Source organism: Solea senegalensis, linkage group LG10 (assembly GCF_019176455.1).
Source record: "Solea senegalensis isolate Sse05_10M linkage group LG10, IFAPA_SoseM_1, whole genome shotgun sequence".
Taxonomy (NCBI): Eukaryota; Metazoa; Chordata; class Actinopteri; order Pleuronectiformes; family Soleidae; genus Solea; species Solea senegalensis.
In genome coordinates, this window is record NC_058030.1 from 18,517,355 (window position 1) to 18,589,443 (window position 72,089).

Consider the following 72,089-nt stretch of genomic DNA (forward strand, 5'->3'; position numbering starts at 1 on the left):
AATAGGCAACATGTATTGTTATATCAAGGCATCTGGTTCAGAAAGAAGATTGGAACAAGTGCCTTTCTGCATGGAGTTTGCATGTTCTCCCTGTGTGTGCGTGTGTGCGTGCGGTTTTTCTCCAGGTTGCAATCTGGGGATTAGGTAAACTGGACACTCTAAATTGACCATAGAGTAGATGTGAATGTGAGAGTGAATGGTTGTTTGTCTCTATGATGGACTGGCGATCTGTCCAGGGTGTCCCCTGCCTATCGCCCTATATCAGCTGAGATTGGCCCAGCATCCCCCCGTGACCCTCATGTGGAGGATAAAGCAGTAGAAGATGGATGGATGGAAGTCAGCTGGTTCAAAATTTGGTTAGGGAACTAACTGTGCTGGAGCTGTCTGTGTTAAAGTGCTAACTGTATGTTGCTTATCGGCACTTAAAACATGAAACTTGATTATTGAAACATTAGTGAGAACATTAGAACATAAAATACGACAAAACACGCAATTTTACCTCCACAACATGCTTGATACAGTGACATGAGATTTTCAAAAGGGTTATACTTGGTCTCATAATTATGTTTTGATGTAAACATTCAATAAATCTGATTGCAATCTTCCATTATGTTGTGAACCTGCTATTTTGACAGTGTGTTTGTGCACCTGCATGTCCTGCTATCTTTAACGTGCCTTGATATTTCGCGGTGCTGACCTCAGCTTTGAGGTTGCTCCAAAAGCACAATTGTTCTTTGCTGCCTCGCGACTCTAAAGCTCTTCCATCATACGCTGTTTTAAAACACTGAAAACTGCGTCCGTCTGTATCTTGCAAAGACACCTGTGTTGCTACACGCGGCTCTCATTAGTCTTCTGTGGGAATACTTGATAAAAATGAGTTTGATACTCATTTTATGAAACATCTGCTACCTCCACGGCAATTTTAAAATCTTGTATGGAGAAAAAAAAGCTAAATAGCTATTATTGCATAATATGTGACTGAATGGGTGTGTGCTTTGTGTGTTTGTGTATGTGTGTGTGTTTGGTAGTGGCACAATGACTGTTTTGTGTCTGCCCATGCACCGTCTCTATTTGCATGTGGTACTCAGGGTCTTAATATGATCCCGAGGTTTGCAAATGCATGCCCAATATGAGAATAACGACAGCTTGGAGGCCTGATGAAACTGACCTTGGTGTTAATGAGCTTTTTCGCAGACAGACAGCGGTCCTCTATGTAGCTTAATTGACATGGCACCCCTACTTGCGTTTTACCACTTACCTGTGTCAATCTTAACAAGACTCCTCAGCCCATATCTGTCAGAGCCATTTCTCGCTGCCTCCCGATCAAAGGATGCACAAGCATTCTCATCATCCTCTCTTAAGTGCCTTTCCATTTATTCCGTCATTGGATGCAGCCCTATTTTTAATTTGTTTTCTTTCACAGTGGTGTGCCTGGGGTAAATTAATACACTTTGAATCGTGTTCAGCAACAGGCACAGCATTTGCATGTAATCATTTGAAGCCTGCAAATTGGACAAAACTTTTTTTAACATGTGATGAGCTCGGAAAGTAGAGATGTTTTCTTCTGATAAGCTCTCTGTTGTTCAGCCTCATGTTATTTCAGGCAAACTTTTTTTGACCCTTTATGGCTGCCTTTATGCTCCAGTTTTTTTGGAATATACTGTATTGTACACTAATTCCTTTGTAGACATGCACACAATTCCCATTATACTCCTTGCAACATCCTATTCTATCACAGATGAGCACACAATGTGAATGTGCATTAATATTATGGGGTCTGCTTGTTTGTGCAGTCATATGTAGATACACAGGGAGGTCTGGTGAAGCCAGTGAGGATAATTCTTATTTTATGGACTGAACAAGTCAAGTGTGTAAAGTTCAACGGAAACATCAAAGAAAATGAACAGTGGCAATGACATTTTAATCGAAACGACCGCCCATGTAAAAATAACATTGTTGACGGAGGCATTTCATTTATCCATAACACATTTTTTCCACAACCCCGACCACCTACTGTAGCAGAAGACATTTTTTTTCATGAAGGTCAAATATAAAAAAAGAACGGGGAGAACAAATGGCCAGGTGTGCATGAAATAAAGACACAAATTAGTATTGAGGCGACCATTAAATGTTAACATATTTACAGTATGTGTTCGTCACTGTTGGTATCCCTTATATCTTTGACTTGTTCAACATCATCGCAAGTTCCAAGACAAACAATTGTGACCAAATTTTTCTAAATGTCACAATATAAACGGGTTGGACTGTAATTGAAATTGAAATATAAATGGACCTTCAAATATAGGTGTTTTTAATATCGCTCTAAATATCACTTTCATGAAGGGGAAAGGTGGCTGCGAGGCAAGTTAGTCATGGGTTTTTGGACCATTCTTTGAACATCAATCACTACCTGACAGTGTGTGTGGACGCAGGGCAATGCTGCTCCCCCACATCAGTCACCGACTCCCTCTTGCCCTTAACACTTCAGCACAGGACATGTTCATGCACTATCAAAGTCAGAGCGCTGCGGGCTGACAGTAATGGCTTACGATGAGGAAGCTAGCGGTGCTAGCAGTGCTCCTCACAACAGAAGTTTACGCACTGGAGCTTTAAGTAGGCTTGTTTCATATCAAGCATTACAATGTAAGATGTGCGAGAATGTAGTAAGAGTTGCTCGATGAGAGAAGTGAAATGATATATGCCAAGATGGATTTGTATGGTGGATCTTGTTCAGGGTCATCACAAAGTCTACAAGGCTATGGCTTACAGATAAAAACAAAACATGTATACATTATATATTAAATTAGTCCGCTATAAAACAGGGTTAATGTGCAGAGACTGGCTTAAGGCCCTCGCCATTTTGGTTGATATCGTAATTCAATGGTGAACATGACTGAAGTAATCTGCATTTAAAACACACCACCACAAGACTATGGGACCTTGGGTCAGTTGCCTGCTTTGCTGTTCAGTAATAAAACTTTGCAGGCAACAGCACAAATATCACACTTAATGAGATTGGATAAACCAGAGGTGGAGCTAAAAATCATGTCTGGAAAAATAAACCTCTTGTCTGACAAACAACCTAAGACACTTTGACCGGCCTTAATATATGTAGTTACTGTATATACAGCGATTAATTAAGAAGTCTGCCCAGAACAGTTTCTCAAAGGTGAGAGGAGCAATGCATTATAATAAGATCCCCTCAGACTAGATTAGAGGTTATCCAGTCACTGTTGCGTCATGTCTTTCATTAGCCCTGCAGTGCACGGGAAAAGCACTGTCACATTTGAGCTATTTGGAACAGACGTGTGTGACTCATCCCCCCAGTTTGTTTGCGATACGATCAAAGGGGTCAAGGCACCATTTTGTGTGTGATAAAATGAACTTTCCAGTGGAAGACATGTTTGCCAACATGACACTTACTACAGAGGAGTCATTTGCACTTGTAGTGTCAGCATGTGCAGACACATGAAGCCTTTCAAGTGTGGGTAATAATTGCATTGTTCAGCTCACCTTCAGCCTACCATGACAGGTGATATTTCAGGATGTTTGTCATCTGAATAGTGTATGCGTGTAACCCGATGGAAAGTAGAACATGTAGCAACAATAGCCGCATACTTAAATCCACTCAGGCATGTGGTGATCATAATGGATGTCACATTATGGGCACATCAGTTTTCAAGCACCACCTGAAGGTGAAGCCAGTGCTTAAGGTCTAAAATTGCACTCATACTGATGTTTAGTATATCACATGAAAAGATGCAGTGATCCAAATGAGTGTCAGAAAATATCAACCTCAATATATAAAAAAAACTTTTTGTCGAACAGCTAAAGATGCTTTACTTCAGGCAGTCAAACGGGAAATTAATAGAACAGTAGTTTTCAGTTTTTCTAGTTAATAACATACTGTTATTTTGCACAAATTAAAAGTGCCTGAAGGGCATCTTTAATGATTGTGTTTAAAGATGTTTTTGGCAACAGTAGCGTTACTTTTATCTTAAAACCAACCACCAAGTGAATGCAACGGTATTAATCCCCTCGGTAAAGGAACTTAATCAAGAAAAATGTGTACTCCACACTACTGTGATCAAGTAGATCAGTCAACTGCAAGACAAGACTAAAATAGAAAATGATGACAGGTCTTGACAGGTCTTTCGGTATCAACGAAATAGGCAAATCACCCACCTCTGGATTAAAGCTTTGTACTGTAAGGTCAGCTGTTTGTGCATGACAATTTTGAACAATCATACTCCTTTGTGTAAAAGTCAGCCTGAACTTCCCTCTGTTATTCACCACTATTACAGGCCTAGCGGTCAAAGATATGAGTAATATTACCTGCTCGCTGAATAATAATTTCCCCTCTTCTAATTAATAGTGCAGTCCATGGCTCCTGGCTTCTTTTTGGCACACAGCATGCTGCACCGACTGCATGAACTTAAAAGGTAATAGTGACCTTGTGATTGTGTCACTGAAACAGCCAGTGTCCTGTGGATGTCTTCCTGCCAAACACAGCTGCCCAAATTATGCAGATTTTATCGACGATAATGTCATTATTTTGGAGAAATAAAATACATGTCATGTTTATGCGTACAGTATGTATAGCTAATTAACATTTTATTGTATGTAATTGTCTATTTTAATCCCAACTCTTGTGTGCATTAGACGTATATGGATGCCTGCAAGTCACTGAGTACGTCAGCATTTATATACAGTATGTCTATTATGTGAAATGTGTAAAAAGGTCCCAAAGGCAAAACAGTCAAGTGTTGCACCACCAGAATGTTTCACTAATTCAATGTGTAACAGTTTTAATTCCGAAGCATCACCGCACTAATATCTGCACTGAAAGCACGGTAACCTGTACAATAGTATAGTCAGTGCACCATGTGTAGTAATCTCTATGCTGCCACTGTGTTGAAATGCCTGCTGGTGTGATACTAACACTTTATAAACTTTAATATGAACTTTGTTTTTCGCCAGTGCAGTTATTTCCATTGTATCAAGCTCCAGTAGTAGTGTTTATACAAGACAACACATACATTGGTCAATATGTCAGACAACTCATAAAAGTGAAGACGGTGGATAGATGTGCCCTGTGATGCCAAAACAGTCGGAGGCAAGCTAATGGGTCAGCATTTTACAGGATCCCCACAGATCCAGAGAGATGGAAGAGGTAAATCACTGCTATGAAACATATTCACAGTGAGCAGAAGAAGCGATGGGAACCCACAAGCAATGGATTTTGTAGTTAGCTCTTGGTAAATCTAGTCCGAGTCCATGATTTACCGAGAGCTAGTCTGCACAGCAACATTAACGCAGCAATTACTGACATTACATTGCCCATTGTTAATGTTATTCTGCATTATGCTAACGCAACACCTACTCTTCCAGCGTTATCTTTAGCTGGTTGACTTCAGAGTTCAATGTTTGTTGCAAAGCCACATTGCAACCATTTGTTTCCCTCCAGGCTTTTGGAAACTTTCAGTGACTCTCTGGAGTAAGATGAATGGAAGTTAATCAGAAAGTCGAAGATGTCTGAATATATCTGATCCTTATAATGCCCCCGTTGTGCTGTTTACGAGTTTGGAAACAGCCCGAGAGGACATTATTCCACATCTGCAGTCTCCTGTCAAGTTTTGCGATATAGCGGTCGATCTCGGTGGATTTACAGTATAGAGTGAACTCTGACAGGTTGAATCCTGGACCCGTCACTTTAATTTTTGCTGCATCTTAGGCTGCCAACATGGCGGTTCATAGAATTCATAGTCACATGTTTTTTCACGTGTTATGGGACAAAGAAAAACAAAATCCAGGAGATGATAAAGACGAGGAAAGTTGAAGAAACAACGCATTCAACTTAAACAGAAAAAACAAAACAAAGCCAATACAATCCCGAAACCCTAAACACATCACATTTAAAAGAGACTTCAAAGTGTGTATTTTATCCACACAAAGCTAGAAATATCTGTTTAACAATGTAGCTGCTGTGGATTTATTTCAATTTCTACTAATCCCGTACAGTGAAAACACAATGCCACCTTGCCATTTGATGCCATTAGACCATGGTGGTTTTAAGCTACTTACTATTTCACATTTTGAAGGTGATTACTGATCAGATGTCACTTTTGCAACTAAACATTTTGATGCGCCACAACAGATCGATACCCCCCTACTACCTGAGGAGTGCAATGGACTGAACGCTCATTTGTAACCTTTAATAATGCCCCCCTAATGTCGGGCTTGGAAAATCACCCTATTGATCCAATAAAAAAAAAAAATAAAAAAAGTGGCTCAGTAATTCTGTTTTACCCACATGAGGGATCTGTAATTTTTGTCTAAATGCAGGAACAGTATAGACACACAGGGAGAGGGACAAAACAAGAAACAAACTCTTCTCCTTCGAGCAAATGGACACTTATGCAGGTCATCCATTGTGAAGCACAAACTGCTGCAAGCCATTACAGGTGCAAATGAGCCATTGTTCTCTCTTTGAGCTGGTTTGTGTTCCAAACAGTGCCTGCAGACACTTGATACGCTCAAACTCAATAGAAGTAGGTAGTGTAACTCTTAGGTTCTGGCATATTTCATCCTGTTTGCTCAGCAAGAGTGCTACTTCGTGTAATTCCACATCTGTCCTTTTCCTGTTTGTTTTCATCCCCCTCTATTATTTTCACTTTTTCCTCTCTTGATCTCTGGCTCTCTCCCTGTGGTTGTATTTATATAGGTGGAACAGCATTGGGGGAGTGATTGAAAAGCTGTCCTGTGGATCAGGGTGGTTTGTGGGGCCTGTCCATGCTCTAATCCATCCTGCCGCCCAGCCACACAAACAGAATATCAAACAGGCAATCCCAGAGGAAAGGAAGAGAACGATGTGGAGGAGAGAAAGGGGGGAGTCACAGAGTGAGAGGGAGGAGAACGTCAAAGAAAGGACAAACATCGGGACTCAAAATGGAGAACAAGAATACGAGGGGAGGCTTAGATGGAGAAAATGAAATCACAGAGGAAGCAAAAAGTAAAGGGGTTTGCAAAGTTTTATCGCGTGTCTTTCGGCAAAGCAGCACTGCAAGTGGGGGGGACGAGGCAATTCCTGCAGTCTCACTCCACTACTTTTCTTCATTTGACTCTGATTAGCTCTGATAATGTATCTGTGCCATTATGCTGCTAATAAAAAGGGGATGGGTAGCACAAAGGGAGTAGGGTAATGGGGTCCAGATCCACTACCTAAAATAAACCTGGAGCCTTTTTTTAACCACTCACTGTCACTAATCAGAAACCATTTGTATCCACTGGTTGAATTGAATCGTTCCTAAACTAAATGTGTAGTATTTAGTCAGGAAACACGAGGCTGGGTATTTCCGAGACAAAGGCCACTATACAGTTTTTGCTTTATTTAACCCTCAACATCAAGGGCAATGCACATTTGACATAATGTGCTGCAGTTGCGTCAGCGGACCTCTACTGCCATCCACTGGATTTATTTATTCTCCAATGCACCTGAGGTGATTGTGTATCAAGACTACCGTTACAACATTTGCTGTGACAGTATATAGCGCAGGTCACACAAGCAAGGTCACTTCCCTTGGCAGGATGCTGTTCACCTCTCAACACATATACTACACGTTGCAAATATCAGGCAATTATGTGACACAACGAGTCTATTTTGCTGGCTGTGTTCATCATAAATGTGAAGGTTGTAGATAGCTGTTGTGCCGGATGTCAAAACAGTCAGAGACAGTTCTAACAGGACAGCATTTTAACGGATCCCCACAGATCCAGAGAGACAGTGGCGGTGAATCGCTGCTATGAAGCGCGTGCTTGCAGCGAGCAGAAGATCAGGAGCAATGGGAAACCCACGCGACACTTACCCTTCCAGTGGCAACAATGCTATCTTCAGCCAGTAGACTCCAGAGTTCAATATTTGTCACATAGCCAGATTACGTCCATTTGTTTCCCTCCAGGCTCTTGTAAACTTTCAGTGACTGTCCAGAGTAGGATAAAGGGAAGATAATCAGGAAGTTGAAGATGTCAGGATACTGCAGGTCTGGATGGTTTTGCGATAAATCCATCGATCTCCGTGGATTTAAAGTGCACAGTGAACTTTGACAGGTTAAATCCAGCGCCTGTCCTGTTCGCCTGCCAACATGGTGGCTCATAGGGACTGAGTCACGTGATGTCCGGAGCTATGTGTAGCTTATTGTTTCCATTTTTGAGCAACCCATTAGCCTCAAGTGCAAAGGAAGATCTTTATCTGGGCTCAGGTCAGTGAGTTTAATATATTATAGAAATATGGGGCTATGTGTGTCATCATTTACTTGCAAAAAAAAACTACATGGCGGTCGTGTTAAAATCCATATTAACATCTTGTCTCAGGTGCACTGAACTCTAAGTACAGGTTTGGAATCAGCTCACTCAGATCAATCATTCAGAGGTGGTCTGGAACAGCTAATGCCATTTTTGTTGTGGGACTGTTGACTCAGCTGACATCCTCATTGAAATAATTTTACTACCACAATATCAGACCTGACCGCTACATGTTGAGTTCCTTTTTTTAAAAATGGGTACAATCTTATTTTATTGTAGAGCTGCACATTGATTCACTCAGTCTTTCTTACATCTCGGCTCTTTTGCTTGTTTCCCTCTGATTTTTACATGCACACAGATAAACACAATCCCATCTTTATAATAGGGCAGGTTAAAAACAGTAATTTGGCTTTTGTCAAAATAAGTGATTTTACCAAACAAAATGAAATCTACTCACAAGTACTAAACATGGGTAGCATAAGTAGTACCAACATACCATAACAAAAAAAAAAAAACACTAGCTAAGTGGTGTCAACAAAAAGTTTCTACTGCAGAAAAATCCAGTTGCTCAGCAGCTTAAGAGGATATACTTGTTGTCTCCACCCGCCCCTGTGAGAAACAATCCCTCAGTCAGGTCTAATAATATTGCTTGACACAACCATTTTCAGATGGACGCAGCATCCAAACTGTACATTGTTCCTGTTGATGAAGACTCAGAAGCAGAATAATGCATATTCTGTCAGATTAAGGCAAAACTCCTGCAAAGGGTCGGCACACATGACGCATCTGTCTCCGAGCTTAAAAAATCGAAACTTCCAATCCTTTACTGTACCAGTTAAACACACACACACACTGCACTGCGGTGAAGCAAGGTTCCACTTCGCACTCTCTTACCCTGGGGTGCAGCAGGAAGTTTATAGAGGAGACTGCAAACACAGACTGGGGATGCTGCCTCTGGAAGTTCATGCTTTTAATAGAAGGGGTGACGCTGAGCTTGTTTTGTGTAGATGGCGATGTACAACGAGAATCCCAAATAACAGTGGCAACGAAAGTCAGGCTGAGGTTGGTCTGTGTGTTGACAGGTTTATAAATGGCTTTCCAATGTGATGTATGTTCACTGAACTTCAGGGCAGCTTACAGCTTTGTGCCTTGTAGCGAATTGTGATTGTGAGTTTTGATTCCTTTGTTGTCCTCATCTCAGTTCAGTTTACACTGAACACTTGAAGAAGTGCTCATTTTGCACCAGATGTGGCCCACGATTATTAGCATAAAGCTGTAGCATTCAAACATAGGAGTTTCAGGTATTTGTTTATCTGCAGACTATAGGACAATGGTACTTGGTAGTTTTTGGTTCCTGTTCTGGCGAGGTTCCTAGCGAGCTGAGCGGATACTAAATGTGACATCAAACTGCCGGCCACTGATGGGCACACAGGAATTAAATTGAACTGCCAAACTGTAGATCAGCTAAAAAGAAAACCTGCATTGATCTCCAACAGCAAGGATATTTCTAAAGTCGTAATATTTAACAGAGGAGTCTGGTGTTTTTAGCGACAGCACTGCCGAAAGCTGGCGATCGTGAGCCAAATCACAACCCGCTCTGCTGTATTTCAGTTCAGTGACTGTGCCAGACGGAGTCTGTGCTCCGGTCATGCAGGAAGTACTGAACTCATCTTTTTAATTAACTGTTTCTAATGATTCAGTTCACCGAAAAGAACTGCTTTGCTCGCCACTACGTCTGTCTGTTTGTGTCGCATAAAAACAACTTCACAGCATTTGTTTGTATATGAATCGGCCACCTGACCACCTCCTCTGCTGACTTCTGAGGATGCACGCTCAGGAATGTGGCCACATTAAACCACCTCTGAATGTGGTTCCTGTGATCAGCTCTAATGCAGCTGGCCTGTAATCTGATCACTCCGATTAAAGGATGTTGGAAACCCGGTCTGAATCATAAGTGCAGCATAAATCCAGACCATGAACCTACCCTGTTGATGGTAGTTTTCTGCCAGCATCATCAGGGTCTATGACTGACTCTTCCCCCTAAGCAAAGAAGGCTTGTGGAACAAATGCTATTTTAAACTAATTACTGTAGTACGTCTATAGAAAGCATGTTTTTTTTGGTGTTTCCAGTTGCTTAGTGATTCTGCTTGTTTGTTCCCATTTTCTTTGTGTCCAGTTTTATCCCGCAAGGCTTTTATCATAGATCTCCCCCTTGGTGTCCTTATTCTGTTTTCTTCAAACGTGTGACTGATGCTAGACCAGATAGCTGCACTGCAGTATATTAAGTAGCTAATTAATGCAACAAAAATGGGTGATAATGATGAGTTATGGCTTAGAAAGTGTGTTGAAAAAAAAGGAAGTAGTCCTCCCAAATGTTAAGTCATTATAAATCCAGTTAATTTTGCTGGGAGGAGTGACCTTTTGGAATCCCATAATCACTTTTGCACAGTTAAACACAGTCAAACTTGGGAGCTGCCCCGTGCGACAACACTGAGCATTATTTAGTTACAGGAGTTGGCGGTCAAATGCCTTGCTCAAGGGCACAGCCTTGGATACAAGCTACTTACAAAAGCTCTTTTAATTTGTAAACTTCCCAATGACACCAGCGTTTGTGGCTATGTGATGATAAACAGATGCTTAACCGTGACTTTGTTTCTCAGTAAAAGTTTGGGATGTTTTCAGCTCTGTGGTGGACAATCTCCAGGATGTTCCATATCCCAAGGCTCATGCCCTCTTGGCAAGACACTCTACATATCCATCCCATTCACTGTGGCTCTCGGCGTCCCCAGTGTATGTGCTCTGGCCTTTGGCACACGGTGTAAAGTGAGTCTCCCCTCACCTGCTCTTGGCTTGAATCCATCACAACTGCTGTAGGAATCAGACTATTTTAAGAGCTTCAGTGAAATAATTGCATGCACTGCTGCTCTGTGCTATATATATATATATCACCCTTTCCAACAGATGAATAGATCCAGGCCTGAAGTGTACTGATCCTGGCCTCTTCCCTGATGTGTCACCTGGGACAAAAAAGGAAACACCCTCAATTTGTATTTTTTTATTTAAAATTGAAGTGTGTTATTTTTTTAGATTTTTGTTATGTTTCATCTCTCCATAAGTTCCCATTTCAATTGGTGACACACATCTTCTCCATTTCTGCATCGGTAAATCTGTGATCGTCCTCACGGTCTACTTCAAAGAGACGTGAACGCGCACTTACCAGGATAAGTTACACCTGGTTTGACCAACCCGTGCCTTCTCATCTTGGTTTGACTAAGCCAGGATGAACTTTGTAGCATAGGTTAAGACTCGCTTTCTCAGATATCCTGGATATCTTACATCTGCTTTTCGTTCAATATGCCCCTGACTGAGGGAGTGTTTGTGTGTATTCACCAGCTGCACAGGGGCGGGTTGGAGCAAAAAGCCTCCGACTCCTGAACTTTTTGTGCCGCAGAATTCGCCTCTGTCTCACCTTACGATGCAATGCTGCTGTTGCCTCTGTCTGTAAATACAAACTCTGTGTACAGGAATGTTGCCAGCAACACAAGATCTAAACACGCGTATACTAAGAAACAGAGTCGTGTGGACTTAATTAGCATTGTGTGAACTCATTACAGTGGTTATTTTGTTTGTATTTAAAAGTTGCACACTACACTAGTCTCTTGTGCTTCCACTCGCTTTTCTGCAGCCACCTGTGCAGACGATGAGTAATCAGTGTGGACATGCACAGCTGTTCCTCAGCGTCTTATCTTCCACTGCAAGTCATGAATCGCTTAAATTCACAATGTTCAAGACTACTTCATGGGCGTACAGCATGTGCCTCAGAACCCCACTTTGAAATGATCAGGGGGTTTAGAAAAGCAAGTCAGTGAGGATGAACAGTTCCTTTAAGGGCCGGCAGCCACTTTGAAGCAATCTTTCAGAAAGAGACCAATTACATCTGAAAGTTTAGCAAATGGAGTTTCTCTGACATGCACTGCTGTCTGCCACCATATATTTTTGATAACACCATTAGAAGTTGCCTGAGTCTGAATTTTGAAAATTTTACGCATACATTAAAAGCCTTACTTTAAGCTTGAATTTAGTTCAGTGCATTGACGGGTGATTTTCTCTGCAACTACTTATGAGGTGTACAGCGTATGACTTGAACAAGTTGCGATTCTGCTACTATGCTAAAATATATGCACTATAATTAGATTCTAAGTGAAATGTCAAAGCGTCACACTTGTAATAAGAGTTGTATTTGCTTAGCTTTTAAAAAAACTTAATTCATTATGTGGGCAATAAGAAATGCCCAGGAGAGTATCATTTTTTACAGTGTTGTTTGATGTGGTGCTGACCGGGAGGTTGTAAGCAAATTTTGAGGCACTGTCACTTACGGATGAGTGACTGTAGCGACAGCATGTATGTGTGTGTGTGTGTGATATAGAAAGAGATGCTGATGTGTAGCAGTGAAATTAATTCTGATCAATGGAGGGCGGCAATGCTGACATGGCAAAGCACTATTGCATTTTAAATCTAAAACATTTATTTACCTGCTTCGGTGATGGATGTGGCTGATTGTCTTTCCCATGCTCACCTCACACTGTTCAGTGCTCGGCCTAACTACAACAGAACTTTAAACTACTTTAGAAAATAACTGCGGCTGTCAGACAGGGATGTGGTGCCTCTGCCGCCTCACAGCCTCACCATAACCATCATAGTCATCTTTCAAAAAATATTATTGCCAGTGTTTCTTCCCTGGCCTAGGGAAACCAGGGGTAACGTGTGGGTTTGTGTCTTCCACCTCCTCTTTCCAAAGAAAGCCAAATAAATCAAAAGTCTGTTCAGAGGAGGAACAATGCCAACAATTACAAACCAAAAACTTCTCTTTTTATACCTAATCTTACCTGCAAAAAGAGACCTAACTGAAAACAGGAGAAAAGAATTACTACAGTTATTATAGGTCATCTTGAGGACTGCTCTTCAGAGTTGGCAGTATAGCATCATGCTGTGTACATGCCTGTCTTCCTGTTGCCTCTGTTCTCCTCGTCCTCCAAGTATATTCAAATTTAATTCATTTTAACTTGACTCTTCAAGCGTCTTCTTCACTGCTCTCTCAAAACCAAACACCAAAATTCCCCAACAGTAATGATAGATGATTTTGATGGTATGATGATGAGAAATAAACCACAGCTGAAGATTATAATGCAATATTGTTTTTCAACACTACCCTACTGCGTTTCCACTCCAGGGTTGATTGTAATTGACACTTTTGTACCAGCTCAGGGTGTCTTTAAGCAACTTGCCAGTAATTTAACTCAGTGCCATGGTGTATTACCTTCACTTGACTAAATGCAGGTTTTCAGTGTTTGAGGAGTTGGGGCCTTTTGCAGAGACTTTTTTTGAACGCAGGTCCAATATTAGTCTTCTTGAAATAATCATTGAGTTCCCAAAGGTCATACATTGAACCTTTTTTTCAACGTTTCTACCTAAGACTTTTAAAACTGCTCCAGGGCCGAAGTGAGGGAAGACTTTGGGGTTGCTCTTCAATACAGATGCAAGTAAAACTCAAAACTGTGATGCCTTAAAACACCCTGAGACCTTTGCTGCAATGCTATTACGACCAGTCTCTGTCACTTCACCTTGTTTACACGCGCTCCGCACATACTCTGCTCAGCCAGTGACGACACCACGCACACATGGTGCAGTTCTGCAGACACTGTGTGACTGATTTTGTTGTCACATGGCAGACTTAAGTTACTGCAGCTGGTAGACAGCTAGTAGAACACGTGAACTCAAAATTGTCTCGTGTTTGAGTGGGACCAGACACCAGTAACTGTGTTACATAACCATGATGAACCACACGGTTAAGAGTAAAATCAATCAAAAGTTGCATCCATATGCCATATCAACAAGCCCTCCTGTAACCTTCACACTGCAAAGTGTTTTCTCCGTCGGGAAATTCAAAGGTGGTCTGCATGAAAAGGTGCATCAGACTGTGAGACACTCTTCAAGGCCAGAAAATCGGATGTTAAACAGAAGAAACAGGTGTAAAACCCACTATATTTCCACATCAGAATGGTGTCATCTTTGATTTTGGAGGCCAAGCATGAAAATAGGTCCCTATAAATGGGTCTATACAGTGGGGAGAAGAGGGGAAAAAAAAGGCCATACATACACTACAAAAGTCATGCATAGCCCTTGAGGGTATACAAATAGCAACTGTTTGGATTTGCTTTTCACTTTTTTCAGTTTTTCAGTTGTCTGTAGTTGCATTTCAAAGATGACTAACAACATTGAGTCCAGAGTGTGTCTCTACAGGACAGGACATCAATGGACTTTCAGTGTTCAGTGTTTTTCTGCTCTATGACAGTCGACGGAGCCACACTCGATCACTCGCATGATCATTCAAACTGACACTGTAATACGATAGAGAGGTGCACATTTACATCCTGTATATTCTTAGGTCAATACATTCCTGTTGATCAGTGATCTGTGTCTCTAATATGTCACCATGCCGTCCATTTCATGCATGCTATGATTTTATTACATTCGTCTGATTGTGTAACAGTCTGGTACCAGGCAACAGTCAGCACTAAAACTTGTGCTGTCAGTATACAAACACAAAGACCGGATCGGAATCCAGTGAAATAACATAATTGGGAAATTCAACAAAAGTATGATTTATTAAGCCTTAGCAGTCATAAAAAACTGTTTTATGAAATGTTTTCACTTCCCAAAAGCCGAAGCAGGGACAAGGACTGCAAATTAGCTATGACTATAAGTTCTATATCCACTGCTTGCACTTTAATGAGACGGAACAATATCAACATGCATTGTCCTTGTCAAATAAACTAATATAGAGTATGAATAACATTTTGCACCAATTAGGCCAATTTTACATTTCATCAAATAAGGCACTAGCTCAAAAGAGGTTAAATAAACTCTCTGTCTTTAACTAAAAATGTGTACACATGTTCAAAACACATGGATAAAGTCAGAAACATGTGATACACACATTTGCTTTAGTCTTTGCCCTAGATTTCTTGTCTGTATGCCAAAGTTTACTTGACACTGAATCCCAAATGGTGTGGTAGATAATGTAGATGTGCTGGATGAATGAATGTCAAAACTATAAATTCAAACAATGTGTTCAGAGCCGTCTTATAAGGCCTGATTTCTTATTAGTGACATGTATTTTAATTCCAATAGAGTATCAGCAAATTTGATTTGATTGTCAGTGAAGTGTGAGTGGTTTGTTGTGAGGATTCAGACGACGTATGCTTACCAGGTCATGCCAAGTGTCATGAAAACAGGTGACTGGTCAACGTGGGGTTTGTGAGAGAAACATTTATCATTCAAATAACAAATGAGTTCTGCTTTTGCACACCAGCTGCATAAATACACACATTGGGTCACAAATGATCAACATCACTAAAAAACACTATTCCTGGTATGAACCCAATATAATGAATACGTCTGTTAGCATTTTCATTGTCCTCTGAGCTGCAGCAAGACCCATGAGTGCAAACTCAGTCTGCCCCTGCATGTGTTTTTATTTCCAGTTACAGTGATAGAGTACTGTGAGTCTGTATTTTTGTTTTCTTGGTGACCAAGCAACTACAGTTAATCCCATGGGTTTTCAACTTAATTAACTCCATTGATTTGTTCATTGATTTGTGTTGAGGGTTAGCAACAAGATTGAATGAGGTGTTTTGACACTGGAAAATTGTGCATAATTGCAGAAGAGTGGTCAGTCTGCTATCGCAGCACGGTGTTGCACGGACAATATGTTTCCTCCTTTTGTATATTAAGTTATGGCTATGGCGAGGTGAGAAAAAGGCTTACAGTTGTACTGTGTAAGGCAATGCTCTCATTTGAAATAGACTGCTATGCGATGCAGCCTTTACATGTGAAATTGCTGCAACACTGAATCAAAAGGAAAGCTCTCAGACTTTGAACTCGGCTTAGATTCACACAGTGAGCATGACTCACCAGTAAACACACGCACAAAAGATTTTCATGTAGTCACACTTAATAATCTCTGATGATAATATGTATGTCTATATATATATATATATATATATATATATATCAATTCAGTTGTCTCACCTAAACTAGTCTAAACCTGAATGGGCAGCATCTTTTACCTGTTTGATGGTGTGCGTGTGTGTGTGTGTGTGTGTGTGTGCTAATGGGGGGTTTGAAAATGGCTTTAAAATGATATTTCAAATGGAAAAAAGAAAGTGAGGCTATGGGGTGAAATAAATATGAGTATAACTGCAGGAATTCATGAAAAATAAATGAAAGTGGAGTTTATCCTTCTCTACCATAAGCTTCAGAGTTGTTTTTTTTAGAACGTTTTAAACTTTTACTTGATGATTCATTTGTTGCCCACTGATCCTGCTTTTAAATAGTTACTGCTGTTGTTGTTTTTAACTTCCTGTTTAATTCTTATCTTTTCTGGTTTTTATCGTTTCATGACTGTTTTTATCGTGCCCTGTTTGTTCTATACATGCATGGGATGACCGATATCAATCTGTTGAATTGTCCTTTACTATATGCAACAGCAAATTTTCCTCTGCAACCTCCTGTCCTTTTTATTTTGATATCATTTGTCTTTCTTTGAAAATGGTCATCTGGGATAGGAACAATATACTGCAGCATTTGCATGAATGAACATGACCCTAAAAGAAAACACAGTTTCTCTTTTGTGTATTAAAAGTTAAAAATAGTAGATGCTGCAAACTAAAAAGGCTTACAGTTGCAGTGTGTGAGATTTCTGCCCTCTTTTGAAACAGACTGCTATATCATGCAGCCTTTACATATGAAATATCTGCAACACTAAATCAAAAGGAAACCTCTCGGACTTGGAACTAGGCTAGAATTCACACAGCGAGTAATGACTTTACCAGTAATCATATGCGTAGGATTTTCATGTATTCACATTTAATAATCTCTGCTGGAAAAAAATATACACAATCAGTTCAGCACAGGTGTTTCAACAAACCACTGCTAAAGCCTGCTGCTAAGGAACGGCGAGACATTTCACCTGTTTGATGTCGATTAAGTGTGTGAAAGTGTGTGTGCGAGTGTGCTAATGGGGAGTCGGAAAACAAGGGGAAAGTTTTCTGAAGAGGCATAATAGAAGAATAAAGACCATGGCCAGCTGTCGTCATTGTTGATAAACCTGTAGCTATTAATGCTAATACATGTATATTTTCTGCAGCTAAAACTTTTCAGTTTGTACAATATTGATTGGGTGGCACTGGCTGGCAGACATTGTCTGCCGATGAATGAATAGACAATAAAGTCATAAAATACCCTGCATAAAAAAAAACTAAAATGCCACAACAGCTGGAATAGATAAAAACCATTGTTTCAACAAATGGTGTCCCAACAAATCAAATCGATAACAACACAACAATAGTCATCTTCTATCTGGCCCGCTCACGTTACAAATGTGTATATGATTAATTCCTCCATTCCCTCATTAATGTTTTCAGACTGTTTTGGGAAATACTTTTGAATTGAATCACCCTCCAGCAGTGGAACAACTTGTTTCAATTACACATTGCACAAAATTATAACATCATTATCGGTAATGAGCACAGAGTCATTCCAAGCAATTACATGTTCGCATTTCTGTACCTTTACTGTCGGTTAAAAAAAGGGGAGATGATTAGAGAGATGGAGAGAGCAGCTGCTACAGATTGTATTTACCTCACTGAAGAGGGACTTTGGGATAAAATAAACATGAGTATAAGTGCAAGAATTCATGAAAAATAAATGAAACGGTGGAGTTTATCTTCTCTCACGTAAGCTCCAACTCAGAGTCACTAAAGTGGTGGTTTTAGTTGAGTAAAAAAGCCTATGTTTTCTTGATATACAGGAGGTAATTGATTATTAGAACATTTTTGGCATTTTCTTTATCTTTGACTGTTTTATTCTTTTTGTTAATGAGCATCAGATTTGAATATGAACACAAGGCATTGCTGTATAAGAGCAAAGTTCTCCTGATTTTTATTTTATTTTTTTTAAAACTAATGACTTTTTACTATTTGGCAAAAAAAAAAAGGTGGCCAAGTGGAAAGGGGACTTGGCTTGTAACAGGGGGGTTGCCGGTTCAAGTCCCCACTAGGTCAAAAGGGCTGGGGTACCCCTGAGCAAAGTACCCAACCCCCATTGCTACTCAGTGTGGCACCCCACTGCTCCTGATTCTAGGATGGGTCAAATGCAGAGAAATAATTTCTCTAAGGGGATTAATCAAGATTTAGACTTAGCAGATGAAGCCATCTTCACATAGCCTGTGATTGTACGACTTTTATCTGCAACTTTCGGTCCTTTTTGATTTATCGTTGATTTGTCTTCCTTGGGAAACGGTCATTTGGGGTATGAACAATATACTGCAGCTTCCCTGAGCATTTTGCATTTAAAGCTGCTTCACATGAATGAACACAACCATAAAAGATGCACACAATCATCCAAAACCTGCCCTGTCACCATTAGTAGTGGTAAATATCCTCCTTGAAATCCCTAGTGATTCTGTGTGGGAGTGGCTTTTGTGAGAAAGAAATCAGGCACACAAACACACACAGACAGACACACAGAGAGAAATGCAGCAGCCGTGATCTTAAAGATGGAATCACTCAAAAGGAACACTGGGCATAAGCACAGAGCTTAGCGCGTTGCGGGCTGACTACAGCCGAAAATTGGCAAGTGACCCTTGAGACAGGTCAGTCCCAATTCACAGACAGCAAATTGTGTGGAAGGCATTGATTAATGGGGAAGACACAACTCGTTATGGCCTTGTGGTGTCATCACCGTCTCCTCCTCTCTATCCCCAACCTGCTCTTACAGCTGAAGCCAGACGAGCGGCTGAAATAACAATTTAACAATTGATCCGAGCCAGCCCATAATTAATGGCACCACTCGGGTCTAATTTGTGAGCTCAAAACAAAGTAGATGCAGGCGGCAAAGAGGATGAATGAAGAGGCCTGCCTTTCAAACTACTCTCCATATGAATCATGTCCGTGGTGCATAATTTGAAAAGGATAATATTTGCCTGCAATTCAAGTCTGACAGTAGAATGTGTTGTATGTATGGACTGTTCTGTGGTAAATAACTTTGCTCACTCAGCTAATCTAGAACTGGGGGAAATGACATTGTTTTGCCATATCGCCATTGTGTTACCTTGTGTTCATGTCTGCCGTATCCAGGAAACCACAAAGGAATCACTTGTGCTAGTAGATTAATAATAGTAGTTTTATTTAACTCCTATCGTTGCAATGTTGTTGGTAGTGAGCAGCAGGATTTGCATTTTGTCTACATTGGAGACTGATTGTGATCTGGTGCTACTTAAAACTGTAATGTCAAACTTTGAACAGTGGTGTTTGGATCTTGTGTTGTCCAACATCATTGCCGCACTGCACACAAGGAGCGATTTGTTTTACGTCAAGACAGACCGAGACAACAACAACGTTGCGCGAGTTAAGTGAGACGTGGCGTGACTGAAAAAACACAAGCGCCCACGTTAAGTTCCAGAAGCTAAGTGCATTTCACTGCAGTTTGCCACTGCCGCTATACACACAACCACTTCCTCATTCAAATCTGATAGTATTGCTTGACAGTGCCAATTTTCAGATGGAGGATGCAGCATATAAATGTCACATCATTCATGTTCATGCACACCAACCAGAGGCGGAATTATAACAACAACAACAAAGTCACCAAAAGTTATGGACTGAATGCTTCAAACTGCTTTTCAGACATCGTGGTGAGAGGTGACAAATGCGATTAGTCACGTCACCTTTGACTATACCACTTTGTCACAAAAGAGGAACAGAGAAGGATGTTTTCGAAAAGGAAAAATGACAGTGGATGACAGATTGTAGGACTGTCTCATCTCCAGTCAGTCCATGAGAGTCTGGCTCACACAAAGGGCTCTTTTTTATCCAAGAAACTGGCAGAAAAATATAAATTAAAATAATACCATGTAATAATACCTTTTTTTTTATTATTTCAGGAGTGAAACTAATTGCAGGCGTTGGATATGACTCAGATGAAGCCAGATATGAACAGTATTCTGCTGGCTTGCCTGCACTCACTGATCTCTGGTCATCGTCTCTCAAAAGCTATTATTACAAGTCATAACCATTTAATATATAGCCAAAGAAGGGAAAAGCCAACTAATTAGACAAATGTCAGTACTTCTTTAAATGGTGGAATTATATGCTTACTTTCTCTTATACATTCCGTTGTGATGATGGCTTATGTCCTCTTGGTGTGAATGAAACAGATGACATTTTTATTTTTTCCTTGCGAGGTGACTTTCTTTTGTTTTTTCCTCTCATCTTGGCAAACTCTATGATTAATCATTCTTGGTCAGATCAAAGTTTTTCTTTTAAAACTCTTTTCCTGCCAAGCTGCTCAAGAGTGGGGGTATCCTTCCTGCAGCTATCGAGGATACAGTTTTTAGCACACTTCGTCTTCTGATGTTTTGAAGTTGGCTCTTTGCAGTCACTGTGGTCGTCCTGGCCAGCTCCATGAAGGATCCCATCTGATCAAATGTATTTCCGTTTCATCCGAAAATGGAAAGAATACAGAAGATGCTGCCGTATTATTCAGGCTTCTTTGATGCTGTCTTTAGAGTCTGACTGTCTGAGCAGCCACTGAAAGAAGTTCCACTGATAATTCTTATGCCAAATCAGAAGCACTCGTCTGTATTTTGGGATTGCAGAGAGAGACGGAGATGGATAAATGTGGACTGATAGATCCCTACACGAGGAAACTCAAATGCCAACATCAACAACTCACACAAACATTCACAATATACAATAGAATATCTATCTCTAACAGATTCTAAAAGGTCTAATTGCTGCTGGAATAAAAGCCCTTTGTCAGTTTTAAATTGTGCCTGAACTCATTGTGTAAGTGCAGGCACTTGAAGGCCTCTATGCAATGATTCTCGTTGTCCCTTTGTGTTTGTAATAATTCCCTCTCTTCTTTGTCTCCTGACATATATTTGCCACTTTCCGGGCGATCGAGTTTGTGCAGTGGGCGTGGCACTACGACTCTCTCCTGTCATCCTTACGTCCAACCCTTTTGAATCAGCTCATCAGCCTCACAGTTATGTCCACTCTTCACCAGATTGTTGTGGTGTTCAAAGGTTATTCTAAAAGTGAATTGTAGTTTAGCTACTGTTTCTGTTTTATTGCAAGATATCAGATATCACACTTGAACTTAAAATGTATTCGTTTTCATGTTGTTTCATTGTCTTCCGCTTATCCGGGTCCGGGACACCCATACAGCCCTGTCCCTGGCCACTTCTACCTGCTCCTCTTGGCGGATTCCAAGGCGTTCCCAGGCCAGTTGGGAGATATAATCCCTCCAGCAATGTCCCTGGGGTCTCCTCCCAGAAGGACATGTCTGAAACTGTGAGAGGCGTCCAGGAGGCATCCTAACCAGATGCCTGAACCACCTCAGCTGGCTCCTCTCAACGTGGAGGAGCAGCGGTTCTACTCCGAGCCCCTCGCGCATGTCTGCGCTCCTCACCCTATCTCTAATGCTGAGCCCAGCTACCCTGCGGAGGAAGCTAATTTCAGCCGCCTGTATTCACGATCTTGATCTTTTGGTCATAGTTCATGCCCATAGATGAGGGTTGGCACGTAGATTGAACGGTAAACCGAGATTTTCGCCGTCCGACTTAACTCGTGATGTATATAATTGTATTTTTAAATAAAAATACAGTTTTAAGTGTGGCTTATTCTATTTTGCTGGATACAGAGTGTACCCTTGCTTCCATTGTCCTCCCTCAGTTAGTCAAAGATAGATAATAACAGCAAGTAGCACAGTACTTGCAAAGTGAACACAATTTTAATCCATTTCCTGTAATTATGATTGTTCTTTTGAGATTTTCTTTAAAAAGTCATGGTCATGCTGCGGCAAACACTATACTATATTTGCGTTTTCCAGCAGAGGGAAAACAAAGAATCCACTTATAAAAGACATGAAAGGTATATGACACTTGGGTAAAATTGTCTCTTGTCTCTGCAGGATCCCCTGCCTCGGGTATGATCTTATGGCAGTTTGTAATTCTACTGACATGATGAAGTATCAAAAGCTCCTATGGTTTTCAGATTATTGGGAAAAAAATGTAATCATGGTTCAATCCTCAAATAATCTATGCAGACGTCCTTCTGCGCAAAAGCAATTCATTTTTGCACCTGAAATCTTAATAGTTATTTACTGAAACAGCCTTTCTTTTATAATTCATCCCATCACTGTTTATTAAGGAGCACACTTTCCTGTGATGTGAAATCAATCTTGGAAAGGCTTCAGTATTTTTTCCATTGCCATTGGTTTGGAACACTGATATCAAAACAACCAATCTGTATTCTATCTATGATGGCATACTGATTCCAAATTGTTTTACACGCATAAGATGGATTTACCGCTGTGCTTTAAAAGTGTTCACCAGCTTTACTCATTTACAATCTCATGCTCTGATGCCGTCGTAAAGTGTTTCTGCCCTGCTGTCCACAATGGCTGCACTGAACTGAAGACAAGTGTCTCTTCTTTATTAGGTTATTTTATTGGCCCTCTCAACAGCTGCGACAGCCCCAGACGTGATCGAGTTTGGCTTGTTTTCACTACATCCTCTGCAAACTTTGACACCTGATTTCATTGAGGGAGATGGGATTTGAAAGGTGGGGGACACGGGTCGCCAAGTCCTCTTCTTCACATTGTCTAATATGGTGTGCCTGAGCAGCTGGTTGGGAAAAAATACTTCCATGTCTGTGGTCCCCCACTCTGATCCGTCCTTTCTGTCTTTCAGGTCAACATCTCTTTTGTCTTTTTCACAAATTTTGTTTCCTTGATTTAACATCACATGTTCATCCCGAATGCTCCATTTAGAGCCGCAAAAATCACAGTCGGAGGTGATTTGAGGATACAAGGCCACATGCATGCACAAAATCTATCCTCCATGAGACTTCATGGAGACTACCTCCTCAGCTGACATCCTCTCTCACACTGCACTTCCAACAGTGAATGCCAACATACATAATTCCTCTTCTTTTTTTTTCTTTTATGGTTGAATTCATGTCATATTACAGCGGCATGAGTAAGTGAGAGTCACTCAGCTCCTCCACACATTTCTTTCTCTCTGTCACTCATGCAGACATGGACACTAAGGACATATGTTAATAACACAAGATCCAAACAAAGGCCTTAAGGTGGGTTCATACTGGATCTGTGTGCATTTGGCATTGATCTGCTGCTTCTCCTGCCGTTTTGTTGTTTACACAGGGAACTAGTCTGCTGTGGAGCTGCTACTATGTTTTACACATAGGTTTTGCCTTTTAAACAGCATAAAAATATACTGATAAATAAATAATAATAATAATTGTGAAAGTGAAGCTTTTTTGTAATAAAAAAAAAATACATAAATGGATTTAGGTTACTCACACTAGAGTGCTTTTACTTTGAAACCAAATCAGATATTTGTGGGATAGAGACGCTGAAACTGAGGCGACAGATCGTTTTCTATATTTATATTTATATATTTTATATTTATAAAATGCATCCAGCTTGTGTGAGATGCAACTGAGTAACAGTTGTCTCATGTGGGCACGGTGGCCATTCTAATCTGTGAACACGTGTGCCGACATGAAAAGGATGTTCTACCGCACAGCGACGCGTCTACCGAGGACCTGGCTTTAGTGTGGCTGGCAGAAATCTAGAGTCGTATAAAAGATCCACTTTATTGTTCTTTTTGGCCTCACTGCATTTGTAATTGCCTCATCAATTTGCAAATTGATTCATGAATAACTGAGATTAACTTAAACAACACCAGTCTCTTTGCATACACACAATGGTAAATTCTGCCAATGCTGATTCTGGACTGACCAACTGAATGCACAACGACCTTTTTTGGCTTTAACGGCCACCGGTTTGGAATAGTCTCACTGGTCAGTTGACGACAGCAGGGAGTAAATTGCATGTTTCTTCATACGAGTTGCAACACTATTTTTTGTGACCAGTGGGCTCAAGCCTTGAGGTTGGCCTGCTATTAGTTTCTCTAAAAGGAGACAAGAGTGCCGTCAGTGCCCCGAAGATCAGCCTCAGTGGGAGCTTTCTGTGCTCAGCACTAAAACCACTTTGCCCAGTGGAATGTGGGCACAGACGGGGACAGGTCACCTGCTGCTCATCTCAGTGTGTTGGCTAAGAAGTCAAAGAAAAGTGAAAAATTATTCTTTAAAGAGTACTTGGGGTGGACAACCCTGCTGCTGCTGCTGCTGCTGCTGCTGCTGGGTTATAGCAGGTGGTGCACACTTTGTCTCCACCCAGCCCAATGCAGCACTTTACAATGTACTGTTTTATGATGTGACATGGTTGAGTATAGCCACAGTCTCAAAAGACCACACCAGTGAACAGGAACATGAAATGACACTAAAAGGAAAGAGACAGCCTTTTGTGAGGCTCTTTGTTTTTCCCAGCACACATCCACTGATAGGAAACTAAGACCATAAGAATAATGTCTGGTAACCTATGGATTACAATTCTCAACTGCACTCTTTACTCACAGACCGCTTTATTAAGTACACAGCACACCTAATAAAGTAGCAGGAGTGACACCTGGTGTGGATCTTCTGCTGCTGTGGCCCATCTGCTCTAAGCACGTGCACGTGTTGTGCATTCAGAGATCGTCTTCTACAAACCATGGTTGTCACGCGTGATCATTTGAGTTAATGTTCTGAATTATGTTTGCTTCAGAGAACTGCTGCTCACTGGATAGTTTCTCTTTTGCAGACCATTCACTGTAAATCTTGGAAATGGTTTTGCAGGAAATTCTTTGTCGATCAGGGGTTTCCGAAACAATCAGACCAGCCCGTCTGGCTCCAACAACCATGTCACATTATAATTCACTTAACTAACCCTTTTCCCCATTTTAAAACTCCGTTTGAACGTCAGCAGGTCGCCTTGACCATTAGAATTAGAATCAGTTGTTTTTGCACGCACACCAATTAGTGATAGTGAATTTGAACTCTGCATTTACACACCAGTAGTGAACGCACACAAGCCGGGTGCAGGAGCAGTGGGCAACACTTATCTGCACCCGGGGAGCAATGGGGATTGGATGCCTTACTCAGAGGCACTCCAGACTTTGACCATTCCCAGGATTTGAAACCAGCAACCCTCCAGTTATAAGCCCAACTCCTGCCCACAGCTGCAGACCATGACTACATGCCTAAATATATTGAGTTGATGCCATAGGTATTTGCGTTAACAAGCAGCTAAACGGATTATACGCCCTTATACGGGGACTGTATTAGCGTAAATGGTCAACTCTGCAGTTTTTGTATAGGTTATACCGGGCACATTTGTGAACGTGTGACTCCAACACTGCAAGGGTGATTCAGAAAGAACAGGCCTGCAGTGATAGCAACAGAACGGTCTTTTGAGACAAGTAAAATCAATTTTACTTTACCATTGATCGGTCTGGGCCATGCCAAGCATTCTATAGTTAGCAAAGTTTAGACCTCATCGTTCTTGGCTAACTTGTCATCCAAAGTACTGCGTAAATGTGAGTGTGATAAAGAACTACGTATGCCTATAAGAGGCATCGTAATGGGGTAAAGCCTTACAGCAATTACTGAATATGTGCCAGAAAATCTGTGTAATATGGTAAGTGGTTAAGCCAGTAAAACCCCATTAAACAGACCAAAGCCTATATGAAATTGGGCTTTTTTTCCACAAGCATTCAGACAAACAAAGAAGTCCTTCTAAATTGTATGAGAGCTGTGCATGCTTAATGGGCTTGCAATAGCAAAACTCATTTAAATTAAAGACAATGAGGAATTCCTTTAAAGACATTTATAGCCTCAAAATGCAGTTTGAATATGTCAGGTTCATCATGTTTCCGTGTTTAATTTCTACTCCCTGTTTTTTTTTTTATTATTATTATTCAAATTTACCAAAAGAGTGAAGCTGCAGAAGTTGTAGATGTTATGTCCATTTGAGTAAATTGTACAGCTGTGGCAAATCTCCTTGCTGGGCAATTATGGTAAAATGTTGTTTTGCTGGCAAACATTAGGGATGAGTGTGTAGGAATGAGACATTAAAAAAAGAATGTTTAATTACACTGTCATTTCACAGTTATCTTTGTATAGTTCAAGAAGAAATGTAAAACACAGGTCAGACAAAGTTTAAAAGGAAAACAATTAATTACACAACATTATCAAAGTCATCAGTGAAGACTGGCTATGTTTTAGCCTGCTCCGTAACTCTAACGTTAGAGTGCAGATGCATGCACTGTGCATATTCAAATCATAATCTTATAATCAAAGCCCTCCATGTCGTCCATACTAAACAACCTTATATAGTCAGTTTGGTAGTTTGTTCAATTACTGAATATGGAGTTGATTCAAGATTCAAAGTGTTTATTGTCATATGCACAGCAAGAAAATAATAGTATAGATATAGTATATAGATATACATATAGAAAAATAATAAATATAAAAATAGATATATAAATATAAATAGATGCATATACAGGAGAAATATATGCACTATATACAAGAGTACACATATCAGGGAACCCTAATATGTGCAAGGTGCTGTGCACAAGTAACAGATATAAAGTGGCAGTGACAGATTTAAAGTGATAAGTAAGATTTAAAGTATTCTATGGTATTCTGATGGCAGTGGGGTAACGTAGTTACACTAACACTCTTAATTTTGCTTTTCTTTTTAATTTGTGTCCATGTCTTGTCACTAATTCTCCTGTCATTTCAGATCCCGCCTTTCCGATCAACTCATTTCCCTCACCTGGTTTTCCCCGCCCATCTCCTCACCTGCAGTCCATTTGCTCATTAGTCCCTCTGTGTAGTCCATTTTCATTCCACCCCTGCCAGATTGTCTTGTGTGTTAGTTTTTCTGCCAAGTGTTCCAGCATTTTCTACATTCCCCTTTGTTCTGACCTTGTTTGCCTGTCTTGGACTTCGGATTACTGCCTGCCCCTTTCCTGGTTTTGACTCTGACTGTTGATCAAAGTTAAGTGCCTTTTCCTCCACAAACTTGACTGCCTCGTTGTCGTGCTTATGGATTCTCCCTTGCCTGTTCCTCGGACTGTGAGTACTGTGCTGTGGTCAATGCAATTGTTCTGATCAACCCGTTTGAATTCATTTGAAAGTTGACGTCTTGATTGCTTCGTCTCAAACACACTGTCGTCGCATAGAGGCAAAAGTGCACGTGTTGTGTCACTGTCCGCTGTCACTGTGGGTTGTATGTCTGCACTGAGATATCTCCTGTGAAGTACTGCCCCAGCAGTGACAGCCACAGACCTTGGTCATCAAAAATACATAATCATGCAGTTTGTGGCGACAAAAGCAACTGAACAGTCCACTATACATCATCTGTGCCAGTGCCGCCTCTCCTCTTTTCCTAGTGTATCAGCTCCAACTCCAATATAAGTTAACTTGCCATTCTTTGAAGTAGACACAAAGAAAACGCACCACCATGGTGTTTGGTGTCAGCGCACAGCAGGACAGCACACAAGTATACTTCTGTGTGCTTCTATAGGCTCTGAATTGATCTGACAACTACGTATGACTGGTCAGTTTGATTTATCCAGGAGAGTACCGTCTCTCTACATGGCAGAGCAGGAAGAAATGTTTTGATTGACGGTAAATTTAAAAAATAAGGGTGTTGTTGTTGCAGAAGGTTTTATTGCCCCCCCCCGGAGAGATACTATTGAAAGTGGCTGATGTGGATTCAGGAGCAGGTGTGACCGAGCATGCAGGTGGGATGTTTGCGGGTATATTGAAGCTGTGCTTGTTTTGGGGGTGGGGGGTGCTGAAGAAAGAGACATGGTTGCTGTAGAGCATAACGGGGACCAGTTGTAGCAGAAGACAAAACAAGGAGACTGCGGACACCAAGCTCCCCGGGGAATGTTCAGTTAATCAAGACAAACAAAGATAAAAATCTTTTTCCATTCATCACAGAACTGATAATCTACTAGCTCAATAACTATTAATGCACGGTTCCCCTTTTGTTTGACCCTGTTTTAGCATTGCTGGCAGATCTCAGTGCGATATTAGAAACCTTGTGTGATCCCATCCCGTCCCTGCAGCAAGCTTCTTTTTTTTCACGTCACACTTTTTAAATTCAAATCACCATTTCTCTATGACCCTTAAGCAATCATCAAGGACAGAGTAGTTTATTACAGATTAAGAAGGCACTGACTGCGCATAGTAATTAAAGCTGCACTGCACAACTTTTGGTGAATTTTTTTTGCAGTTGTTTATAAACCTCATCTTAAAAGTAGCTCAGAGCTGACTGAGGGAGTGGTTGTGTGTATACAGAGGTAGTGCAGGGACAAGAAGCATGTTTTGCATCAAACTGCTGAACTAACAGGTGTTTTTAGTGATAGAATTCACTAACACCTGTCATGGGCACTGCTCTGGATTTTAACTCCAAGCATTTTGCAGCCATCTTGTTTACTAGCGCAATGTTGCTGTTGCATCTGTCCATAAGGGCAGCCTGTGGCCAAGGGGAAAAGGAACTTGACTTCAAATCCCCACCTGGCCAAAAAGGGCTCGGGTACCCCTGAGCAAGGTACCCAACCCCCAATGCTCCCCGGGCGCCACTCAGCGTGGCAGCCCTCTGCTCCTAATTCTAGGATGGGTCAAAATGCAGAGGAATACTTTCCCTAAGGGGATTAATAAAAACTAACTTTAAGTTAGAAACTTTAGTTAAAATGACACAAGAGATGACTAAGGGAAAATCAGGTGGAAGTTTGCAATGCAAAAATAAAGCTCATAAGCGATTATAGTAGTATACTAGTATTACAATTAGATCACAACAATATGGAAAGATATAAAATGAAAAAAAAGATATACTGGCACATACGGAAGGATCTAGGCCTCTATTTTCCTGTGTGTTCAAGCACTCTCAACAGACATAGTTTGCTCTGTACTCACCAGTGTGCATACGTTTGTGTATGATTCTCAAACCTTGGTTATGTGCATGAGATTGTGCATCTTGATCATTGTATTTGTTTTTTTTTCATTTCAATATGGAGGACAATATACAGTAACCTATAAGCATCTGGACAATCGATTTTCTCAAGCTAACCATATTTTTTGCTACTTGTATTGAATATAATTAGATGTATACACTATTATAGATATCCAGACTCCTAAGAGACATATAATACAACAAAATCCACTTCATTTCACTCTGCTTCACTTAACCTTGGACTTTAAGGGCAACTTCACATGGAGTAAAACTGTAAAGTCAGCTCATTATCCACTGCTCTCCTTGCATTGAATCAATTTCATTAGGATGTCTGGACTTTTTTTCCTTTTTTTTTTTATAAAAGTGTGTATATATGTATTCATTGTTTAGTTATTTATGTACATATAACATCTATAGGAACTGACATGACATAATACATTGCAATTTGAATGATTGCTGATGAATTTCAGTGTGAATGTTCCAGTGCCTGCACTAAGTTTCCATTGGAATAGTGGAAAAGTTTGATTTTCTTTTCCTCACACACTGAGAGAATTTGATGCCAATGTGCTGCTAACCAATTACTCTCTCACAACACAATTATAAATATTCACTGAAAACATTAAATATTGATTGCTGCCTGTTAACTCAGAGCTTGAATGAAATTAAAACAAATACTAATCACACCCTGGCACATCAGCAAACTTTATTAGACCTCTAATGAATTCAAACTGATGGCCCACCATTTCGTAGGACTCTCACCTCATTTATCTTTGTCAATTCAGATTTTAAACGGTGTGGAATAAATTACAAAATACAATCAATTCAGATTTTTGCATATGCACATCACTTATGTGCTCTCTTTAGAAAGGAGAGTTAGACCCACCACTCGCTGTGTAAGTGTTGACCTTCCACACTTAGCCCTTCGATGGAAATAGATGGCTCTTCATCTTATAGCATTTAAAACTCATCTCAGCTTCCCTCCTCTGTCGAGTGTTAATGGACCTCTTCATAGGCCATCTGTGAATCATGGGGGGGGGGATCCAAATATGAGGAAATGCCACCTCCTATGAAACAGCGGTGCATTTTATAGGAGTTGTGTTAAATTTACTTTCATTGAGCAAGTTGAAAATGCCCTTTAGTCTATAGGCTACTTCGCTTTGAAGTCAGTGGGATTTAGTGAACCATCAAAAGGGTTAGAATTATATTTATGTTACTCTCATGTCAATCATTTTTAAGACACAGAAGCAGTTTTATGCCTCGCACAAAAGTTGCGTGAAACTTCCTAAAATACTAGATTTTACTTATGGATTCCTCTCAAGACATCACTTAATTCTATGGCTTTCACTTCAAAACCTCTAGAATTCTGTTTCCTTCTGTGGAACTAATGGTGCTTTTCCTCCACTTCTAGCGCTACTCGACTCTACTCAGTTTGGTATCAGGCACAGTTTGTTTTCCTTTACTGCATCTTACTGACCGAGTAACATACGGTGGAACGGGTTGTGATTTCAGCAGTGCTGTCCCTAAATACAATAAATATGGAGATTTTAGAAATTGCTAAATGTTGACAAGGAATTGAAACACGTTTTGGGATTTGTCATTTGAACTAATCTGCAGTTCAGCATTGTTCAATTTGATTCTTGTTGTGGACATTGCGCTCATGACTCTTCCAGTGATGACACTCTCTGATTAATCAGTGGCCGGCAGTTTGTTGAACTCAGAAATAGATCCCAGGTACTATCCCTATAATGGAAAAGAAAACCGTGTAATTGAAGAGTGCCATAAGTTTACAAGCTCTTCTGACTTCATCTTTCAGTAGACAAGCCCTGACACTGCAGAATGCTGAACAACTGTTGAGTAATTATTATTTATTTTTAAACACAGAGTTTTACATTTTGGGAAATGAGTTTTAAAGGTGCCACGAGTTTTAAAGGAGGTTTTTGTTACCTATTGGACAGAGCTGCCAGCTGTTCCCTCCTGTTGTAGTCTTCTAATGCAATTTAGCCATCTGCTGACTGAAGACAGAGTGCTATCAATCTTCTTCTAATGCAGCAATTCCCAAACTTAAGAATGCTGCAGCCCGAATTAAGCCCTGAAACCTCCATCGTATCAAACCATCAATCACAACTTTGGTCAACACACAAAATATAAGATCAAATGTACCCATAAATACATATACAGCTTATTTATAATGTAAACAGACCGATTGTAAGACTTTAAGAATAAATGAGCTATAGTTATACTCCACCCACATACACTTATTTCATTTACAGAGCAACTTGAGAAGAATCTTCACGGTTATTTGAAGCTTAATTGCAAAACATTTTATTCATTTGTTTTTAATGATGTGCCACAACTCATCTGAAGTGCTTTTGCTGCCCATCAGGGGGCCATGGCGAAAACGATTGGAATCACTGTTGTAGCGAAATATTGCAGTCATACTAAATTCAACATGGATCATGGAATGTTTTTGTATTTACTTTTCTTTGTCATCTCAGTGCGATGTGTACACCTGTGCTATTACTGTATATAAACACCATCGGCCTACATAGGCTTTTGTTTTCTCCAGCACCTGAGGACCACACAGCAGTCACAGTTGTCTGAGCTCAGCCTGTAGGGCGACTGTTTGTTTGGACGGTTAATCATCATCAGGCTGTAAATGGCCACTCTGTTGTGTGAGGGGAATCTCAGAGAGTTATCTCACCATGCAGGACATAATCAGACACAAGGTTAATGAGAGTTTGATGGAAGCATATGCCTCACACACGGCAGTGCTGTTGCAGCACAATAACTGGGACAATGAGTTAACGTTGCAGGTCCAAAGGCAGAAACAAACAAAACACAACCGTGAAAAATGTTGGGCCAATATGATTTTCTTTCACTCATTTGCCAGTAACATCAGACTGAAATGCCTGCACAACTGTCTCTTCCAGTCGATCTATCTCTGATTTGAGCAACACTTTAGGGCAAGCACACACTGCTGTGATGTCTCTCAGGAAGGCGTGATTACTATTTTCTGGCACTTGCTTACTCTGATCCATGCAAATTTGCTGGAATAAGTGGTGTTACCTACCTCAACAACAGGATGACGGATAGTAAATCAAGCTTGGCAGGGCCAGGCCTGCCAGCTGAATGTGATGTAAGTCACTTCACTGCCTCATAGTTTCCCATTATTAGGTGGGCTGTAGTCTACCTAAAGCCCGAGTGCAAGGACGCTCTGCTCATCAAAGCAGACATTTTAAAACGTAATCATAAAACACTGGACATTGTGCAACTGTGTGCAACACCCAAATTTATGTTTTAAAATTGTTATTGAACAGAGTAACAGGGTTGTATTTATATTATTATTTTAATACCGGGACTTGCTAATCAGTGTGTATCAACAGCTACTTGACAACACCTGTGTCCTCAAGGGGGCAATATACTAAGAGATTCATCAAAACAGGTGTGACACAGAGCGGCTCAAGTGAAGCATAAATTAAAAGAATGCAGTTTCATCTTCTTGGCTGATATACTGTGCTTGACGTTGACACATAGTAAGTAACACATACAGTAAAGGTGCAGCTCTTACCAATGCCTTGTTAAGAATTGCAGGTGGTGCACCAGTGTAAAATGACTTTTATTGTGCAAAACAAAAACACTCTACACACTATTTTGTCTTTTGTAATTGGCATAAAGTCATAATGGCCACTTTTGGTGTTTATTCTAAATCTGTAACTTTATTTGTTTAATGCATGTGATCTCTTTTGATGTGACCTTGTTCTTATAGACCATAACAATGATCCCCATTTCCCTCTGCTGTATCATGAGGAAACATCTTTTGATCATTGGTGATGGTACATGGGGTGTTTTGTGTCTTTCAGTTATCAAACACCCTCACCCAAGTGACTCGGTTGCTCAGACCCACATGCAGCAGCCCACAGATCTGCCATCCAGACACTGTCTCTTCCAAGGGCAGTGTATGCTTTGCAAAATGACTGAATTGCAAAGCCCCGATACCCAACCTCCAAGGCCCAACCACTTGTTTGCCAGCCTTTGCTCTGGCAGTTGTTCTTCAGTTCATAATACTTGTATTTTTCCACTCATGAGCCCCCACCGTTCGCTCCTCCCATGGAATAATAAAGTCAAGCATAATCACTTTAAGCTTGAGCATAAAGTGGATTCTGTGATGTAACTGTATTTTCTTCCATAGATGAGCTGTCAGCTCCCATTCAAGGGCACTGAGGAGCTAGCAGGTTGTTTTTTGATTGTCTTGGTCCCTCTTTGACAAAGTTCATGGCTTTACAGGTTGTTTATTTTTTTTCCAGCCGATGTTAAGCTGTCATGTCCCGTTCTGCCCTTTAAGTTATGTTATTTGTTTTTCTATTCATTCATTGGTTCCTGTTTTATTTTGGTACTCGTGTCTTGTCTCATTTCAGATCCACTTCCTGTCAAGTTCCCCTCCTGTGTGATTACTGGCCCCGCCCTAATGTGTTGCACCTGTTTCTCATTTGACACAGAGTATATAGTCTCTGTCTTCCCCTCCTTCAGTGCCAGACTGTCAGTGCCCTAGTGACTGTGCTTAGACTGTAATTGTGTTTTGACTTCCCTTTTGCCTGCCGATTTGGATACTGTTGCCTGTTTTGGAACGATCTCTGTGTACCAACGCCTGACTGAAATAAAGACCCTGAACTGTTGCTCAGGTCACCATTGCTTGTGCCTGACATAAGCATGCTAAAGAGAAACAGATCATGCTTTCAGGAACAGTGGCTGTCAACAAGAGCTCTTGGGCAGCATACTGTGTGGATGAGAAAAATGATGTGATATGGATCCATTTCCTAGAGATTATTCCATGTGATATTTGACTATAACGCATGATGATCCCTCCCATCCCTTGTGATTTGCTGAATTGAGGGACTTCAGTGCTCCAAGACCTACTCTTCCCTTTGCGACAGTTCCCACCCACCTCTTAAAGTGGTGCCTCTGCCTTCCACTTGCTCCTGCAACTTTTGTGTCTTTGGTTTCCCAATATTGCAGCACTTCCCGGGTGTTCCTCAGTAGACCCAGCCCCGTTTGTTGGAACTGACTGGCAATCCTCCCTGGTCCGGCAACTGTGGAAATTGGGAACTCTTGAATTCTTGGCAGTATTCCAAGAATACTTAAAAATAAAAAAGGAGCGAAACCCCGCAGGAACTCTTTCATGGCTTACCTTTAAAGCAATGTCAATAGTAATTACTGAGTGGGATTATCTTTAACCACTGCATCACTGTCCTTTGCAGGAATCACTGTTAACTACCCCTTTGCCAATTAACAGAAGCAAACAGCAACATAAATTATTCAGCCCTTATATCATGAGCAACAGTTATGCTGTGATCATAATACACCATATGCTCTATAAATTTTAATTGAGCTAAAAATGTGAGTTGCATTCAAAGTAATTTAGATGGCCACATTGCAGAAACAAATGTTTTTTTGTTTTTAAATAATAGTTAGTTATACAAAAACAAACGTAGTTAGAAGCGACAACTAATAATAATAGTAATAACAATAGATTTCTGTATAGTGCTTTGAACAAATGCTCAGAGACAATAGGAAATGAGCAATAAAAGCAGTAAATGTACAACATTTAGATACTAAGCATATAGATATCCAACATTAATCACACATATGCTAAACTGAATTGTCGACTTTTTCCTGAAAGAGGCAGTCGATGTTTGTAATGCCAACAACTCAGTCCAGTCAGCAATGATCAAAGCATTCCTCAATCCTCGTGTGAGGATTTAAAGCCACATATATCTACAGCTGCACTCTCCCTTCACAGGAAGGATGAATGCACCTGCTCGGCACTGATTACAAACTCTCCTGGACAGATCCTCTGCATTCACTCTCGACAGACCCACCATTATAATATCTAACTTGTGACAGCCCAACTCTTTGATGCTGGTGGACTGTGGCAATGGACAAGCAAGCGGCCGTGTGCTTCAACCCTTTCAGGCAGGAGATGGAAACTGTTGGTGAAGTTATGTCCTGATTCCGCCTCAGTAACATTTTCTGTAAATTTTTAAGTGAGCCCATTAATGTATCAGCAACCACTTTGCCTATAAAATTTGATTCAGTGTTTCATTCCTCTTGGCTGCCAGTGTATATTATTTGGTTTTCACTGGAGAAATATCCTAAATCGTTCCATCTGTGAAGAATTGTCAGGTCAGTTCCATCTCACAAAGTATTATAATCAGTGAGGGCCGGAAAAAAATGAAAAAAATCCCACCTGAGTGGCTGTGAAACATTAAAGTGTGAGTGTCAGCACCTTTCAAGATAGTAGCCCCATGTAAATGTATAATTACAGAAACACTATTTGACTGCCATCAACTCCTGTGGGGCCAGCATTAATCCCAGAGATCAATGTTTTCAACCTCAGATATGCAGAGCACAGCAATCCATCTGTCAGTCCGGCCACCTTATCAGTCTACAGGGAGACGAGCCATCGATAATTACCACTACCGCTAATATAATGCAGACGTTTTCAGAGGAAATTTCACTCTGTTGTACTTATGGCTTTACAACAGTCACTGACTTGTCCAACAAAGAAAATTCTGTAGTAATGAATTTCTTAATATGTAAGATTTAATCTTCGGTCATTCTTATTACCACATCATGTGATGAACGTTATATTTGCACTGCTCCTCGTCTCTGTCTATTGGGTTTTCCTTTATATTGCTGAAAGGCAAATGTTATTAACATAAAAATGGAGAAAAAAATTGAATTCTTCAATACAAGACATTACTATTATTAAAATAATGTAAGTAAGGAATATAGTATAGTAATTCATAAATCATTATGATGTTATGATTAAAATACTGGCTTTACTGATGAAAGAATTAGTGCAGTTAGTATATTCACAATTTAAATTGGCATTTATGGGTTGCAAACTCTGTTTAAATGTTTTAGTTTGGTGTTTTGTCTGTTGCACCACCGACCACCCAATAACACAGCTCGAGGCATTTCAAAACAAAGGCAAAATTACTCAAATTCACTAAATGCAGAATGCTAACAAACCTAAAACGCGTCAGTGTTCCTCTCAAAAACACCTTGACCAGAGGAGAAGAAAAACAAGGGTCTGCAGTGGAGATATGTTAAAATATAGACGGAGGAAAGCAGAGGGTTAGACCGACGCTGGTGTGGATAATGGTTTCTCATACAGGGATGCAAATCGGAAAGCTTCAGCCAAGGTTAGCTAATGCACTCTTCCCTCACTCACTCTCTCTCTCCCTCATACGCGATGTTAATTGATATTTAACATATATTCATCATCATGGTATGGTTCGGTTTGAATGGTAAAGCCCTGGGTACTTTGGGCTGTGCCTGTTGGCCACAGATTGGGATGGAAGAAACCAAAAAGTTATTGAGCATTATTTCCTTTCTTTGTATTATGCGTTTCAGAGCCGAAGAGTGATGGGGACTTGTTAGACGAAGGAGACAATCATGATTAACTAATGGGCAAGGGTGAACCAAAGTGTGAAGAGGCTCCATTTGGCACTGATTGCCCTCTGACAAACTAAACTCACTCATGTCTATGGCCGTTGTGACACTGATGCGCCATGGCTGTAATCAGCTCCAGTGATTGGAGGAAATTTCACTATTGGGACGAGTGGCCTAGATTTGGTAAGGCAGCGACAGCTGGAAGGAGCTTTCATTTCCACGGTCGCTGTGTGAGGAAAGGTAGTCAACTTGTGTTTTTCTCTTGGCAGGAGTAGGACTTTGTGAACTGGGCTAAGATTAAAAAAAGTAGTGGCGGCTTACTGAACGGAAGGTTCCATTTTTCAGCCAGGTTTTGAGTGGTGAGACTATCTCTCCGGCTAAGAGTCGCTTCGAAAACTACCAGTTCCAATCAAGGTTAATCAGGTGGGTGTCATCAAGAGTATCAGCTGCTCGCAAGTGATCAGCCATGTACATATGGAATATGTAGGGTGGAGAGATAGTCTTGACATGATGGAGAACCTAATATTTATACTATTAACCTAATAGTATTCTATGTGTGTTGATGTGATGTGTTGGTTTTATGTGACAAGGTGTAAATGGGTCACAGTCAGTGTGTTTACATGAATGTTAAAAGTCTGATTTTGGTCAGTTTTGTTTGTGTTACGTAAACACGTTAGTCGGACTAAAATCAAGCTAGTCTTAGTCGGACTAACATACCTGGATAATGTGATTTATGTTTCTACAACGGCCTGAATAGACAAAACAGCCAGAGCCTGCATTTTGAAGAGGAAGCTTGAATACAAACAACAAATATCAACATCTTTTCAAGTATGCAAAAGCCACCATAGCTCCCCAAAATTCAGAGGGTGAGCAGAGGAGTCTTCTGTTTGTTACAATCTACAGTCTTAAAATTGGATGTCGCGCATTTGTACACAATGGACATTATGGAGACTGGAGATTATCAATACTGTTGATTAAAATGCTTCAAAGAACTCTTAAGGAATGGAGGGACCAAATCATTGGGGATTATTGAATTAATGAAGTGTGTTGCTAAGCAAGAGCAGAGTGTTAGATATTATGTTCCTGAAATGAATGAAATGGCTCATCTATAGCTAATATAAAGCCCTCACATGTATCCCTCCTTACCTGTGCTTGATGACTATGACATTCTTGCTGGTTGTGAATGTTGCCAATATTTTCGTGTTAATCCTGTTAGTGAACCTCCTGAAAGCACATGTGTTCTGTTCTATTAACATTTTGTCAAAGGTTCTGGGTTACCCGTTTTTTTGGGGGCGGCTCTTATTCGCAGTGCACACAATACAGTTGAGTGACATATAGGTGCAGACTCCCGACAAAACTTGTGAAGCTGCTGTGGTGAGGACTGAGGAAGAACCTGTAATGGTGTGTTTTTCATCCCACTGCTGTACACTTTCTCAGTTCCGACAAAACATTTAGTGTTTCATATCAATTGTTTCTCTTGGGGGTTCAATCCTGGGACGGGCCAAGGGCTAGGGTGCCCCTGAGCAAGGCACCCGATCCCCCATTGCTCCTCGGCTTGTGTGTTTATGACTGGTGTGTAGTAAGGATAGGGTCATTCTTAATTCTTCTGATTCTAAATCACAGTGTAGATTAATGATGTTTACCATTTCTGTCAGTGAGAACAAAGTAATTGTAGGTGTGTAATTAGTAACCTGTGACTCTTCCTGTACAGTTCAGCACAGACAGGTGAGGATATCTCCTCTGGCCTACGTTGTTTGGCATATAGCTCTCATTCCGCTCAACCCTTGAGAAGAAACACACGCGAGCTATTTGCACAGTCAAGAAAACATTACTTTCCCACCATGTTTCTCGCAAAATCTCTAAATCCACTTATGAATGGAGAGTAAATGTTTGGTCAGGGAATACAAGTGTTCTGCCACACAGATGCTCCACAGCCTAAACCATGTTCTTTATTATCCAAGAGATGCAACACCTGACCCCTGTTCAGATTTACTAATAACTCAAAGAGCATTGTTTTCCATTGCTGCCAACGGATTCTGTATTTTGGCAGTGGTGCCACAGTTCAGGCAGGGCATTTGGACCAAAGACAGATGGATGTTGTGGAGCCAGTGTGGACAGAAGAGGGATAGAGGATGTATTGTAGTGGTTGCTTAAATTTTATTGAAATTTCCCCAAACAAAACAGGATCAGAGGCAATCTCTCCAATTAGATGAGGCAATCAAATGAGCACCAGAAACACCATATTTGCCTCATTTTGATACTTTCCACTAAATTACACCATTTAACAGGAATTGTGAAAGGGTGAGGTGTGTTAATGACTGTGCACACTGTAGGAAATTACACACACAAGCATTTGTGTTGTATGTATTACCATGCCAACATTTTTAGTCTCTGTTAAGCAAGGGAAACTTTTTGCAATCTTCCTGTCTGTTGCGGCCGTGATCCAAGAGGCATCCGCTGAAGAAGCTGAGATGAATTTTGAGCCTATGACCTGACAGCCTATACAGCTACCTACAGAAGATTCCACATTATGGACATGTGATGGAACTCTAGGGTTAGTTTAAAGGATTAGCGCAGGATTACTTGTTACAGTGTAATATGTGAACAGTTACAGTAGTTAACTGTTGGCCTTAAGCCTATGATTAAATATTCTTGCAAAGAAAGGAACGTGGCTTTGTGGACCTCTGATGTTATTAAAAGGATACCGTGGACACTTTGATATCTTTGACGGCTATGATAGAGGAATAGGGAGATATGTACTGGGAAATATTTAGCATTTTGGGTGGCTGACGTGTCTGTTAGAAGCTGTAACCGTAACGAGTCAAGCTCATAGGAACCTGACTACAACTAATGACTTTCAGTGGCTTTGGAATTAAGTGTACGTTGGCCACTACATGCATGCTGTCACACGAGTAGAGTTGTGTATGTTATAGGACAGCACAAACACCAACAGTACAAACCTTGTAATTCCAATGTGAATAGATGTGTTTGAGAGGTTGCCATGGCGTACAGTGTACAGTGCCAGAGGGTCTCTCCTGGTGACCCAGTCCCTCCAGAGTGCACTGGCCTGGCCTTGTCCCCCTGTCCTCCATAACAATAGGAAGGGTAATGGCCTCCCCAAGGCCTCCTCATTCAGCCTGATTGTGCTGCCAGCATCAGGCCAGCCATGCCATAAAACAATTAGCTCCATTTATCAACCTTACATCCAGTATCTATGGGACGGGGAAGTGAAGGAAAGAGAGGCGCATAACAAAAGAGAAGCAGCATGTATATAAAATTTCCAGTACTGGATGAGTTCTTATTTCATTTAATATTTTGGCGTCTTATCTACTTCGATTTAAATAAAAATCTGCACCAGCAATTGTAAAACCTCACATGCAGAAGAAGAAGCTAAAATTGTAAGCCTGAACGCATCACAGCAGGATCAGATAGTGGGATACAATTCACAGAATTCCTATTCTCTCTTATGTTATTACTGCTAATATCGTGTACGATTCAGATGTGTCAGGTATTTCGCGTTAAAATTGAAACATCATCGAAGTCTCTCTGCAATGTCTTATACCCAAAATTGTATCCAGGCGTGATTTGTATTCAATCTAGTTTTGGTATTAACATAAGAGAATAAGAAAATTGATTGGTTTCATCTTTACTCCATCCGGTGTCCATCCATTTCTTTCTTTGCAACAAGATATTAGTTGTATTCTTCAAAAAAATGGCATAGACCATTACAAGCTTTTGTGGGTTTTTTTGCATGTATCTTTGGATAAAGAAAATAATAGCTCAATTCTGACAAGAAAATAATAGAACAATTTCACATTGAAAGAGGGTTTGTTAAGGTAGATAATTCACTCAGGAGCAGAATCTATTGCACATCTAAACAGTAGAACATAACAAAAAGAAATGCCAAACAGCACAAGCTTTACAAATTGCTCTTCCCTACATCTATAGTAAATTACTGGCTACAAGTCGTATTTGCACTCACAACAAATTTCTAAGCTCTAGGTATTGTTTACTATCATTTTATAGTAAACTACTCTAAAGTGACAGCTGCTTACTGTTCTGCCAGGTACTCCTGGGATTTAGCAGTATTTTTTTTTGTTTATAAATTCTGTATTTTACTTTAAATTAATGGGAATAATGTGATACAGATATACAATACAGTTTATGTTTAGTTTATGATTTTAAAATAAAATACAATATTGTAAATTCACATTTGACAGTGTACTCCTGGAGAGGATGCTCAGTGTTTCAAGGCAGTTCAGCTATCACGATCCATACCAGTGGGTCTTTGTTGCATTTACCCCTGTGCTACACTGTCTTTGAGCATTGATTTAAGTCCAATCACAAAAAAACCCAATTTTATTGCAGGTGTAAATGAACATTTGTGGCTATAGGCAAAATGGAATGAAATCTCACAAGCCCTCTCAGTACCAGTGTCCTTATAAAAGGTCAAGGTCAAATTATTAAAATGTTGTCATAAACCAAATATAAAAAAAACCCTAGGCTTCAGACACCACATATACACGTGCGGTTGCTAATAAAATTGTTCTTGAATAGGCGAATGGAAAGCGTGACTAAAAATAAACATGTCACCTAAAGACGAATAGCAGCCTCTGCCACCTTTACACAGCCCCTCAGAGAGATGTATGATGCAGCTGTTAAAAGCTGAGGCAGAGTAGTAGAGTGTTTTATTTACCTTTTTCTTTAATTCCTCTTGTGTAATAGATTGTGCGAACCTGTAGTTTCTCTGAGCGACTGTCTGCCTCACCCCTAACATCTGTCACACGAGTAGTGCATCTCTATTAAAGAGGGTACAGTACAGAAAGAGGAATGTTCTGGTACATAATTAAACAGCGGAACACTATTAAAAACAACAAATGTCTTTCTTATTTAACTCCTTTTAGGATATCTTGTGTTTACACCGGTCCATGCGAGGTGACATAACGTGTACATGTATTGTCAGAAAAATGACTCTTCTTTCTGACATTTACACCATATTAACACATGGAGGGTGGTAATTATCCCACAACAGAAATAGCAGCTCATTATGAGAGCCATAAGAGGGCACAAGGTCTGCAGAAACACCCAGTTACCATGCCCTATAATCCTTAGCTCATCGTTGATGTCAGCAGGAAAGTAGTATATCTCTGGCCTTAAATCATACCCTCTATGCCTCAAAGTCTTTAATTAAGTCCTGATCGCCCTGTCCTCCATTCCCAGTATTAGTGTGTTTAATTTCCTGCTGTCATATCGCCTCCCATATATTATTCATCAAGCCTCTCCACTTCCCTGTGTTTCCAGGGGCAGCACATCTGCTGCTACAGGATGACTGCTGATTTCGATCCACTGGCTGGACCATTAAGGGCAGCTTAAACCCATAATTCCTCAAGATATTACGCTGAAGTTCAAATGTCAACATTTAGATAAGAGCCGGGTTGATTCGGCTCCCTTTGTGGATGAAGGATAAAGCGCTAAATGCCGCCTGCCGCGTGTTTGTGTTTTTCATTAGAAGTGATTTTGTTGTATTCGCAGAGCAAATAATAGCAGCAGAAAACCAGCGAGTGGGAGTTTTAAAATAGCAAAATATGGATTTCACAGATGACTCAGCCGCTGGAAGTACCGACTATTCATATTCAGTGCCTGTGCCCAATACTCAGTGGCCTACAATTCCACATTCATCACCTTTGTGCTTAGGTGATGAGTCAAAGTGGAACTGGAGCTATCTATCTGCTAAAGTCACTCTCTTACATAGATTGCTGTTGGTGAACCTCAGCAATTTTTCTTTTTTCGATTTTCTTTTCAACAACACTGCCAAAGTATCTCTGTCCACTCAGAGAACCAATCAAGTGTAGCAACCGGCCACCCACTACAGTGACAGGCACAGAATGAAAAACACTCCAGACCATGACACATATAGAGTAAGGTGCCACACGTCAACAGGTTGTCTTATCGCTGCACTGCGGCCTTGAGTGAAATGGACAGAGGAGCTCTCCACTGTGAGATGAGCGGAGGAGACGGTGTTGCTTCTGATCTGGTTGGGTGGCTGAATACTGAAGCCCAAGCTGAACCTCGCGGGTCAGCGTGCCTGCTCAATTTTACAGTCGAGGTGCATTCCTCCACGGTAGAAGCTGGTGGCCCATGAAATGCTCCAAGTAAAACGTCATTTGAGTGGCACTCGAAGCCACAGAATGTGGCAGAACGTGGCCACTGGAGTAAGGGCATTTCTTTTTTTTCTCCCCTGTTTTGGTCCATATCCTATGTATTGTTATTGCCAAGGAATTTGTTCAGCCATCAGAGCAACATGACTTGACACAGGAATTGTAATTTCTCACTGTGCCGGTTTTCAGGTTTATGGCTGGAAAATAGGATGAAGTAAATGGTGAATATCCAAAACCAAACATACGATAGAAAATGGATTATTAACGGAAATAATTTGGCAAAGTAAAATAATTCTGCTTTCCTGGTATGAAGTATAATATAAAACACGTTTAGAGCAAAAATGTGAAAAGGCAGGAATGTTGCCTTATAAAATAAAAAGAGAAAAGACAACCTTGGCATGTGTCAGCAACTTGAACGTCAGAATCCACTATTTCCAAATGTTCACTTTCAATATTGAATGTGGTAGCTCTCTACCTCACTCATAATAATTCAAGAACCTAAGGTTCGCTTCTATCTCTCTTTTCTAGTGTTCCTCAATATTGTAGTGTTTTTTTTGTGTGTCTGTGATGACAGAGTGGTGTGGAGCTGATTCTTTGACTCTGGTTTATATATTTGTGTATTTAAAGTTGCACACTACAGCTTTAAAAAATCAGTTAAATAAAATGACGTTCAACCAAAGTTTTATTTACCAATGCCATGCCATGCAGTGCATTTGTATTGTAGTGGAAGTGCTGAATACAGCAAACAATCCTCAGTGAGCTTACCTTGAGTAAGGACATTGGTAATGTTCCTGAGTTCCGGGTCAGTGCTGTGGACTATTCACCTCCAACCCTTGCTCAGTCAGCATTATTTCCCACACCAGACAACTCCCAGGATCTGTGGCCTGTAAGTCCTGGCACCTGCTGGAAAAGTGACCTGTGAATGACAGCAAATGCTTAGAGAGGCCAGATAGAAACCACAGTGAGTAGTGCCAGGCACTCTCTGTGTATATCATGCCCTGTTTTGCAGTGCCATCGTAGTGTCACACAACCAGAGGTCAGTGTTTTCTTTGTTCTCCCTCTGGGCCTCAGCTTCAATGCCACCTCCAGTAGCTGCACCTCTGTTAGCACAAGTCCAAGTGACATCAGCTGGTATTTTTTGCTCACCCTGAAGCGCTACCCGGTCACCCCACAATCTTTCACTTTCCTGCAGGTTTGACACGTCCCTATAAAGAGGCAATACATCAATGAGCGGAGAACTTTCTGCCAAGTAAAAAAAAAAAGTGTAAAGAAAAGAAATACAAGAAATATAATGCTGATTGACACAAGGAAACATTTATGAGTCACAAAAAAAGTTCACGGTGTTCCATCATTTAACTGAGTGAGGATTAACCCAGGTGTATCTGCTTAAAAAAAGTCAGATATGAAAGGAAACTCAGCATATAAATGCTATATTTCCATGTATTATAGTTAAGTATGTAAATGTCCTCTTCTCAAAGGAGGTTTAGTAAAATGGATGACGTGATTTAAACTGATATTTTACAAATTAAATTGTTCACTGCGAGTCTTTCGCTTACATGTAATAGTTGTTGCATTTAAACATTAACGGACAAAGAGTCCGCGCCGTCTATGACATTAGGACATCCAGAAATGGACCCAAAACGAGATTGCTCAAAACTTGGAAATGCTTGACGATGATTGAGCTGGCTGAAATGGGCTTACACGGCACATTTGGTAATTTGCACACCTGCCTGCTCTTCAGAGCAACACAATTACAGAGTGTCTTGAGGGCCATACATTGCCCCTGCTCCACCCGAGCTGCTTCCTTCTCCCAGTGCCCTGCTCGGCCACCGGGGTGCTAGCGTGAAATGGCTGTTAATTCCTTCTGCTATCTGTCCCGGGCAGAGCCTGTTTTAAGCCTCCATATGAATCTATTGGCTGCTCAAAAATATCATGAATAAGGATAAGGAAATCTGAAAGTGGAAACAGTAACAGTTTGAGTGAAAATGAAAACATTTAACAAGTATGACATGCAAAAAAAAAGCATGAGCCTTGCATTGTTCCCCATGAATGAGATTTAATGAGTATTCCACCTTCTGGAACCAGCCACAGAGAAACAAATAAAATACAGAAATAGTGAAACATCATGCAAGACAATCAGGAATGAGAAGGGCTTTGTCTGTAGTGCTGCATGTTTGACTTCTCTTACTTTGTCAACAAGCACACTGCTTTTGCGCCTTAGATCCTTCAGCTCCAGCTCTGTCTTGCTGACTTTTGAATATAATATGATGCGTGCTTGCGCAGATCCTGTTATGAACACAGTCCAACCAGATCCACCGGCTGTTCTGAATCACAGGACACTGAGCGCAGCTTTGATGTCGATATTATTTGAAGGCTGTTCCAAGTTTTAACTGTCAACGCTATGTCTTTGTGATCGAGCCACGCAGTCTATCCTGGTGAAAAAGCCTTTTTAAACTGCCAACGCCGAGTGAGGGATTACAATGAGAGCCTCAGTCTGACACGGAGGCTTACAACAGCAGCAGCAGCAGCAGCAGCATGCATATCATCAAAGTGATATGATGGACATTGACACCTGTCGTAACATCTTAGTCCACCTCGTTAAACTCTTCACTTATCTTTCTGGAGTTTTAAGGTGCCAAGTACTGTGTGGCTTTCTCTGAAATCCTGGTCTCGATGGCGCAGATGGATGATGTCCAAGCCAGATAAGATAAACATCAAGTGAATTGATGTTTGTGTGGACACTTTAAAGAGAACAAGCAGCATTGTGTTACTTTCAAATAAGCTTTCAGAGTTAGACTAATGGGTAGTTTTGAGGCCGTGGGTTTTGTTGCGCCGCATTGTGTTCTGTCATAATCGGCTGCTCTCGTTTTGTTCTCACCGTTCATGCTTTCATCGCCTATTACCTTCTGTGCGTTTACCTAATTCTGATTATTGTCATTCTCTGCTCAGCTGGAAGTGAATGAAAATAAGGCATCGAAATGAGCAAAGTAAAAATAGCCATTCCCCAGATGACGTTCTATATAAGATGATTAGCAAGTTGATTGTATGAATAATGTATTCCGGTGATGTGCAGTATTTAAATGAAGCCAATAGCGGGGGGGGTACATTTACTGAGCTTTTCTTCTTCCATTGCCACTCATATCACAAGGTCACGGGTCAAAACATTTCAATGAGCAATGTTCCCTCTTTTTTTCCAGTGGCGAATATGAAAAATAGAATTTGAAAGAAAATTATAAGGGTGAGAGAATAAAACTCTACTATTGTTCAGATAACTATAATAAATGGGTCCCTCCGTCTCACACATTCTGATCTGATTCATTTCAAATGCATTGCAGAATAAGCTTTTGCTCTGGAGACTAATCACCTGTACCTCTATACTGCTTAAAGGGCAGGAGTGAATCATATGGAGTGCAGGCTCTCCCCTTTAACATAATCATACTTTTAACCTGCTGTGCAGCATAACTCACCTTCATGGAGTCTCACCCCTCCAAAATAGTTTGACACTCTGAAAACAGCCTTTTATCCACATGTGGGGCATGATCTCTAACGTGTGTGCTAACATATTTAGCCCATAAAAAAGTATTCCGTTAATCATAATGACATTGTATATTTATATATATATATATATATATATATATTTTTTTTTTTTTTAATCATCAGTAGGATCCTAATCTGTGCCTCTGTGGGAGGATGCTAATGGGAGACCTTGAATGTTATGCTTGTTGCATGCATGACAACAGCAGGTAAGTGCCACTATGACAACAGCTGCAGTGTGGGCAATGACGGCACTCTGTTTCCCTCTACTGGTTATGGGTGCAACCACTTTCCTTCCTCACCAGACAGCATGATATTCCAATGTCACTGTCTCAGTTTTTGCCATGCAAGTGCTCCACGGTGTGCGTGTGCACGCTTCTGTGTTGTACTGGGTAAGAGACAATGAATAAGATTGACAGGGAAATGGAAATTGAATAGCAGTAGGGACGGGGCGAAGTGAGGCAGCAGCAAAGCAAGGAGCGGAATGGTTTGTAAATGCTGCACTCACCCGCAGTTCATCTCTGCAGGTGATGGATGCATAGCATTCACATTAAATAGAGTTGTTGGCAGCGGAGTGTAAGGGGTTCGGCACAGCAGATCAGTTGTGACAGAAATCATCCACTGCTAGGTCACATTATCTAGCATGTAAGATACATCAATAGGAAAAAAGGGGGGTATTCCATTGCATTTTTGTTTTTTGTTTTTTTGGGCTTTTCCAGCAACACAACACATTGTCAGCTTGGAGTGATTTCACAAGGCAACAGAACAGTGAGGCTTTGAAGACTGTGAAGCCCCTGCAGGGCTGTCAGGTTCCATGGGATTGTTTGGATGTTAATTGATAGGTTGATAAAGACAGAGGAAAAGATAGAATCTGACTTCCTGCTGCGTACTCTGAGGGGCAAAATCCTATTGCCTATGTTGTCTCCCTTGAAATCTCAGCTCATCCTGTGGAGACTGTCAGTGTCTCAGCATTAGCCGAGGTGAGCTTTCATATACTTTTTCAGATCTCGATTATTCTCTTGTTTGACTTGTTTCCAAAGACGGTGCACCGGTCTCAGAGAATAGGTGGTCCGTGCTGGAGGGCTGCCCTTGGAGGAAGTGTTAATGTGTGAAGCCTTCAGGTTTTTGGGTTTTTTTTTTCAACTGAGAAAACACCACATGCATTCCCAACATAAACACAAGCTTGAACAAACACACACAAACAACACACAGTGCGGCAGACAAACACACACAACACCAATGTGATGCGCTCATACTGGAGTGGCAGTGTGAGGCCAAGGTCACACAGTCTCGTTCCTTTATTCCCATAATCCCCTGTGTTGCCTTGGTGAGAGGCCTGCTAATGGCTAGCACTCTCCGAAAGGAACTACTGCGTTAACATAGACCCCAGAGACTCTCACAGCCCCCACCCCAATGCCCTGTGTAAAGACCATTGCACACGGTCTATACAATCCATCAACATGGCTAATTAGGCCCCAGCAAAATCCCTCAGAGATGCATTAGAAGGGGAACTTAAGGTGTGGTAGTAGCATCATAGTTAAGGGGAAAAAAAGATTAAAATAAAGTTAGAATCTGTTATGGAAACACTTTGGTATCTGACTTGATCCTGAGCATCAGCTTTATTTTTCATGAACCACTTTTCAAGACATGATTTATTTCAGAATCCCCATCTTGGTCCAAAGTGTCATGTGTATGATGTTGAAACAGATTACACAGAAAAAGTTGATTCACAGCACTAAGCAACTGTGTTGTTTTGTATCCAAAGCAATGAAGACAATAGTGCTAATTATAGTACAACACAACGCCCGCTATAGAGGAAAAGTATATCCCACTGCTGGATTTTACAACAGTCACCAAATAAGAAGCACAAGGGACAGGAAATGTTTCTGTTGCCTTATTAATGTTTGGAAATGACCATGGGCAAGTTGTATTGCTGTTGTTTTTTTGATCCATCCATCCTCGCTGAACTCACCTGACTGCTAGAGGGTTTTGTAACTTGACCATAAATGTGTCATAGAGTCTCCAAAAATGGGGGCAATACCTAGCTGTCATAGTAGCTGTCAGAGTTATTTATTCCATCAAAACATCTCAACAATATATGTCTTATTATAAACATGACAATGGCAGTTGGAATGTCTGAATGAAATACTATGCAATCCTAAGTCTTGCAGTTTGTAAACTATTTTCACAATGGAATCTGTATGTTTAATATTGTTACATTGACAGCAACATTCCGGTCATTTTGTTGCTGGTCTCCTCCTATGGGATGTATTCAAGCAGCGACAAACTATATTATTCTCCAAGGTTGGTAATTTTTTTTTGTAGACTTGCTGAAACATCGGATTCTGTTGATATTCTAGGATGGGCAGTCTCAGAAGGATACTCACGAGGCGAGAGAAACATGTTTTCCCCATGAAAAAAATTATTACATGAAGAAAACATGAGGGGAAAATGTCACAAGTTTGACACTGCACTGTGTGCGGTACAGGAGTTGTGCTGGGGATGATAAATGGGATTGTTCATTTGCCTTTACAAAAAGGTAATATAGGATATGATCATATTTGTGCCAATGTCAAATCCTTATCATGGGCAGCGCTGCAGTATATCTTCACACTATCAACGCCGAACATGAAAGGTGCATTGTAGAAACTCGTGCTATTTCTATGAAATGTAATCTCTACTTCTCAATCTTCATCGCAACTGAATAGTGCCATTATACACTATTCTTCACTGCTGAGCAAATTATGCTCTTTTGTGTAACAGAGCTCAGAGTGAAGCAAATAAAATTTCAGGTATATGGTAACTACAGATTTCATACGTCAATGTAACCTCAACCGTGATATGGTAAACAATCATCTACATCTTTATCAACTACACCGGGTCATCGTGAGCCAAGCTGAAGATGCTCATGTCCCACATTTTGATGCTCTTTTTGATGAAAGACATGATTCCCAACGGTTGATGGATGTCCTTAAATTGAGGTGAGAGTGGAATTTAAGAGTCCAAAATAGGATTGTCTCTCTGTTCGCTATTTCGATCCCTCAGATCAACAATCTGTCCTCTCGGTAAAGGCGTGAGCAGGCAGGCAGCCGAGAAAATGGTTCAGATTAAAATGAGGTAATGGCACATTTGCTAGGCCCTTTTGTGTGAGCCGCACATGCAATTTAAGGGGCTGCCATACAGGGCGAGTTAATATTTCATTGCACGCCAGGGAATGAGAATGGGGGGGAGGGGGGATGCATATGTCTCATTTTGCAATCTGATTCGTCTCAGGAAATCAGCCTGAGTCAATGTCATTTCATAATGAACTCTCCTCCACTATTCTCAGCATTTTGCTGCCATGTGCCTGGCTGCTTTCACACCCTCTGAACATGTAATATATGTTGAGCTACAGCAAAGAATGAGGGCATGTCTCTCTCTCTCTTGCTTGTAAGATTCTAGACAAGTCTCCCCACCACCAACCATCCCAAAAAACCTGTTAACTCCTCCTCCCACCCTCACCCCTGCCTACACCCTGTGCTGGGGTAGAGATCCAGGGGAGGGAGAGAATGGGAGGTTTTGATTGACTAAGATGCTGAGATGTAATCTTGTGCAAGCTAAAATGTGAAGTGTGTGTGTGTGTGTGTGAGTGTATAAGAGAGGGAAAGGACTCGGTAATGTGTGATGCTCGGTTTATTGCATCGCAAGCTCATTTGTTTGTATTTTATACCTCATTTCGGCTCAGACGAGCCGGCTCCATTCATTCCAGCTGCGGGTGACCCAGTTTCACAACTCCGACTCTCTCTCACTCTCTCTACTTCTCTCTCTCTCTCTCTAACAATATAACATTCCCCTTTTAATAGATTACTTTAAGTAAATAAGCTGCACTATGTGGATATGATTTAATGCAATGTATGTACAAACTAGATCACAGGGAGGAAACGCACAATCTAGCTATTACACTGCGATAGTTTCTCTTCTGTCCCCTCAGGCGCAGCTATGCAGTATGTTAGCATGTTAGTGCAGTGCATGACACCATTGTGACAGCACTCTAAACTTCAGAAGGACTAAAGCTCATCTGGGCCGTCGGGGATATAAACATGGAGAGCCAAAACTTAGAGATGGCCTGTTTATGGGCACAATATGGAGAAGATAACAAGTGGAATGCAAAATGAACATAAACTTCTCCTATTGACTTTTATTTTTGTACTTCATACATTGTGATACTGGAAATATACATTTGTAGCAATGGACCTGCAAAATATCACCAAGGAAACAGGAAAGGAAACATATGAGCCATTAAAATAAGGCTTAATAGATTAATATATTTGAATTGTTGTGCTGTTGTGTTAATTATTGTGTTAGTCTGACTATACGTTACATGTTATATATTGAGTTGGACCCAAACTGGCTTAGGTTCTTGTGCACAAAACAGAATTAAAGAAGACGGCAGTGAGAGAGAAAAAAAAAGTTCAGGCTGGTACTTTTTTTGGACTGACGAGGAGACAGAGTTTTGTCAGCTAAAAGAATGTTATCTTTTAAATTTCATGGATGGTAGGACTTGGAATGGCACTTGACATGCTAACAACTAGCCAGTGAAGTCGAAACGGGGCACATCACCACACGGTGTAGTGGATGTGGACACACTACATTTAATAAGTCAGTTCCTCACTTGTGCTTGTATACTGGGACAAGGACAGTTGTCTTGTTAGACAACTGTGCATGTAAACGTACTGATTATCACCAGTGGTAACCCACCAGTCTTATTCTGGTATTATCTGCTGTGCAAAGCCACCAACTCGTGCATCTGCATTCCGTGCTGTGCCGCAGCATTGTTCTTTCTCCCTTAGGAGATTGTGAAGACTTTGGATCCTCCAGGTGTGCAGAGACCGCTTATGAGTGAGCCTGCCATTCCAGTGTAGGTGCAGGGAGAGCAGCTGGGCAGGCGCCAGCCAACCACAGGGGAGAAGCGGCTCACTGGGTCACAGTGGATAGGGTGGTGCAGCTCAATCTTCCCACTACCCTAAGGGCACCTCGAAGCTATGCAGCTGTGAAGACTGTCATCCAGGGAAATGCAGCCTATACGTGACCAGCCAAAGCATTGTGATAATGCGGAGCATGCTCACACACAAAAATCGCATGCGAAAATGACATGCAAAAGATCTAAAACACAAATTCTCACTCTGGTGCTTTCATTTGTGCACATCCTTCGCCTTGTTCCATTGCCGCCTTATCAACACACCATACGACCTCCCTCTACTCTCACCCTAAACCTCCATTCATTTGTCCCATGCACCCAGCTCCTGCAGCAGGACTGGGTATAGTAGCTTGCCCATGCCATCCATTATTCTTTGGCAGGAGTACATTAAAGATTCATCTCTGCAGCTCAACCTCAAAGGAAAGACTATGACCCCTGGTATAGCTGCTGAATTATGGAGACCTCCAATAAACTTGTTTGCCTTTGATCTCATTCTCAGCTTTCTCCCTCCCAGGTGAACGTGGACAGGTGAACACATGGACACACTCTCACAGAGACGCACAAACAAGTGCTGTCATACACTTTACTATTGCACTCAAATATTCAATTTTTACCCACCCTTGCCACTTTATCCCTCTCTCTGACAAACACAGATTTGCCCTCTCATGTTCTCTATAGTCAATTTTTTGGGCTATGCTGTATTTTCCGCCACTTACACTCTCTCTTTGTCACTCACAAGTACACAAAAATACACACAGAAGCACACTCGAGCAAAAAAAAAACCCACCTACAAACAAAAGCATATCTCCGAGAAGATGATGATGGAACAATTATGTGGAAAACAGTCTTGCCTGTCCCTTTGCTGCATACCAAGTGACTGTCTGGCGCTATAAATTTCACCCCCGCCATCAGCTACAATCTCTGCCTCCCTCTCTCCCAATCTAAAAGGGGCTTGCAGCTCTGGCAGCAAGGTGGTAGCAACACATTTACTCACACATGTGAATTGTTTATATTTAATCGATGTCGAGTGGAGGGTCCTGTTTAAGATGGCTGTCATTTGTCAAGTTTTAATAATTTAGTCAACAAGCACAGGGAAGCACACACACACATATTCTCTCAAGCTGGATTGTATGAAGTGCCACCGCACCTGAAGGTGAATACTGCTCTATCATTCTCGTCTGTAGACAGCTCCTGTTAATGCCCTTATGCAGTTATGGCTGTGGCGGGAATATCGAGAACAATGGCGCAGCTGTGGGTCTCTCCGCAGCTGCAAGGTATGCAAGCTGGTTGACACAGGATGGTTTGGTTTGTTTCAATGCCAAAAATGAACACATAGGAGCCTTGAATAGAGCTCTCAGTCAAGACATGATCATAGCTTCCTTTATCATGTCTTACAGTTAATAGGCAGTTGCAATTGTGAGCATAATGGGACATTAGCTCCCCTCTTAATAGGTTCAAAGGACTTATGTGCACACAGAAAGGTTGTGAGTAGCCTTGAAGGGAGAGGATGGATGATGGGTGAAGGTGGGGTTGTGCGTGTCTATGTGTGTGTGTGTGTGTGTGCGATGGGATGTCCCATTACCTACGGAGTGTCCCACTCCAGACTCAATTATAAATCTGGGCTGACCTGGACAGTAGTCACATAGAGAACACAGGGCAGGACAGAGGAGTAGAAGCTGTGGTTACTTTACTCCTCCATCCCAGACCAGTCCTTGTGTCTTCCTTTATGTGTTGATAGATTTGTGAAGGTTGTTACAGAGGATACAGGTGTATACCTGCGAAAAAACAAGGGTTCCTGGTTGATTAATGAGGTGTGACCAGCCCTCAGTGTTGTGTTCTTAGATGGATTGAATGCTTTTTCTCAGGGGATTTGCAGGGAATGAAAACACACACACACATCAGGAGTGGATAATTCCCTCTGGAGTTCCTTGCCAGCCTTCTGAAAGTGCACATGTTGACTGGAGACCACTAATGGTGGCATGGTGTTGCCATACATAGGTGTTGCACCAATGTCAGGGGAAGTGGACGACTTCAGTTTTACGGCACAAGATGGATTCTGAGTTGCACCTTCACTGGTTGCGCAGCTGTATGTCTGAGAGCACCGGGTCAGAGAAGATGGCCTTCGGTTTCAAGAATGGCAGCCACAAAGAGGGTATAGAAGTTTTAGCGGAACAAAGGAACGGTGTGAACAAAGTGCTGGTCAGGTGTTGGCATGTGAGGAAAAAACAAGGTGATAAAAGAGGAGATTTTCCAATGTCAAGGGAATCTGAGGTTCATTTTCCTCTTGTTGAATTCAGTCCCGTTGAAAGTTGCTGAAAATGTGCACAGAAGAAAGATGCCGCACTAAACTTCTGTTATCGCATAATGACTAACAGCAGGGCTTCAAATAAAATCTGTTAATGTGATTTATTCATTGTGTTCCCCAGAGAGCATCATAAAGACAATGTGTTACAATCACTTATCTCAGCCTAATGCGTGTTTCCTATCATAGGTGACACAGATGCCTTTTTCTAGAGCATGTAAATGGGATGCGGGAGCTCATATGACATGCCATTCTCCATTTCATGATTTCATAATAGGTAAATCATATTTCATGTTCAACCGATTGTGCCTTCATAGTACTCTGAGAGTATTATAATACATCAACCATCCAAAAAGCACTCATGCTATGGCTATAGTAGTGAAAGCAAAGGGGCTGCTGATGTGTGAAATAAGGGACAGCTTGACAGCACCTGAGCTGTCTTGGACGACCGATGCAGAATCATCCATATTGGAAGACAATGGAATTCTCTGTGAGAATTAAACGCAATACATCACACAGTCTTCAGTGGCACAACGAGAGAGGGACAAAAGATAATAAATCATTCTTGGCTTTTGTGACCCCTTTCCTATATAATCCTCTTCTAAATTTGCCTCAGCACATCACTACAGCATCCCTAAATTGGTCCCAACATGTTTGATCTGTGGTAGAAGTCCACAGTGTGATAGCTATAGGGAAAGGAATCTGTTAGCAGTGGAACTTGCTCTAACAATGTTCATGGCTGACATTTTCGCTGTAGCGAGCGACACCAGCGTGTTCATCTTAGATGACTGGCAATCAACATGCAGGGGATATGAGACAACATACATCCATGTGAAATGTAAATTATTCACTCAAAAAGTCAAAGATCATTATCACTGAGACAAGAGCAACAGGCACATGGCACATTTTAATTAGTTTTGCATTAGAGAGTCAGTAATTGTTGTTTTCCAGATTTGCTTTGCTCTATCAGGGCTATTATCACCACTATTGTCAATAATCTGTTAACCGTGTGTTGTTTGCATCAGCAGTTTACATAATGTAATTGGGGTCATAGTGAAGTGCAAGTAAACAGGTACCAAAAGCTAGCCAAGCTGTGTTTAATGTCTCGTATTAATGCGCCCTTGGAACGGTTTACAAGATACCTGTTGTGTATGGCTTGATGGACAGAGATTTTACAGTGATATACACTTGTACGATTACACAAGGTGACGCAGCAATGTCATGTTCAAGGTCATAAGTAAAAGCTGTGGAGGCTAATTGTAGTAGGCGTTTTCCATCTTTCTTTCCTTTTTACTTTATTGTGTATCTCACTCTGTTGCTGTATAATGTGTATGTGTGTAGTTTGTTTGTGTTTGCAAGTTGCCAGTGTTTGCAGGAGAGATTCCTCCAGGGGGCCATTTTTTATCTCACACCTGTTTTATCTCCTTCATAGTTCCCTCTTTATTCATCCACCTAATCTGCCAAGATGCTACTAAGCATACATATCTTATTTGATTTCTGCGGGGCAAAGCTGCCTTTGATAGAGCCATCTCCATGGCAATCAGATAAGTGTTGCTGGGAGGTCAGCTGAGCCAAACCCAACCAGTCATCAACAACAACACTACTACCTTAATAACTATCACACTGTAAAAACAGACTATGCAGAGAGTTTTGTTACAACACAAATAAAATGTTATTTCTTTATGTTTATTCCTGGTCATGAGCAATGCCCTTTTCATTAGGAAAGGAGACGGTGATACACTTCCACCCATCCATGACCCTGTGATGTATTGTCTTTTTGAGGTAAGCTTTTGAAATATAGAGTCTGACCACTGCTCACAGCAGGCGTGGGCTTTATTAAGAGTTAAAAGATGACTAGGCTGATACAAAGCAATGTATTTACAGAGTTCACATAGATGCACAAACATGCCCACCAAAAATCAATTACTGCCTGAGGTCTGACATTAATACAAAGAGAAATGAAAGCAAGAGTCTGGCGGCAGAACATGGGGGAACGAAAAACACACAAAAATATTAAACATGTAGGGATCTCATTATTTAGACTACAGACACTCCAATTCGATCATTGTTAAAACTGCAACCATTCAAAAAACCGTGTATTGTACTGAGATCAGATTCTGCATCACGTAAATATAGGAGGAAGGCATGCAGACTATTTTTTGTAATTCATTTTCAAACGCCAGACTGAATCTGCAGGGGTATGAAAGTGAAATGATGCCAGACGTGCACTATCAGTTACAGGAGGTACAAACTGCAATTTCAATGGTTAAAACCAATTAAATGTTCAAGATTTTAAATATGCACCATCATTGAATCTCTGTTTCAACATACAACCATTCAAGGTCCAAAAACATGGCCTCTCACACTGTAACTTCTTCCTCTTTGTAGTTGAGAATTAATTTAATTTCGCAAAGGCATTATAGGTCCATAGCTCACAACCGCCACTCAACTGGAATCAAAGAAATGTGGTTAAAGGTGGTACATCTCTGAGCAAATAACTGTCATTGTCAAAACTCTACAATGAGCAGAAGAAGGCGCATGACACCAGCTCACCTTTTTACCTTATAGTGGGAACCTGAAAACAGAGAAACAAAATTAGAACATTACAAGAGAACGTCACAAAAAGAAGCTCAAAGCACAACGTGGTGCTCCGCAGCCGTAAAGAGACAGAACAGAGTGGCAGTTTCCCTGACTGCAGAGAATGGCATTATATACAGAGCCACTTTGACAAAGTATAGTGTCAGCAGGTACGGCTTGGCTGAGCAGCCCGACTGATACAAGATAACATGGCTCCCCATAGCAGAGTAACTCAGCCAGCTGTAAAAGGAAAACAAGACCCACAGCAATGACTTCAGAACACAATTCACTAAACAGTCGGTCAGAGCAAAGTAGTTTCGCCAAATTGTGCACAAATGTCTCAAGCTGTCCTTTTCAATAGTGACATCGTTACAACGGCCTTCTCTTGCAGGAGTTTACATCCACGCTGCCTTCTAGATAATATTTTAGACATTTATCAAACACAATGGGCTCACTAAACTTATTATGTGCGACAGTTAATGCCTGTTAAATAATATGGTCATTTCAATGATAAAGACTGGTGACCTACAAGGTCCACACATAAGTACAGCTTCCTGCCTTGGCAGCACATGTTTCAGAGAATGTAAATGGCTAACGCAGATGCAATGTGGCGTATGTACATAATTTATAGCTTACGTGGCTGGTTTTGTGGTTGAAATTCAGCAATGTCTCCTTTCAATATTAAAAAGAAACATATGAAACTACAGAAAGCACTCAGAGTGTAAACCTCCACCAATGCCACTTCAGTTCTTCCATCAAGCATTGTTTAAAAAAACCTGGATATGTATGTGGAACACCACCAAAATGTAGTCATTTCTTTCCTAGTCCACAAACCAAGAAGATTTACTTGGACTCTGTCTGCGTTTCAAGTTCTACTGCTCCTTGGCAACAAACATGGCTGAAGATATAACTTCCTTGGTGGAGGTAATTGGACTAACAGGGTCCTCTGTGTACATGCTTAAACATCACATTTGTGTGAGCTACAGACAATCAGCTTGTAGTTAAAACTTACTTGATATGACTCCACGATAAGCCCTTATAGTTGAGATAAGCCACCATTTTTCTCACCGCAGGTGTTTAAATCATAGGCTTTACATAAAATTGGAAGCCTGAAGTTGGACGGGGAGTAATATTTTCCCATTGAGACAAAAATAGACAATAAAACACAAAGCACATATGAGTGGACAAGAATGTGATGGACAGGTTGTACCGTCTGCAGGTTGCAGGTGATGTCAAGGACATGCAAATCGGTGAAGTATTCCTTCCTTTAAGGTTTGAAACATTGATAAAAAATCACAATAGGAGTTCATTTGCAACTGGAACTATTTTTACATACATGCTGTGATATGAATAGATGACAGTCAGAATGAGCGAGTGTTATTTTGGGTTACAGAGTATTCTTTCAAATATCCAAATATAGACTGTAGTTCTCGCTGACCCATTGCCCTTTGTCTGAAGTCTATCTAAACAACATCCATATCATATTACTTATGTGTGTTGATGATTGTTTTTAATGAGGATAAGGGGATGTTCTTGCTTCCAAAACAAAGCCGGTTGACGTATGCAAAGCCAAAACAAGACATTACACCACTTCACAATGAAACATCATCCAAATGTCATGGAGCATGTGGCATGTGAAGAGTCTCTCCTGTAAACCCCAGTGACCTGGACGTGGATCAGGCACACTACTTGTAAGCTGCCCTTCAAGAAGCACATCAATGAATAAATATGTGGATTCCCAGAACAGAGAACGTAATCCCAGATTTTGATGCAGAAGAGGCCTGATTACCTTCTTTGCCGAGTGAATTTGCTGTACGAATGGGGGCTGAGCGTCTTCCCTCTGGAGACACGAGGGGGACATCACAAAGCACAGCGCCTGTCATCTCACATCCGTCCTCAGCTGCTGCTACTCCCTGTCATCGATGACTGGATCAGAGATAATGACTCTCACAGGGACCCTTTACAGGAAGGTGGTCATTACGATGATACGGTGGAAGAACCACAAATACGGCCATGCATATAATGGCTAACAACGGGTTACAGTACGGCAGCTGAAGGAAAACATGATCAGTCACTAGTCATGTGATGCAGTGCATTATTTCCTCAGCCTTTGCCATCACTGTTACAGATCACGGGGAAGGACATTTGAGGGGAAAAATAAACACATCAGTCATTCATCCTTTGCAGATCCACATACTGTAGCTCATTAAATCACTATATATCAGGCCTTCTACAGCATCTGCATCCATAAATCAACGCGACGACTGTGAACAGAGTCAATTCCCTTATTTATTATTTCCTGTGCTACTACTACAAGTACTTGAGTCCTTCCATCTGGATGTGAGGTTGAAAATACTGGCAACATACTATAAAATAAATAAATAAATACATGTCAACATGTGCATGAAAGCACAGCAGATGCTTGTGATGCTTAAGTTTTGGCAGATGGCTCTCAGTCATTCTTCTGCCTGGATCTTATATGCTGCTGGAAAACAACAACAAAGAAAAGCCGAGGCATAGGAGAGACCATCTCTCCTCGACACTGTGAACAGAGACGACATTGTTATTGGGCAGGCTGCGAGAACTGCCAAGTTCTCTGCCTGTGGTTGAATACAGCCTCAAACTAAATAAACCTCACTAAGGAAATAACTCAGTGGGTTGAAAATTATGCCCAAGAACTTTCAGGTTTCAAACGACACAATCAGTGAGTGGCATTCTAGTTTCAGGAGCGTGATGCTGTCTCCAGCAGCATCACGCTCCTCATCCGACACCGACACTATATATCTGCTTAGCTTGCACATGAGAGTTCAATACTGAGTTACTCCCATGCAACTTGCATTTTACTGTAATTTTCTACGTCAAAATAATGTGACTATTTCCATAACCACTGCCTATTCTGCTCTTTTGCTCACTGAGCTGCCACACACATGCGCAGTGGTACAACCACAGCATGCAACCCGGTGTCTGTCTGCCATGAAGTGTGAGAAAAACAAAAACAACGCACATTCCTGGTGGGTTTTCTTTTCTTGTGGCAAAAAGAATACACAAAAATAAAAATTTAAATTTGACTTACACTAACACACTGGAAATATACAGTAAGGATCTACAGTGCAACTGTATGCAACGGCGAGGAGTGGACAAGCATCAGCATGGAACAATACTAGCATGCCTGAAGAATGTGCAGAGAAAGCACCATTAATGACGATTTACTGCTTTTATCTCTTAATGTCATAAAGCCTCTCTTTCATTACTCCGCTCTCTTCCCTCCTTGCTCCCCCCCCCCCACTCCCTCTTTCATATACAACTAACGCAACCCGGCAATTCTGCTGCTGTTGCTCAAAAGTTGCAGCACGGTCCACAGGCAAGGCTCTGCCACTAACACTGAGGTTTATAGTTTTGGTTTTATTATACACCTCCCCATAAGGCAGCCCTCAGAGACGATGACACCCCAGACACCTATTTAAAGGGCTTGGTGAGCTGCAGATGATGGAGCCTGAGCAGTGGCAGGTTGTCATCTGCAGGCCTTGTCTCTGTTTATGGGCTGTTAGAGCGCTTGAACCGCAGGGTCACTCCTGCTGCGGAGCCACCACAACACTCCATAGGCGGACCACAAAATGAACAAAAATAAACCCAAATGAACCTTTTAAGCCCTCTTGTTCAATCTGTAGGCTTTGTGCACTGCATGCAAAGAGATAATGCAAGAGGACAAGGGGAGAAGTGCCAGCAGGGACAATGAGAACAGACAGAGGGGGCTGTCAGTGCTTGGTAAAAACCTAGTGATCGTCCTCAGAGGTGACAGATTCTGAGAAGGTGATGGTGTTACTGGTGTGTGTTTGTGTGAGTGTGGACATGTGGGTGGGTATGTCAAGCCCTCTATAAGCTCTCAAACTTAAAACGCACACCCACAGCAATTTTAAGATGGCCGGTCAATAATGAGAAATGATTCACCAGCATTGCAAACAGTCGTCTGAGGTTGCTTCATTTTCATGCAGGACGACTCACGAACTCCTTCTGTCAGCAGTTAAACGTCAAATGAGCACACATCCACCAATTTTCTTCACCTAACCCTTGTGTGATCAGCTTTGAGACCTTCCTGCTCCAGTCTCGCTGTGCTCGCCATCACCAGGATAACAAAGCTTCGCTGAGAGGGAGAAAACAGCAACACACAAGGGAATGAGAAAGCAAATATTGTCTGACCTCATTCTCCACAACTGTTATTAATTATCATTGCTATTATGAAATGATGTTTTTGGCCCCTGTTTGTCTGTTGTGAGCAGTATAACTCAAAGGGTAGAGGAAGGAATTTAATGAAACTGTGTGAGGCTGTTGGTTACGCAAACATGTATAAGATTTGGTGGTGATGTGGGAAACTGGGCAGCAGTTAGTGCTCTCTAAGTGCTTCCTCTATTTATAATAATTATTAATTGCTGCTTCTGCTATATAATCACGTCATAGTCACTGCTTGTCACTGTTATTATTCAAATTAAAGTTACAGTCTCACTGTGGGAATTGTTAGTTTCTCTACGAAACATTTTATGGTCTCGACTTGCAAGTTGCTTTGCAATAATGTGTGCTGTGATATGCAAATAAAATTGAATTGAATAGTCAGAAAAAAGGGCCCCACGGTTGGTGAAGTGGTTAGCTTTTGCAGCATGAAGACCCAGGTTTGCAACCCAGTCAGAACAAGGGCCTTTCTGCAAGGAGTTTGCATGTTCTCCCTGTGTGTGAGTGGGTTTTCCATGGGTTCTCCGGTTTCCTCCCACAGTCCACAATCATGCATATTTGGGGATTAGGCAAATTGGACACTCTAAATGACCATAGATGTAAGTGTGGATGGTTTGTTGTCTCTATGTGGTACTGTGGTGGACTGGCGACCTGTCCAGGGTGTACCCCGCCTTTCGTCGTGTGTCAGCTGGGATTGGCACCCTCATGTAGAGGACAAAGCAGTAGAAGATGAGTGAGAGTTAGAAAAAGGAATAAAGACCTTATATGGAGCAATATATGTAAATGTTGACATAATGAATATGAGGGAAACGATCAAAAGGCAAAAGGCTCAATTATTTTCTGGCGAATGTACCTTTAGACATCCACCTTCAAAACCTGAGGAAGCTGGAAACGGTCATCAGTACTACAAAGACATACATGACACCCACACTGTATATAAAACGAACCATGCAGTCTTAGTTTGTAAGGTAAGTCTGACCAGGAGGTAAACATTTATTGGGTTGCCACCAGGGGCAGTACAGCGAGTTGCAAATAGAACAGTTTGAATAAGAGTGAGGCTACTTCTTACTTGATTTTTAATGTCACTAAACATTCTCCTGAGATGTTAATGGTCTCAATAGCTAGTTTTAGATCTTGTTCAATAGCACATTGATGTCAGTTTTGCAAATGATGTTACCATTTGCAGGATAATAGATGAAAAAGCGGATAGTATCATCCAGTAGGTGCTTGGTTACAGGTAATAGCTTTGAACTTCTGGTGTCAAAATCATGTACAGAAGTTAATTTTGCACCAAGAAGTCACTGTGCAATGTTTATATGCAGTATGTGCACCTACGTACCATGACATAAGCCTAAATGAGTTCTGCAGTCACAGCACAGTCCACTCTATAATGTGCTGTTATTATATGAGGCTGTTGTTTTGGTCCATTTATTAAAGTAGATTCTGTAAAGTCACTGTACGCTGCCCTTGCCACAAAAAGTGGCCACCATCTGGACAATGAAGAAGAATTAAATTAAATTAACTCTAAATCACCCTCCACTGTAACCTTCATTTCTTTTCATTCCCACTTCATTGTATTAGAGAATCATTTCATCACCTTCACTTCAGGGTGCAATTGTCTCAGCTCTGTGACTACACCTCATGACGCGCCCCCACCACTGTCATCTCCCTCCACCTTTTTATCCCTCCACCTCTATCAGAGAACATGTGGACAGAGGCTCAGAGAAGAGGGCACAGAGAAACAGCCGAGCTGAGGACGGAGGTAATTTCTGCTGTCTCACCTCAGTGCTTTCCTCATTCGACTCTGATTAGCTCCAATAATGTATCTCAGACTTTTCAGCTGTTCAAAAAGGATGGGGGCTAAAAGGTAGTGGGCGAGAAAGCCAAGACAAGATGGTGAGGAATCGACCCCTCCCCCTACCCCACAAATCTTCCACACAATTAATCTTTCTCTCCTTGCTCTCGTCTTGCGAAAGTGATTACGCTGACTTAATTGTATTTGAGTAGTACCTCTGCATTGTGTATATTTTACCATATAAAGAACATTTCTCTTGAGCCAGTAGTGACTTCAGGAACGGCAATTGAAATAGCAATGTTTTGCATGGGTAACTCTAGACAAATACCTGTGCAGCACAATATTCAATACGCTGTCTTAAGAACAGGATTTAATATGTCAACAATATATATATAAGCTACTGAATATGGCTCTATGCGTACATGTTAGCATGCACATGCATGAAGACACGATGTCATCAAGAGCACACTTTCACACTCCTTGCGCTGCTAGGCAAGACATGAAATCACAAGATTACAAATTCTCTCCGGTGAAGAGCTTGAAGCCTGGAACCAAATGCTGACCAATAGAGGGCGCTATGGTTCCACCCAGTCACAACATGTTAGGAGACAGACAGACCTTCTCTGAATAAGGCTTTAAATAAATAACTTAGATAAATGAGCCAGGGAAACATTATATAGCTGGTGAATAAACAGAAAATAAAAAGAAAATGCATTTTTATTGATATATTAGTATGTGTTTTACATGTATATGTGTGTCCTGTGTTGTATTTGTGTACTATTTTCTGAAGAAGCTTATTTCTGTGTATTTTTAAAATGATTTTGTTGTATTAAACAATGACATTAAAGTCTATTCTATTCTATTCTATTCTATTCTATCCTATTCTACCCATGAAACAGCCATTCAGCAGGGGGCAGCAGAGTGATGCAGCAAATTAATTGAGAGGCAGAGGATATGTTCACATCGGAGTGGTAGATGGTGCTGATGGGACAACCCATCAAGTTGGGAGCTGAGAGAGAGCATTTCTTTTACAAAACTGAGAGAAAATTCTGTTAAGTCACCTGAGTCAAGACCATTTGAGAGGAAAAACATTTTAATAGCCGCTCAGAGTCTCAGAGTTTGCTGTCCATAGTTAATCCCAGAAATTAAATGAATGGGGTCCGTTTTCAACAACACTGATTAATCAATTTAAAAGGTGTGAGACTGTAAATCTCCCTAGAATTCATAATGGCGCACAGATTCTCCTTTTTTATCTTCGACGGGCCCATTCCCTCGCCCACATTTGTTCATGCCACTGTCTGTCACTTTCTCTGCAACATCACAGAAATAAACATCCCTACAATGCTGACTGTCAGAGGAAGAACAGATTTACAAACACCTCCCAGCCTCCTCTCCATCAGTATGGACTTTGCAATCACACAAATGTCCTAATGTTCCCCTACAGACGTGCAACGGGACGTGACACACACAAAACACATGCAATGCACACAATGCCCACAGGTTAGCCAGTCGTCATCAAGCACTGTCTCTTTCCTTCAGCGCAGACAAAAGCTTGTGACATGTTCATTAAGTCACAGGGATCCCATTACGGCTCTCTACAGCCTCCCTGTCACAATGCTCTCACATAATTAGTTACACAGGCAGCCCCAGGAATGCTAATTGCTGCTCTCCTCCCATCACTCTCTCATTTCTTTCTGTATAGTTCCTCACATCCTCCTCCTCTTCCATAGTTTGTTCGCTCTGCAGGTGGCAGTGTGTGCCACTTTCAGGCTGTCAAAGTTGCTCAGGAAAACCTTTCAGATTACAGTTTGAGTTTCCCTGTTGAGGCACTATATGAACTCTTAATGGAGGCAGAGATTGAAAGGTAAAGAGAGGGACAGACAGAAAGAGAAGCAAAAGTGAGGATTGGAAGGCTGGAGGGCTTAGACATTAGTCTCTTCTCTGGATGTGTTATTATCTTGTGCGAGAGAAATGTCACGCCCTCCCCGACAACAACGCTAACTGCTGGCTGCTCACAGCAAAAAGAGTATACTCAGGGGTCACTCATTTATTAATGTTTTTTTTCTGACATTCAGGCTTGATGCTGTCTACAGCCAATTTCTGTCGATTATGACTCATAGTCATGTAACACAGAACAAAACACAGTGGATCTGTTTTGGGGGGGAATAACGCTGCTTTGTGAAGCACTCTTTCCAAATTTACAGAAAAGCTGCACATGTCACCAGGTGTTTACGCCATAATCACAACATGTCACAATTTCCTGTCAGACCTTTTCACACCAGGAATGACTTAGTAGGAAACATGAACTAAACATTTTACTGTTAGTAACATTCACGTTTACAGGAAACAAACAAGCTGTTATTAACAGGTTATACAGGTCTTACTTTCAGCAACAGCGGTATGAGGACGAAATGAAAGGGTGCGGAGCTTTGGACATCTACGCAGGATAAAATAAATGCCAGTGCTACTCATGCAGAAATCAAAACACACGTGTCCCCTACTTTCTTCACTATGTCAAAGTACACAGACTATTCCTCGTTATTAAGGGAGCCTGCTGTTTTCTGATTTATGTTAGCTGTGAGGTTCTTGAAAATTGTGTAAAACTGAAAAATGTTATCCTGCATTATCCTGAAATGCGACAGCAGGTTTACCTCAGCGGGGGAGGGTCAAAATTGATTAATCTGCCCCCTCCCCCGACATGTGGTTTCTCTGAATTATCATACTACGACAATCATATGCACACAGTAAGGGGTAGCTCGTAATTTCAGGAAAAGGTTGACAGCTGAAGGCACTACAGCTAATTCACTAGGATCAGATCAGCGCCCCACTGGCATCAGTTGGCTGACAGTGTGCGTCAACCTTCAGAGCTGCTATACTTCACGTGATATCCTGCTTCCATAGCAGGTTTTTTTCCGTGTACCGCCGCTCATCACATCTCTGCTCTTGATTACAATAAATCTGGATAAACCGGCACTGCTGCTTTATGAACAAAGATTTGATGCATACTGGGTGTTTCCAAGGTAACTATCATACCAATACGTGACGACATGTGCTGCTACTCCACTCCATGTTCTGTGGCGCTGTTATCAGCCAGCTGTCAGTGAGACAATCATAATTCATCACAGCAAATATCGACCTCGACGTCAATGAAGTCTCCTTATTTATTCATTCCTATGAAACATAACACCTTTAGTGACTAATAATACACAGTATCACTGGTTTAAATAAAGGCAGCTTAAGTATTTTACTGCTTTTTCAAAGGTCCACTGTGTAACATTTAGCAGGGTATATGGCCAGAAATGGAATATTTTTCCCATGAGCATGTTTGTATAAGTGTGTAAGTGTTTTAAATGAAACAACAAAACAGGGGCCTTTGTTTTAAAGAGGATGCCATCTTGCACTGCTATGTCTCTACTGAAGCCCGAACGGACAAACCAACTAGTGCATGTTTCACATTTTGATGTAGAAGCTTTCTATGCAAACATCCTCTCTGGCATGTGAAAGCTTCCACTGATACCTGATGCAAATGGTAAAAAGGGAGGAGTCACTCTTAGATATCACTAATTCTTACACACTTGACTTTTAATGCAGTCGTCTAGCATGTATAAACAGTAAATACTCTTTCGCTTTTTAAAAATCAAGTAAATTGAATAATTTTTTTACAACTCGTAGACACACTGCATGACACATTACTTATACCCATACACTAATGTATAATAATGAACAATTTAGGCTACTGCAATAGGCAACTGTTTGCACCTCATTTTATAGTGTTTGTGTGTGTGTATTATTATGTGTATTTATTGAATATATATTGTGTTTATATGTTATTAAACACTATATAAGAATCCAAATGTACCGTTACTGTAATGTACCTGTGTAAATGGCAAATATCTAATTGCAGGGGGTAGAGCAAGTAGTTACCAGCCACTTTCTAAATAGTCACTGTGTATAATGTTGTAATATTTATGAAGCATGGAGTATGGGGGCACTTTCTCCTCCATGCTCAGTAAGTTTCTTGTTATACACATGGCACTTTCTGTTAAATGGAGGATCAAAGTTGATTCTTGTCTTTTTGACTCACAGCACAGTGGAGCGCACGGGTTGTGTGAATGAGCACAGATCTCGGGGAAACGACAGGATATTATGCATGCCGGTGAGTCACCGACTTGCATTCTCGACCAACTCTTGAGTGAATATCTGGCTCTTATTCAGCTAAATGCTCTACTGTGTACGCCAGCTCGTGGCTATGTCTGCTGTTTAGTGCTGCACAGGTAGGAGGTCGGCGCTGCATCTTCAAATGGCACCGATGAGAGCAATGAGAAGCAAAGCAGGGACTATAAAACTGAAACAATGAGTAAGATGGTTTTTGCTTTTTATAGCTGAGGGAAAAATGAATAGTCCTGCGACAAGAGTGTGTGGGTTTATCTCTTTGTTGTTGGTATAACCAGCAGCTTTTGTTGACATCCATTGTAACTTATTCTCACCAGCCATATTTTTGGTACACATGTTCAACTGCTCATTAACATCAGTCTACAAATATCTAATCAGGTGGTAGCTAGTACATTTAGGCATACAGATGTGGTCAAGATGAATTTGAAACTGACCATCGGAATGGGGAAAAAAAGATGATTCAAATTACTTTTTTCGACAGGCTGGTCTGAGTTTTCAGAAACTGCTGGTCTACTGGGACTCAAGCATGTATAGGATTTTACAGAGAATGGTCCAAAAGGGAGAAAATATCCAGTGAGCAGCAGTTCTCAGGAAAAAAAATACCTTGTTGACTAAAGAGGTCAGAGCAGAATGATTACTTTGACAAAGATTGATAAAAAAAAAAAGGTGACAGTAACAGTAACTTTAAATAAAATAAACAATAGTCCTTTAAGATTCTCTGTTTCTTAGTATAGTGGTGTTTAGATCTCATGTCTCCTGGCCATAATTGTGGGCTGCACACAGGGAGTGGTTTGTTTCATGTCAAAACAAACCTTCAAACTGACTGAAAACGCAAAGAAGTGCCCATGAAATATTCTAGAAGTGAATTTTCAGCAGTTTCATATAATAAACCTTTCATTAGTGCCCCTACTTGCCCTTGCACGTATAGGCAGGTCTGATAGTATTGCTTGGGGCCGATTTTTAGATGAAGGACACTTAAAAAAAGTTACAATTGGGTTAATTGGGTCCACAAAGACAAAACAGAGGCAGAATAATAACGTCAACACGCAGCAAAAGTTACACACTGTAGCTTTAATACCTATTAATGTGGCTGGTCAATGTGCGGTTGCACCGGTGCTGCTGAGGATTCAGTGTCAATAATTGTTTATTGGTGTGTTACGACTCACAAGCAGCCACTAATGTCCAGGAAAGGACTACGCTGGCGGTCCATCTGTGCGAGACACAAGGGGCCGTCTGTAGCTGTGGCAACCTATAGTGCCGTATATGGCAACAAACCCGTCCCTGTACTCCTCAGAGTCTGCGCTGAACCTGTCTCCACTCTTTCGCACTCGTGTATCGCCCTCGCATCTGCCTGTAAGAGCTGATAATGTATGTGTTACTGTCCTCTCATGAGTAGCACCATCTGTAGGAACTGGCATCAATAACTGTCAGCAAGCATGTTTCATTGCCTACACCTTCTCATTTCACATCTGTGTATTGCACTTCTCACATGTCCATGCCTCCATAAGATTGGCCAGGCAGTGTGTGAGACAACAGTGCCACCTACAGGCTGAGGCGGAACCTACACTCGACCTCATCCAGTGCAGGCTTCTGCACGCCATTCAGGTGAAAGGGTGTTTTTACTCCATTCATGCCACACTCCTACACTCTTGCATTTGAACATGCCACTTGTGGTACACAGGGAGAGTGTGTTCCCCGTGCAGATTGATGAATAAAGCCAGCCAAATACCAAGTAAAATGGAAATGATGGAGTTCAAAAGAACAAGAAAGAGAAGAGGGTTGTGAATAATTCATTTTTTTCTGTTGCACTTCTCATCACTGTAATTACACAGTCATTGTTCTTTGACGGGGAGGACGAAAATTACGATTTAGGCAGTGAAATTGTCATTTGTAGCAGTAATTGACACTAATAAAATGATTTTTTTTTCTTATTTCCCCGTGGATCATATGCTAATCAAAATGTGAAGTATTAAAGATGACACTAACTGGCGTGATAAGCAGCTAATGAAAGAGGGGAGGCAAGTGGGACAGTAATAGACATACTCCCACTAATAAGTTCCTGTTCATTAGAGCATGCCCACTGTATCCTCCTCCTGTCTTGTCTGTTTCTTCTGACTGACAGATTTGACAGCCTTTCCCGTCAGAGGGAAACTTTTGACCACATCCTCAAATAAAGCATTAATATTTAAGAGCACCGATAAGCAAGCCATAAGCCTCTTTATAAGTGGATCAGAAGCAAACTATTATTGGATGGTGACATAAGCTTCTGCTTGATTCACTATTTAAAAATAGATTACACTGTCTATAACGCCAGCGTTTTGATGACATTTTCTTGTCAGCGAGGATGTCTTCACTGCCTCTCACGCTGCTGGCTGACTGACTCACACAGAGTGGAGTTGATATGACAGACTTTGATCTTTCCAACTCTGCCTCTCCCTTTTTGCTATTCCCCCAGCGGACTTCTGCATATGTCGACCCACATCCACCCTGAAAAAGCGGAACAAAAATCCATGAAATGAGATGCCAAATACCAGGCACTACTTGTGACATGGCGAAGAAGAAAAAGGTGTGCTAGGGAGAGAGAGAGAGAGAGAGAGAGAAAAAGAAGAAGAAGCTAAGAGACAGGCCTCATCGGCGACCATATAGTTCAGTTCACGGCTGATTGGCATATTAATCTTACTTCAATAAACGGCATTCACAGGGGGATGGCACCAAATGAAGTTTAGGTCCCTTATTACATTATGGAAATGGTTTACCCTTTAAAACAAAGATTAGAAACTGCGGCACAAAAAAACTTCAGGAAAGCGTCCGTATTAAACCACACAGGCCACATATAGAGGAGTACAGGTGAGTTATACATAACCTGTGAAGCCAGGAGGGAGTCAGCAAGTTGCAGGGAGATCAGTAGAAGTGGATTGTACCATTAGGACCGTAGCATTGCGGGGTGCACGGGGAGATAATCATGCAAACGCTGAATTCCCTCATTACCTCTGAGGCTGAGCTGTGGGCAGGAGTCCAAGTCACATATTGCTCGGGGAGAGAGTGTGAGCTTCCAAAGCAAGCTCAGTGTGAACTGTGGAGCACAGAGGACGACATGTTGATCACAGGAATCCGCGGAAATAAAAGAAAGGCCGTTAATGTCAGCCTGTTGGGATCATGATGCTGTTTGACAGTTCAGTGCCCATTTTAATCCAGTTTCCTTGAGATGATTAAACATTAAGACGTGGTTGGTTTTATATGCTTACATGGCTCGGTGTATTAATATTATATAAGAACAAATTAAGTGGGTTTATCTGTTCATCATCTTTCCATCCACGTGACTCTGCTGAAGGAGCTCTGAAACCTGGCATACTTTCCATGCACACCTCTCCTTGCTGCCTTTTATACAGTTCAACCCTGCTCAAAGTCACTTCAATTATCAACCGGATACTGTTCGTGCATCTGGTCCCAAGAGGTTTTGTAGTGGTGCAATGCTACAGATCCGATTTAGATCTCGGATCAGAGATGTTACATTTTGCCCAAACCCTAATTGGCATCATGCAAAAATAGAATGTTTGAACTCCCTCTGATCACTGTCTGTGTAGGGCAACAGTACATATAGAGTTCAGTCAGAGGTATTTTTGATACGTACACTGGAAATATGCCGATTGATATTGATGATAAAAATAAAACTTAACATCCTACTAAAACAACAAAACAATCACTGTCACTTTTCGCTGTTGCACAGTTCACCCTGGCTGATTTGAATGAAACAGGATTTTTATCTTTGGTGATAACAGCGTTTGCACTGACTTGGCTCAGTGTAACTTGTCATTTACAGTAGGATTTGATGTCCTCGTCAAAGAGCGCACATCTTGTGGATGTCACACAGGGAAATGCATGACACTTGACAGGAAAACAGTCAAGTGTATATACACACTGGCAAAGGCCTCACACATAACAAAGCCCTTTTTTTTTCCATTCTCCATTCCTGACATTGTTGTGCAATGCTCACAGGGATTTGCAAAACAAAGCTAATTATTTACTGTCGCCTGCGAATGAACGCATGCCACTGGAATTCATTTAAAGAGCAGATCAAAGTTGGGTGTGATGGCGACGAAAAGAGGTCAAGAAGTGAAAACAAGTAGTTGTGGGTGAAAATGAGTTTGTCCCAAACATATTGCAAGCTCAAAGAGGCCACTGACAGTTGAAATAAATACACTTGCAAATAAATGCCTTTTCTTATCTTTTTTTTTAGGCGCACACCTTTTAAATGTGTGTGTGTTGTTGTTGTTTGTTTTCCCCCCTTACAAGTTCCACCAACTTTCTAAAAGAAAATGATGAAATTCTCTCAGGTCCTCTTACCTAAACTGTCAGCACCTCACCTCATTCATCATGATGAAATAAGGAAAACAAATGTCGTGCTACATAATAACACAAGGGAAATTTTCTCGAAAGGTTAAACACTATTTTAAGCAGCCATATAAACAATGACTTTCAGCAATTTAGTGCATGCTCTCTCTTGCACTCTCTCTGTGGGATTTTGAGTGTGTTTGGATCCATGTCTACCTGGTGTATGGCTCCTTGTGTGTGTGTGTGTGTGTACGTGTGCTTTCTGGGTAGAGTGAAAGGGAGCGGTCAGTCAGAGTGTGCGTGTGTGTTTGGATGTGTTTTATGTCTTTCTGTGTGTGTGGGTGTGCAATATGCAAATACTCACCTGATATGAGCCAGGACAGGTTGCCAATTGGAGCATGATAAGGAAGTTTGGAGAATAAAACACCCATTGTGGTGGGGCAGCACCTAGTGTGTCTGCATACTTTCATCTGTTAATTCAAATATTTGGGGAGCAAAACTGCAAACACTCGTCCTTTTGAGTGCTGGAATCTCCAGACACTGTGCTGCATTGATCTCTATTCAGCTGAGAGTGGATCTACGTGAGACCTCATCCGGGCCTGGTCGGACATCAATCTACTGCTCTGGTAGGCTGTCATGCTGCTGTGTGTTTCAAAAAAATAATCCAACTAAAGGCTGGTCCAACAGGCTTAGTGTGTGTTTGCGTGTGTTGAAATTACACTTTCATTTTCACAGTTTTTGCTGCATCTGCTCTTGAGAATGTTCTGGAAAAAGGTGGAAGAAATGTTTGTTTCTTTGAATAAATTACTTTTGTCCCCCCTCTGTAATAACTGTACACATCCAGCTATCTTACATGTAGGTCTCTTTTTTTTTCAAATTTCTTTAAAAATAGAAATAAAAAAAATACATAACTGTATACTGAACAGCATTGAAAATATGTATATGTACTTAGAACCTAGATGTTTAATTCCTACTGGAAAACAGTAAGAGCAATAATGCATTTATTTAACTCTTTTCCATATACCTGTGAAATCTCTGGCAATTTTTCACATCACTAACACGGCATGAGGCTTAGTTTCCACAGCGACATTTATAGAAAAAGTGCACACAATATAGAGTAAAGCAAAATTTCAAAGAATTAAAACAGAGCTATTAACCCAGATGAATTCAACGGTGTCCTCAAGCCAGAGAAACAGAAACCAAACCACGTTTTCTGCAGCGCTGACACCGTGCTTTTATGAACAGATAAGCTTTGCTTATTCCCTTACGTCATGAAAAGAC

The 72,089-nt window shown here is 41.1% G+C and overlaps 1 protein-coding gene across 2 annotated transcripts in view; it reads left to right on the plus strand.

Annotated features, from left to right (window-relative positions):
• Window positions 1-71,225: 71,225 nt before the first annotated feature.
• ehf (ets homologous factor) overlaps window positions 71,226-72,089 on the plus strand; it is a 9,431-nt gene continuing 8,567 nt past the window's right edge. For both annotated transcript variants that reach the window (XM_044035323.1, XM_044035324.1), the window contains exon 1: window positions 71,226-71,434. The gene's annotated coding sequence lies outside the window, so the exon portion shown is untranslated. The remainder of the gene's footprint in view (window positions 71,435-72,089) is intronic.